The sequence below is a fragment of the Neolamprologus multifasciatus genome, chromosome 22 (assembly GCF_963576455.1).
Source record: "Neolamprologus multifasciatus chromosome 22, fNeoMul1.2, whole genome shotgun sequence".
NCBI classification, from domain to species: Eukaryota; Metazoa; Chordata; class Actinopteri; order Cichliformes; family Cichlidae; genus Neolamprologus; species Neolamprologus multifasciatus.
This window is the reverse complement of record NC_140459.1, coordinates 29,520,419-29,592,507: the sequence shown is the minus strand read 5'-3', so window position 1 is coordinate 29,592,507 and position 72,089 is coordinate 29,520,419. Positions and strand designations below refer to the sequence as shown.

The 72,089-nt window shown below is 40.3% G+C and overlaps 1 long non-coding RNA gene and 1 pseudogene across 1 annotated transcript; both read right to left on the bottom strand.

Annotated features, from left to right (window-relative positions):
- Positions 1 to 16,888: 16,888 nt before the first annotated feature.
- Positions 16,889 to 33,321, bottom strand: LOC146493708 (uncharacterized; annotated as a pseudogene).
- A 2,490-nt stretch (positions 33,322 to 35,811) lies between these two features.
- On the bottom strand, positions 35,812 to 57,272 carry LOC146493707 (uncharacterized). The gene is made up of 3 exons (XR_014871978.1): positions 53,198 to 57,272; positions 53,030 to 53,108; positions 35,812 to 38,063 (listed from the first exon to the last, which is right to left on the bottom strand). It is a non-coding gene; the product is annotated as an uncharacterized LOC146493707 (long non-coding RNA).
- Between the last annotated feature and the right edge of the window lie 14,817 nt (positions 57,273 to 72,089).

Sequence of the window (72,089 nt, the reverse complement as noted above, 5' to 3'; positions counted from 1 at the left end):
TATTGCACAAAAGAACCAGAGCTAGCCAACAGCTAGCCAACAACCCAGAGTAATGATAAAGCTGAGTGCATGCTGACCCCAGCCCAGGAGCCAGATCCTGCTAATTAAGTAACGTACTGCATTACGTTTAAGAAAAGTAAGGAGTATTATGGAAGTCCTGACCTTTGGATCTTTGACTTAAAATGCCCGTCACATACATGCAAAGCATCGGGAGACCACAGTACCCCATTCTTTGTATAACATCTTAATGCGCTAACCACCCAATTTATTTTTTGGGTCAAACATAAAAAATTGGTTGTGGGTTCTTTCATGTGTTGGTTGTGTATCCCACGACGATTTTACTCTTTTTGCCAACTTTTGCCAGCAGTTGGGCTTCACAAGAAGGCACCTTCAGGCAATACAAACTCACGAGGGAGCAATTAATTGTTTTCCTTGGGTAAACAAATATTCACCATCTCTTTAGATGTACCGAGTATTTCTACCAAGAAATAAAGGTAATTAAGCCAAAATAATAAAACTAACAATTTCGATTGTCCTTGAGCGATATTAAATGGTATACTTTATCTCTGGGCTAAAAGCCTGTGCATGAATCTGTGTGCATACATTATGCTCAGCATTTCTGGTTCTGTCTGCCTGTGTGTCATGAGCATGCAGTCATGTCTGTTTCTCATTTGTCTTTTTCACCTTGCCCTACACCAGATACAAGGTTGCATGTTCAGTATGTGCAGAATAATAAGTTCCACCATTACTCCTGAACAAACACTGCAGTCTGTTTGAATTCTATCTTTAAAAATAAATAAAAACGGGACACTCAGACACGCACACACACGGCCCCCCACTTCTTCTCCCGAAGAGTACACTCCATGCTGGCCCAGCGGTGCTCGAGTGTGATTCATGTGAGTTTCGCTTCCTCGCCACTGGAATACGACTACAGCTGCTCTCTGCAACCACCTGTTTTCCATCTACGAGGAAATGGAAAGGCAGAGAGATGGAAAGAAGCTGTGTACAATATAAAGTTAGAAGGCTACAGGGAGAAAATGAAAGACAGAGGTTAGCGAGAGTTGGAAACTTTTGAAAGAGATAAAGATGAAACAAGAGAACAAATACTAAAAAAAAAATGCTCAAAAGACAGAAACACAAACAGCGGTAGATAAGAGAGGTTTCACATTTCAGGCTAGTGAATAGAGATATAAAGACAACACATATTAGCGCAAGTTTGTATGTGTGAGTAGGAGATAACGAGTCGGCATGTGAGTGCTCTGTGTTTACTCTAATTAACTACATCAATACTGTCAGGCAGCTTTGATCAGCTCCCCGAGCCTGCCAAAAGTCTGCGCAAAAAACACACCCGTCAATCACAGTCATCCTCTTTTTATGCTAATCTTATTGCAAAAAAAAACAAAGGACAAATTAATTCACTTTCTCTCAGAGAAATGGGTGTCGCAAGTCAAGTCGGACAGACGGATGGATGGATTCATGGATGGATGCACGGATGGGAGCACTTCCTCTGATTTGGATTCCACCCTCATTCCATTCCCCTCCATCCACTTCTACTCCACCCATGCCTCTTTTCCACTCATGACATCCATTACTTTCCCCCCCTTCGTAACACACACACACACACACTTGTACACACACCTATGTACACATGCACCGCTGGCCCGATGTTGAATATGTAAATCGACATCTGCTCCAGTACCCAATCTCCAGCCCTCACCATGTGTCTGATATGCTAATGCAGCCAACACAGTTTCTTCACTCCACATCTTCCCCTCCTTTTTTTGCTTCCCTCTGCTTCCTCTCCTCAGCGCCGACTTACCCGAGCCTGCCAACATGAGCAGATGAGGCAGAGGAGGGGAAGGGAAGAGAGGGAGAAAGAGCGAGTGAGTGTATAGAGAGAGGCTTCAAACAAAACCTGATAATGATGTTGTTATGGATGGATGTTACACACACAAACAGGCATGTGAGCAGCAGCGAGAAGCAGGGCTTATTAGAGAACAATAGCAGGGAATCCAGGAGAGGGTTTGCTGAGTGTGGGAGGAAGGACAAATCTCCATCCTCCGGCACTCTCTGCACTTCTCCCTTTCTGATCTCGCCGTTCGCTCAAATAAGCTCATAGGTCATCACCTCGCAGTCACAACCGACGCACCATTTCTGCAGCTTAGCTGCGAAACGTGCCGCGGCCTGCGCGCATAAGCGTGCGACCCTCGCGAACACGCGGATTGCATTTGCATCGAGGAGATGGATGGCGTCCCGCTCCAGTGGCATTGTTTTGCATCCAAGTCCTGGAGGGCGCTTTGATTTATAAAGGATGAAATGGGACAAGACCTGTTTCCCAGAGATCCCCAGTTGGCGGAGTTCACAGCTTTTGCCGCTTTGACTGAGTTCTGAGTGAATACATGAATGTTAAAAGGCACTCGCTGTGGTTCTGTCTGAGGCCACACGAGCTGCAAGGGGGTCCTGTTGAAAAAGATAGGGCCTGTTTATACAAATGAAAGGGTGTGAAGCTCTCACAAATTGGTGTCATGCCACATACACACACGCACGTGCACGTGTAGACGAGAGTCATACGTCTTAACGTTTCTATAAAAAAAATGGGAACAAGTAGTAACACGTGCACTAATGTCTCGTATTACACGGAACAAGCAAACACATTTATCAAGCAAAATCTCATTTATCAAGCAAGTGCATGACCCAATTGGATCACAAAATGAATCTGTACTAATTTCCCTGCTATATAAAACATTTATCAGTTTGAGCCCGGTCGTATGACTACAATCAATCTCTCATCTGGACTGAAATACTCACAGAGAAACACAGGACTCTATATGGTCTGTATCACATGTCAAAAACGCATCGGCTAACCGGCTACAGCGTCATTTCGTCATGTCGATGTTCATCCACATTCCAGCAAAGATACAAAGTCACAGACAGGAAACAGAGGCTTCACAAAGCAGCTGAGCTGAGACGAGAGACGCACCTGCAGCACAATGTGTTTCTTTGAGGCCGATCTGAAAGCGATGGACCTGCAAAGCGCTGTTTGTGTCTGCAGCCGGTTTCAGGATAGAAGGCTAGGCTGCGTGTCACATTATCAGAGATTTATTTCATTTTCATTTTTAAATTAAACTTTCAAGGAAGGATTGATGTCTCGTGTTGTCATGAATGAAAAAGTGCAATAAAATAAAATAGATTCATTCATTTGCTTTCACATGATTCGGTTTTATTACAAGTAGCTTTCAGATTCAGGCTTGTGAACAGGGTTGTGTCAGGTGCCCATATGGTTGCCTTCTTGTAGAACTGTAATCAGAAGATATAATTTTGTTTAACTAAAGCTTTTTTTCCTGTGGATTAGACTGAAAGGACTGCAAATGTCTGGGCCTTGATGTGATTCTCATTTCCCAGCGTGTCTTCAGTGAAACGGAATTTGACACCCGTGGTCTCTATCCACACATGACACGAACACAATCTCCAATGTTTTTTTCACGCTACATGATGAAACCTGCCAATTAGATTTGGCAATTTCATAAAATGCACCAGGTCTTACAGGAAACCTGCCACATGAAAAGAAATTTTTTTTCCTCCCTTCAGCTAAATATCTGGAGTAATCCCTTTTGTTTTTCAAATGCAGGACAGGAGCAAACATATCAACATCATTAAGGGAAAAATTAGGCGCGGCCACGGCTAAGCTCCACAAACACGTTGCAGTTCCCTTTGAACTGATCTGCTGCTCGAAGGGATGGAAAAAAATAATGGAAACACCACAATAAAAAGGACTGACTTTGAAGCAACTACATCACAGAGCCAGCAGAGGTGAGGCGCATCCAGCCGAATGACAAGTAGCAGCAGAGTTCAGAGCCGTGGAGTTGGGGGTAAGGAGCTGAACAAAGTTTCGTATTGTTTTCGCCGTGAGTGATGCACTCACTGCATGATTGCAAGAGGTTTGGTTAACACATGTCAGATCTTCCTGGAGAAGCTGTTCGAGAACTAAGAACTGCTTAAAAGCTTTTCAGCACTTCTTCACATTATGCTAGCTACTGTCACCAGGGAGCTTGTGTTTTTGGTAGTGTTTGCGCTTGCACATGTCATTCTGTCTGTAACCGCGATAGCTAAAAAGGTTTTGAATGAACTCTGATAAAATTTTGTAGGGGTGTGGAGTGGGGTCATGTGAACAACCTATTCAATTTTGCCTTTCTCCACCAAGGTCTTCAAGGTCAACATAATAGTTAATTTGTTCGGAAATTGACAAAAAGCCGTCTAAATATGAGTCTTACAAGTTTAGTGTTTATTGTCAACATATAGAAAGTACCCTACAAACATTTAGAACAGGGGTAGTCAACTCCAGGCCTCAAAGGCCGGTGTCCTGCAGGTTTTAGATCTCACCCTGGGTCAACACACCTGAATCAAATGATTACTTCATTACCAGGCCTCTGGAGAACTTCAAGAGATGTTGAGGAGGAAATTTAGCCATTTATCTGTGTTGAATCAAGGTGTTACGACTCTGCATTGAATGTGTTTGTTTTGTGCAATCAACGCATTTGTTTATGTTAATTCAGCTGTTCCAGGGCCCTGCTGCAATTGGTGCATGGATATGCAGCTCCGGAGTGACTGGTTCTAGCTGGAGGACCTGCCTATTAAATGGAGGCTGGAGAGCCACAACGAGGGAGGTTCTCCTGTTTCTCCCCACGACCAAGCAGTATGCCTGTGACAGCCACTGCCTGCAGTCTCATTTGTGAAAGTTGAGGAAGTGGAGTAGGTAGGTAGGGGTGAGCTGCCGTTTCTTTTCATCACCAGTTTCCTTCTGTTTTTTAGTAAGTCAAGGAGGTCAGACTCTGTCTTTATTTTTGGCTTTTGTTTTGGTAAGGTCAGGTGTGTGGGAATCAGTTTAGAATCATTTTGTTTATTATCATTTTGTTTATCATGGGTAGGAATTTCCTACCCATGATTTAGAATATGTCACACTGACCTCTGACCTGATATGAAGGTCAAAATGATAACAATAATACTATATAGACTCTTTAAAACTGTTTCTTATGGCCATTTTAAATTTCACATTATTTTAAAAGTTGGAAAATATTTATTTACTAAACATTTCAATAAATTTTGTTAAATGAATTCTACTCGTGTGCTACAGCCGCGTAAATAAAAACTAATTGAACTCAACATTATGTCTATTATGTATATTAAAATGGGTTTCAACCATTGGGTTCAACAGGGTAAATAACAAAACCCTGGACTTTGTACTTGCTTCCACTGCATTAAAAACGTCTTAAAATAAGTTTAAGAACAAAGAAACAAAACAGATATACACAGGATACAATGCTGTTCCTTTAAAAATAAGTACTGCCTAGAGAGCAAGCTGCCTTGGCAGAGGTGTGCGCTCCTCTCCGTGCTTCTTTTTAAAAATAAAGCAATTAAGTAACACAATACCACAATATAGCAAATCCTAAAGAAGCTCCAAGATGGAACTGGCATATAACGTTTGGTCTAGTTTCCTACAGGATTGTTTACCCTGACTCTAGGCTCTGTTTGTTTGTTTTTTCCTAACCTTGCAAAGCGCTTTTGTTGAGAGACTTCTGTATATAATTAACCAAGCAGTTCATGTGTAATTCGAATTTTACTGGAAAGTAATGACTATTGGTTTACTACCTCAAGTAACTGATTCCAGTGCTGTCCATGAAAACTCATTTAATTACACCTTTGAAATACCTCCTTACTCTCACTGTATTGCATCTTCTCGGAGTTACACATGCAATTCTAAAATTGGTCAAATGTGTGCCAAAACACAGCGCAGATGGTCACAAGAAGCAGACATCCTCCTACATATCCCAACACTTCCTGTTTAGACAGGAAGCTGAGAGCCAAAATATCCCAGCAGAAATCTTGTAGCTGTTGCTGGAAAACGTATGGTGAACACTGAGAGCTGTTTTTACAATATTTTTATCGCCCTGTCTGAGGATATGAATGAGTGATGGACAAGTATTAATTGGCACCTGTGTAATTTTTCTTTTAGTGGATTTGGAGGTGTGATGAAAGGAAGTCAATGAAGATTGTAGGCAATCACAAAGGTATCACATGTCAAACCAACCCATGTTGGTTGAAAAAGCAAAGCATATGCTCAGTTCTTCAGGTTCTTTTGTCCTCAGCATCACCAACATCTCTCAGGCAGCATAAGACTCATTTATACTGGATGATAAAAGAGTTCATGTTATATTGTGAGAACAGATTGTCTGAGCAGATACTGATTCAAGAACTTCTATTCTCTAAGTAATAATTATAATTTATTATTATCAATTCATTTTTGAACACCTATCCAATTTAGGGCCATGGTGGGGTTGGAGGCTATTACAGCTATCATGGATCAAGAGGTGGGAAAGACCCTGTACAGGTCGGCAGACTGTCAGAGGGCTAACACAGAGAGGCACACAACCATTCTGCTATTGTACAAATGTGTAAAGTGAAAGACTAGAGTCACCAAAACTTCCTATGTAGCATTACTCATCAAACTAAATGCAAGCATGTTACAAATCTGCCACAAATATACACGGTTTGCTTTGGTGGTTTGGTATGGAAGCTTGTTTCTGCCTTTGAAAAAAAAAGATGCCGTCCATAACTTGAAATTTTGTGTTATTTTTTTATGCTTTCTCAGTGGAAGAAACAAGCTTCTATAGTTTGGGGAGGGTAGCCAAATACTCAAGTAGTTCTAGTTGAAAATTGAATAATTGTGTTTTTGATTGAAGTGTCCATTCCTAGTTTGGCTGAACCAGCGTGATGATCGTTGCATTTAATGAGCCTGTTCTGTATATAATGAATGCTCCAAAAATCATTTATTAGCCACACTGCTGTCCTTTTGTTTGGTTAAACTATGATCCAATCCTTTAGAGAAGTCAGGCTGGGAGAAAGGGGAAAAAAAGGTTATTTCGTCTTTTACTGAAACATATTGATCTGTATTGTTTTGCCTTTTCTCTTATTGATTACAGAGTGGCATTTGATACAGTCCAAAATGATACATCCTGGCACATGCTCCTGGAAACAGATATTAAAGGCCAATTCCTGGACTCAGTAATGAATATGAACAAAAATCATGTGACTTTCTTCGTATCTGCTTTGTGGAAGTTTTATCAGGATTGTGTTGAATATGTTGAAAAGCGATCAGGCTTATAATATGATTATGATGTCTACATAAAAAAGCAAGGTCATTTGCAAAGCAATATGATGTAGCTATTAAAAAGCTACATGAAGAAAGGTTTTATTTCATGTAAAGGTGCAGACCTAGAGTTCTTTAGCTTCCTCAATGATATAAAACATTAGGGTTAATTTAGGCCTGCCTTTCATTTGCTGCATGAACTGGCTTGATGTGTTTCCCATTCATGTGGCTATTATGGCTCCATAGGCCATGCTACCTCTTCCACTTTTGTTGTATCTTTGGTTGGGGAAATAAGCATAAAACAGTGGGCCCATAAAATAACAAGCTCTCTGAACCATTCCGATAAAAAAGAGCACACATTTTGGCATGAATCATTTGAAATATGTTCATGCTTGACACAAAGTCAGCATAGAAATTAGCCACCTGGAAAAAAACCTGTTTGCTATCTGCATTATCTCCGTTCAGCTACAGTCAACAGCTGACCTAATCATCCTAAATATTCATCCACTTTTTGTTTGTGACCTTTTAATCCAGGATGCACATCTCTGAGCAGTACAAAGAGAAATGGTTCCAGTGAAAGATGTACAACGACTGTTCAAAAGAAAAACACAAAACAAGTTTGAGTAAGGTCAGAAAATCACAACTGTGTGTAAAAGAATTTTGTATTTTTTTCTTACTTCCTAATAAAAAATAAGGAATCATCTTACGTCCACCACTACTGATGTACAGTAGATCCTCATTTTTCCTCTCTTTTTCTTGACCTTTGTTAAATTCAGGTGACAAATAGGGCCCAACAGGTACTGATGACAGAGTGGAAAATTGTTGAGCTCTTATATTATCTCAGAGAAAATGTTCAGGAGCCAGTCTGGAGCTGGTCATGGATTCCGACTTCAGGTAGATGGAATCAAACTGGATTTAGCTTCACAAATTAGCTCTTACGTGTGTTGTTTGCTAGTTGTTACCAACGTGTCCAATAGATGTACTGGCTGAAGAGCTGATGAGCAAACTAACTATGTGCTAGCTGCTACAAGAATAAAAATGAGTGACAAGCATAGACCATACTGAGTAAAAGCTGCTAACTGTAGCAATGCATTACTGATGTAACTATGATCAGTAAACAGCTTGTAACATTATGATGAGCCTTTTACTTAACCATGACGCTGTATTTGTCCTTGTTTTCTGAATATATGTTGCCACATTTGTTACTGTAATCAATTTAAATATCCTTTAAATTTATGTAGACACCTCTTACACCCAACTCAATTCAACTGAGTTCTATTTATATAGCACCAAATCACAACTACAGTTGCCTCAAGGTGCTTTAATATTGTAAGGTAAAGACCCCACAGTAATACAAAGAAAAGCCCAACAATCACACATCAAACTATGAGCAAGCATTTGGTGACAGTTCGAAGGAAAAACTCCCTTTTTAACAGGAAAAAACTTTAGGCAAAACCAGCCCCAGGGAGGGGTGGCCATCTCCGGTGACCAGTTAAGGCTGAGGGCACACTGAGCAATAAACTAGTTTGAAAGTGAGTAGCAGGTATGCAGGAATTTAACAGCATTTAAAAATGATCCTAATTGTAGCCGCTGCTTGATAGCAACCCCAGATATTTAAGTTATTGTGTCATTGTTTCATGTTAATTTTTCATAAGGGTCACAGTGCCATTTTAATTCCCAATTCCCAGCAGCTTGTCTGAAATGTTTTTGATTGTCTGCCATCAAGTTATTTTTAGCAGAATCCATGGGGTGCTGTTTAATACAGCTCCGGCAACAACACAGTTTTTTGTAAAGCAGTTTTTGTCTTTGTTGAGCACGCATTAAATTGTGAATACAACTCAACAGGATTTGCACACAAATTAGATACATTTTTCTACACTGATACATAAATGTATCGAGGTAAACAAGCCTTAATAGACCCATGGGACATGCCTGTTTTTTGTCCACTGAAATGTGCAGCTTATGTTATGACAATCTGAGCAGTCAAAGTAAGTAGGTCCAGATGCAGTGTTGCCAACTCCTCAGTAAGGAAAATTGCTATTGGTTGTCCTAAAAGGCGCTAGAAGTCGCTAAATGACGTCACCGACTAATTTGCATAATTGGTCATGCTAATGTGATTGTAACCTGCGTTGTTGGAGAGAGAAATAACATCGTGGAAGAGACATAAAGTGAGTAAAAAACGTCCTAAATGCATTTAGAGTTTATTTAGAACTACAAATTACGTTTCTTTTAGCAATTTTTAATTTTTTTTTAATGTCACAATTCCAACCTTGCTCCTTTACCCGGGCTTGGACCGGCAAAAGTAACCCGAAAATGGCACTCTGGTGGAGTTACTTTGTGTGTGTGTGTGTGTGTGTTTATAAGTAGTTTTAAACCTTGTGATCCACAAAACAGCATAAGAGTAAAAGAAGAACTGACTGCGTTAAAGTCAGCGCGGGAGCAGCGGCTTCGCTCATGCGCGATTCATTTGCAGTTTGGACGCATAGGTGTGAACATCTGCTGCCCTGATAGCAGCTGGGGGAGGACTATCCTCCGCCCGTGAGCGCTCTGGAACGGGCGAGGTGCCCGCGGCAGCACCGCTGCTTGTTGAGAGTAAAAGCGATACGCGCTTTCACGTCAAAAAGTCGTCATAAATAAGTCTCCAATAACACCAGAAAAAGTCGCCAGATTTGTCGCTAGTCGCTTTTTAGAAAAAAAAAAAGTCTCTAAGGGCCTCTGAAAACTCGCTAAATGTAGCAACAAAGTTGCTAAGTTGGCAACACTGCCCAGATGTCATTGACTGTCACCGGATCAGGCAAGATATAGTTTACTATACTGAACACATGTTCCAGTCAACATCCAATCATATGTGTATATACACCTAAATATAATAGTGTGAGTAATAAAAAAGTCATGGTGTCATTTTAATTCTCAGCAGTGAACCCTCTGTGCTAATGCCACCGGCTACACAGTAAACATAACTCACTTCCCCAGCCTCCTCCTGCATTAGCATTTAGATTTAAGTGAAATCAAAATGTTTTTCCTGTATGTGTTCTTGCTCAGTCAGGTGTTGTGTACCTAGGGCTCTGCTGGGGGGTGGAGGGTTGTGAGCTTTGAGACTGTCTGTGTCACCTTATCTCACAGAGATTTGTTTCTGGGGCATTGGTGCAGAACCAAGCCACCAAATTCAAATCTTTGTTATCATTGCAGTAAAACCACGATGCGAAAGTCCTGACTGAAAGGCAGTAATCTGATTGGCACATGAGGCGACGCTGTCACATATAGAAAATTATATGAAAATATGCAATCAGTGATATAAGCCTGCACACACAAAGAGCACACATATTGTAGGCTTAGGTCACTTGGAAATTGGTCTTTTTCTCATACAGGCAGTGTCAGATTGAACTGGAAACACTGCTGATTCTTTTAGTATCTTATTTAGCAAAACAGAGTTGAAGACTTAGTAGCTTGTAACAACCCCAGTCCTTCTACTTGATGTGTAAGCACAGACTGGTAGACATGTAACATGAACTGAGCACTTATCTTTGGATTGATGCCTTAACATTTTACTTTTGGGCAACCACCATGGGTTTTTTTGCTTGCTTGTTTTGTGTTGTCTGTTTTTAAGTGAAAAATGAAGATGCAGCTAACACTAGCAAACTTGATTTGCGAGCTACATCCATCAACTGTTCAAATGCTTAGTAACAGACTAATAAAAAAGTACAATTTTACTCACCAAAATATTAGCAAAGAGTTGTTGGACAGTCTGTTCCACACTAAAAGGCATATTATTTTGCAGAAAAATCCATTACCATGCTTTGAATAGGAAGAAACTGTGCATGTAGCTGCTAGCTAAAGCTGCTAGTGCTAGCACATTTATGACCAAGTTTTGACAAAATCCACAAAGTTTCGTTTTTTGTTTTGTTTTTTTTGTTGAAAAAAATCAGTTTGTGTTTCTTGTTCTAAGCTTAAAATCTGTCAATAATAAAGCTAACCTTGGGTCTTTATGGAATTCTGTTTGGTGTTGAATTAGCAATAGCACTAAATGAGATTTTCTTAACTAGGCAGCCATTTGTTCAAAGATGGCATATGTTTATAAATCTGATTATTTTACTGCTGCCAATTACATAAAAGAAAAACAGGCAACAGCCAAAACTTGACACAAGCATGCTGCTGGGACACTAACAATGTGACAGTTTATTTCACTCATAAGGCTCAGTGGCATGAAGATTAACAGTGATGAAGTCTAGTCAATCATGTGCAAGCTTCACACAGTTGAAGGGTGCTCCATGGGGAATGATAAGAAAGAAATTATACTTCCAAGATCAGCTGCATGTTTATTGCAGGGCCAGGACAACTTAAAGATATGCTCATGCCTAACATGAAATTCCTAGTAAATTAGTCAGTGTGACAAATTATTTTAAAACCAAATTTCTTTGTATGAAACTTTGTAAGTGTATGCATGTGAAGATGTTGGGCATCAAATATTGCCATTTTTTCTAGATGTAGCTGTCATCACATATGCACAAGACGTCTTTTGGCACTGATACTATCTTTTGGTATGTTGTGTTGGGTTACTTTGAAAAAGTAATGAATTATAGTTACTAGTTACTTCTTCAAAAAAGTAACGGAGTTAGTAACTGAGTTACAATATTCTAAAACTAATTAATTACTTGAAAAGTAACTATTGCGTTACTTAAAAAACAAAAAACGTTTAACCCTCTGGGGTCCAGGGTATAATTGGCCATTTTTAACTACTTTTGATTTTCCCTCCACATTTTCCCTTTAAAAACTATTTACTTTGCCTTGTTTGGTATCATTCTTTTCAGCACAACCTCACATGTCTGAATTTACAGTTATGTTTTATTTTTGACATACTGTATTAACACAATGGATCTAAAATCAGGCAAAAAACATAAAATCAGAGTAGAAAAAGTTATTTTTTTACTGTAGCAACCACAAACATCTTTAATGAATGATATTTCATAACTTTAAATGCAAATATAAATTGTCAATTTTAAAATCCTATGCACAAATTTTGCAAACAACAAAGTTATTTGCATCCATTTACCTTTTACCTTTATTTTTTTAAAATAACCATTTAAAACTATTTACAGAACAATCAGCTGTTCTGCATTCAATAAGACGCCACACAAATTATTTGTGCCACTCCAAAAAAATTATTTCTGTCCACTATAAAGGAGAACATCACAGCGCGATACCTGCAGGTCTGACAGCAGCAGGTGTATCACTCCTGTTTCTACCTGGAGACAGCAGTCACCTAATTGTTCTGACACACAAGGCAAGGCAAGTTTATTTATATAGCCCAATTCAACAACAAGGTGATTCAAAGTGCTTTACAGAGACATTAAAAAACAAGAACAAATAAAAAGCATGATTTAAAATTGATTAAAAAAAACAGTAGATAAAATCAGAACAGTAGATAAAATCAGTAGTTAAAATATAAGTTTTGGAATTTAAGCTTAAAAGTGTGGATTTGGTGTTTTATTCAAATGCAGCTGAGAATAGGATAGCATAAAAGCTGAATGCAGCTTCTCCGTGTCTGGTTCTGACTCTGGGAACTGTCAGGGGAACTGATAAAAAACTGGATCCATATGACCTGAGGGATCTGGAAGGTTCATACTGGGTCAGGAGGTCACTGATGTATTTTGGTCCTAAACCATTCAGAGCTTTATAGACCAGCATCAGAACTTTAAAGTCTATCCTCTGACGGACAGGCAGCCAGTGTAAAGACCTCAGAGCTGGACTGATGTGGTCCACTTTTTTGGTCTTAGTGAGGACTCGAGCAACAGAGTTCTGAATAAGCTGTAGTTGTCTGACTGATTTTTTAAGTAGACCTGTAAAGATGCTGTTACAGTAATCGAGCCTACTAAAGATGAATGCATGGACTAGTTTTTCCAGGTCCTGTTGAGACATCAGATCTTTTATCCTTGAAATATTCTTGAGGTGATAGTGAGCTGATTTTGTTATTGTCTTAATGTGTTTTTCTAAGTTTAGGTCTGCATCCATCACTACACCCAAATTTCTCGCCTGGTTTGTGGTTTTTAGGTGTATAGATAGAAGTTCTCTGGTGACCTGTAATCGTTTTTCTTTGGCACCAAAGACTATTACTTCAGTTTTGTTTTTGTTTAGCTGGAGAAAATTGTGGCACAACCAGTCATTGATTTCCTCAATGCATTTACCAAGAGCCTGTACAGGGTCTCGGTCTCCTGGTGACATTGTGATATATATTTGTGTGTCATCTGCATAGCTATGATAGTTTATTTTGTTGTTCTTTATAATCTGTGCCAGTGGGAGCATGTAAATGTTAAACAGAAGGGGTCCCAAGATGGAACCTTGGGGAACTCCACATGTGATACTTGTCTGCTCAGATGTGAAGTTACCTATTGATACAAAGCATTTCCTGTTTTCTAAGTATGTTTTGAACCAGTTTAGTACAGTTCCTGAAAGACCTGCCCAGTTCTCCAGTCGTTTGAGTAATATGTTGTGGTCAACTGTATCAAATGCTGCACTGAGATCCAGTAAAACTAAGACTGACATTTTTCCACTGTCTGTATTCAGACATATGTCATTGAGCACTTTGGTCAGAGCGGTTTCAGTGCTGTGGTTCGAACAAAAACACCCTGATAACGACTGTGTTTAGACTGCTCCTTCCCATTCCATGCAAGGCCACCTGGGTTGGCTGGAAGACTGTTTACTTAGCCTAGCAGGGCAAAGGACACTGTCTCAGCTGAACTCTGGACACGCACACACATACATATACACTGATATGCACGCACTCATCCCCCCCTCCCTTTCCAAACGCCTTCGATTCTTGTTCCCTCCTGGGAACACGGCGGGTCTGAGCCCGCGCTGGAATGGTAGCACTGGGCAGGATTGCTGCTGTGTTTGCTTCGGATTACTCCTCACCCCCCACCCAATCCTGGGGCTTGTCATGTCTTTCACAATGTTGTTCTGTGGACATTTATGTGCTTTTTTGTGCAGAGGAGTTTTTTTGTTTCCTGTTCTCATGCTGTCCTCCCAGGAGCCCAGCATGAGTAGAGGTCTCTTTTTTTCCTCTTGTACTTTCCCATTGTAGTGTATATTTCAGTGGGGTTTTTTCTGTAACGCTACCGATCTCCGACCTGTATCCCCATGTGATGTCTGTGTTGTGTGTGTAAGGTCGGGGGGTGGGGGGTGGGGGGTCCTATTTCACTGCAGGGCAACCTGCATGTGGCAAATAAAGTCTTGATTGATTGATTGATTGATTGATTGATTGAAATCACCAGTGCTCATGAAAGGGAGTAACAGTGAAAAGAAAAAATGGAAAGACTATAGCTAAAATGGTCATAAAAAAATCCTTGCTCATGGTAGGGTTTGTAGGTTTGGACAAGAAAATATAAGGCCTTTGTTTTACAGCGTTAAATACATTAAAAACACACGTGTATTGGTTTAGGCCTTCTTCAGGGTTTTGACACATATCCACCAGAGCAATTAGAGCTTCACTCGTCACAGTTGTGCAACACTAAGGCTACGTTAACACTGCAGGTCTTAATGCTCAATTCTGATTTTTTGATCAAATCCGATTTTTTTGTCTGCTTGTTCACACTACAAATAAAATGTGACAGGAAAAGCGCTCTAGTGTGAACCCTCAAAGCGGCCGCATGCGCAAAAGACGACTTCACACACAACGCGCTCTGTTTAGACCCAAACCAAACAGTATTGTTTGACTGATGGCTTAATATAAAGACTTGTTTTGGACTTTACGTTTCCTAATTTTGCTGTAAGTTATAAAGTTATTTTGTTATTTACATATGGCCTAATAATTATCCTTATTGCTGTTTTAGAGAGGAGCGGTGCTTCAAAGGATAGTTGCAGAGTTCTGTCAGAATCTGCAGATTATATAGTACAAATAAAATGTTCACGTTTCTCCAACGTTGTCTTCCAAACAGTTTCACTGTAGGGCCAGGAAGTGTTCACGATGTCTTCTCCGGCGCTGATAACTGGCGTCTGTCTTGTGTCAGTGACGTAAAAGACAGATTTAATGTGGCATAACAATTCAAACAGCAGTCACTTTCTAAGACATCAGATATGTATCGGATTCAGTACTACATACGAAAGTGACCCAGGTCAGATTTGAAAATATCAGATTTGTGCTGTTCATACTGTCATACCATGATCGGATATAGGTTGCATAGGGTCAAAAAATTCGGATTTCATGCGCTTTCGCCTGCAGTTTGAACGTAGCGTAAGTGCATGTGCCATTTTCTTTCTAGCCTCTAGGGGCAATGGTGTCACCCAAGAAGTAGAAAGCCCTTTCACAGGCAGTTTTAAACAACTTTTCAAACCAACAAAAGTGTACATGCACAAAATTAGTCAAATAAAATACACGTACATAGATACATTTAAGCCACAGCAACATCGATTATACAGAATTTTCATGAATGAAAAACCATAGTCAAACAATGCAAGTTTGAAGTCTTTAACAAGGTCATGTTTTCTACTTCTTGCCTGATTAGATATTAATTGAAGCCACCGATTATTGTTGGCTGATGGATACTTGAGGAAACATTTTATTTTCAATACTTTAAGACTTTAGTTTGAGTCTCAGTTGAGCCTTGATAAGTTTAATCACTGCAAGGAAGAACAATTGTTGCTGCTCATTTTTCTGTGCCAAACAGTTAAAAAAGAAGGCAATCAAATCTGAAGTGCAGACTGCTATACACTCTAAGAAATAAAACGTTGGATTTAATTGACAAAGTTAAGGCAATCTTTTCCACAAAACCTGGTCAATTAAACATAAATCAATATGGTTGTTATCTGCAATTTCAATGGTGATGTATATCAGAAGTGAAATTGTCCTATAAAAGCAACAGCTTTCCTTTCATTGTTACTATTTAACACCATTAATTAGAATTTAAACACTTTATTCATTTTATTAACTGTATTGCTTTAGGTTCAATTGACAATATTAATTTGAATTTAATGGCACCATTTAGATTGTGTTTTGGACCTAATTAATTTGATTAATTATGATTTAATGAATAGTTTCATCTATATGCTAAATGTTTAGGTATCAACAAAACAAGTCTAGAAAGGTTCCTGAGTTGTCATCTATACATTGTAATTAGGTGTTTGGACCTTTCAGAGGTCTTCAGCAAAGGTCTAACACTTAACTACAGAGTACAGGTGACAACTCAAGAACCTTTTTACACTTGCTCACACGTTACCATTTATAACATTCAAGATCCTTGCACTTCAATAGAAAACTCTTACACCAAAGCTTACATAAAGTGTAAATGCAAAAAAAAAGGGTGCTGCATCAACAACTTTATTTACGGTAAGCCTTAACAAGGCAAAGCTTCTACAGGGAACAACACCGCATAAGGCAATATTAAATGCTTAAAGTGCATGACCAAAATCTAAACATTGGAAACAACTTTCGAGTTTCAACAAAGTGACATTGTAGTGTGCCATAAGATGTCAAATTCAATACAACTTGTGATTATAGTCAGATCTGCAGATTTACCACAGCAACTTAAAAATCACTGTATAATGCAATTACAGAAAATACTTAAGTGACACAAAAAGGTAAATCTGGACGATTTAGTCCCCAGTTCCAAAAATCAGATTCAGAATTATAAGTTTTCTATTATGTAATAAATTTTACAATAAAAGAAATGCATATAGCAAATGTCAAAATATTCTTAATTACATGCTAAGACCACAAATCCAGTACTTAACTTGAGTACAGGTGACAGCCTTAGAACCTTTTCACATTTGTTTGCACATACACTTTAACATTTATAACACTCAAGATCCTTGACCTACAATGGAAACCTGGTACACGAGAACTAATATGAAGTGTAAATACAAAAGAAATTGTGTTGCTTTAACAACTTGAACAAAAGCCTTCAATGAGGCAAAGCTTAAACAGGGAAACAACACTGCATAATGCAACATTAAATGAAGTGTGTAAAATAAAATGTAAACATCTGAAACAACTTTCCAGTTTCAACTAAGTGACATTGTAGTGAGGAGTAGGATGTCAAACCTGACAGAATGATTTCAGGATCTACAGTTGTAGGTCTGCAATGGCTACAGTCTGCAGAATTACCACAGCAACTCAAACTGAAGAAAATGTTGTGAAACAAGAAAATATATCCATCTGGGTAATTTTGTCCCCAGTTCAAAAAACTCAGTTTCTCAATTATGTTTTCTTTTCCACAATCAAAAGAAAAATGGCATTCAGTAAATCTCTTAAATATTAAAAGCTATGACAAAATATTTATAAACAAGGATCAACATATATATATATTTATAAACTTTTAAACAGTAAAATGGAGCACTTATTTTGGGGGACATTTCGATCTAGAAGAGTCATTGCGTCTCCTTTTGGCAGAGTTTGTTCTTCAGCACTTGTATTTTGTTAGACAGTTTTTTTGTCTTCCAGTCCCATGAGCACCTTCTGGAAGAACTCAAATGTGTAGCGAAGTGGCTTTGGGTAACTCAGATTGAGGCAGTAAATTAGCCCAAACAAAAGTGCACACCTGCTTGCCACATCGAGAAGATCCGGCAAGACTGTGCATCTCTCGATAATGATGCCAACATCTTCAAGGGAGTCATCAGGCTGTGCTCCTTCATGGATTATTTTATAAACACCCAAATCCATCCTCTCGAGCTCTTCAGCTTCCATCACGTTGAAATCCTAAAAAGGACAGAAATATTTTAAATCCGTTGTATTTTGGTCATCGCATCATCTATCTATTCACTCCATTTTAGTTAAAATGGTCCACACTACCCTAATTACACATATCCCTGAATGAGACTGAGGAGAACAGACCAAAGAAAAATGTGGATTTAAGACTATCACCAAATAAAGACCAAGAAGAAGATACATGAAACATGGACAGAGAGCAGGAGTATGCATTAATAATATTATCAATATTCTGCTGACCAGGGTTATTTTCTTTAGTTTCGCATAAAACAATTAAGTGAATGGAAACAAAATCCTAGTATTTCCCATGCACTTTATTGTTGTAAGCTAATTTAAAGAAAACTGATTGCTGCCAGAACAGGAGAATGCCTGTGCTTGTTTAGAAAATACATTTTTCAACTTACAAAACTCTGGGAATTATGACAGTCAAAATTTTACTGAGGGGTGGAATATCCTTTTAAAAATAAACTTACCATGTACTCTTTGATGAGATTTTCAGGGTTCTCATTCAGGTATATAATCACAGCTTTAAGGATGCATTCACACTTCACTTCGATTCAGGAACTCTAAACAAAACAACACATGCAGCGCAATTACTTTTTTTGAAGTTTTTAGAGACCCCCACAGAACTCAAGTCAATTTTTATTGTTTAACCAATTCATAATTGTTTCTAAGTAATTTTAAACATGCTTTTTGCAAGCAAGTAGTATTTTGTGTTAGAGAATGAGAAGCTTACCAATTCATTCCCATAAAGATTATAAGTTATGAGTCCAATTACACTGATTGCGATACATTGGGTCGCGGAAAATGCAGCTTTAGCGTGGTGTACCACCCGAAAGAAGGAAGAAAAGTGTTGTTGCATAGGAGTGTTGTTCAAAGGAATCAAAAACATTTTGATAGATATTTCCAAATATTAATGACAAAAACTACACACTGTCACGTTAATATGAGGTATGCGGGCTACCACCACATTTGCCGTATTTATACCAAGTTTGAGTGAAAAAAAATAATCTATTGTGTCACTGAGTTGTGGCAAAATGTGAAATGTCCTCTGCCTTTGTCTTTTCTCAGTGTAGCTAATTATTCTTTTGGACAATTAATGAGTAACAAAAAAAGAAAAGAAAAAAGCTACAATGCCAGCAGCGGCACTTATGGCCTCTAGGTGCATGAGTTACTTAGTTCTGCTTTGTGTCAGGACCAAATCCAGAATATAAGCCAAAAGCGAGATGAGACGTATAACGCATGAGAGAACAAGCATAAAATGACCCAAGAAAGTTAAAAATACAGGTTAATAACCAGACCTGAGATCAACCTGCAACTAATCTATTAGTTACAGAACATTTTAACAAGACAGAATACCTGTGAAATTGCAGACAACGCTGCTGTGATCCGCCGCGCTGTTTCCCCTCCTTTTTTTCATAGAATCTTCATCAACTGGTCAGAGTACTGGTCAAGACTGCTCATGAATGTGGACAGCAGTGGAACTGTGGTGATTCGGGTGAACTCCGCATTGATCTACAAAGTTCAAAAGTAAAATTTTTAAATAGTTCAGCACAAAACAGGACTAAATCCAGACCAAACCTGATCTAATCCCAGACAAAAAGTTCTGGTGCTGTTTGGTTTGATTTAAAGAAAAAAAAAAAAGGGGGGGGGGGGGGGAATCGATTACTCAGATGGGAATGTGCAAAATCAATTACGATTACAAAAAAAAAGAAAAAAAAAGATTTTTAAATCGACAGAAAAGTTATTCCAACATGCCACCCAAAACATTTATAGATGGACCGGCAGAATCAGGTGGCTGCAAAAGAGTGCCTCACCCATGCAGTACGAAAATCACAAAATGCACAAATTTTGCACTTTAGTTGTAAAAGGAAACTCTGACGTGTATCATGTTAGCAACGTCCTGTTTTCTCAAAATCGTGTACAGTGAGACACATGCAAAGGGGTAGCACAGAGATGGTCTAAACTTAAGAACAATCCTGTTTCTTTTAAAATGTATTAATAATACAAGTTAAATTTCAAATGCTCCAAAATTTCTATTACTCATTTCATAAATCTGTTCCTGTGAGCACGTTTACCATTATATACCGGAGCAGCCCAGTCTGTGAACGTGACCCACTTGCCCCCAAAAATAAAATCAAGTATACTGGGTTGTTAGTGCTCCGTTTGTGTCAGTTTTTGCTGGTAAAATCATTGTTTGTATCGCTAGGTGTCAAAGATATGACACTTTTATTTAATAGTTCATTCAGAGTCGTCCCCCCCCCCCCCCCAAGCAACACGAAAATGGCCCAAAATAGGTCAAAACATGCCACAAAATGCTCGGGTGCGAGCGAGCGTTTCCTACGACGTCTACATCACCCGGACGCTCGCTCGCGCCCGTAAGCACGGGGAGCGTGCTTGATGCCCGTGACGTCATCGCAAAAAAGTAAAACATTAATAACTGGAAAACCGTAGCAGCACAAATGTTAATTTTAACAGCACAAACAAGCACTAACCAAGCAGAGCATTTTGTGGCATGTTTTGGCCTGTTTTGGGTCGTTTTCGTTTTGCTTGGGGGGAAGGGGGGCTCTTCAACTCTCAATGACCTATTAAATAAAAGTGCAATATCTTTGACACCGTAGCAAACAAACGGAGCACTAACCACCCAGTATACTTGATTTTATTTTTGGGGGCAAGTGGGGGTCACCTTCAGAGGTCTCTTTGAGACTCGATGCGCGAAGATATGCAAACTACGCAGTTCGCGGTTCTCTTCAGTGAAACTGACGAGTATGGACTCGTCAACAATCACTGCACATGTATCCCAATTCTTGTTCGGGCTAACGTTCTCCTAACTTGATAGTGCAATAAAATAAGTGTGCTATTCGGAGTTCGAATGAAATTTTAAACGCAGATGGGACAATATTCAGATGTGCAGTAACGTCGAATATGCAAATGAATGTTTCCAATGCTAGCAAAATGCTACAACCTACAGAACACATACGGCCCACATATTTACCGGAAAAATATACGCCATATATTATCACAAAGTACTAGTTAAATTATATTCTATTAAAAATAAGAAGAAATTACCTTAACTCCAATGGATGAATCGTGATTAATCCCTCTTTCCAGACACGTGGCCAAAGCACACTGGCGTAGATGAAGAAGGTCAACGCATATGCGCAAAGATTTTTTTTTCATTCTCTGCGCATGCTCAGAAAGGATGTGGAAAGGGCTCTTTGGATTTAATTAAATGTGTTCAATAAATTGGAAATATCAATATTATTTAACATTAAAATGGTTTAGAATTAATTAAATCAAATTTTAAAATATTAATTACACCCATAAGATTAACAATTTTAAGTATATTGAACATAAAACTATGAATTAATTTTTAAAAAGCCCATGTTTTATTTCTTAGAGTGCAGTTGATAAAGGTGTTTTGTCCCTTGCTAGCCCTGACCCAGTAACTCTTTCTAAGGAAAGGTCTGCTTCTGAGCACCAGTGGTTGAATTGAGATGCAATGCTTACAGCTTAGGAAGAATGAACTTACACAGAAAGCTCTGCTTTACTCTAATCCCAGAGCAAGAAACCATAACTTCAGTGGACATCCAAATTGGCTACTCTACCTACTACTCTACCTTTAAGATTACACAGCCGCACTGATTTCTCCCAGCCAATCAGTATTCATATTGATTTGTAATATGAAATCAATGCAAGTGAAGATACACATGCAGGAGATCCTGCATGAGCTCCTAAACAGTCTTAGGTGCAGCTGGTGGTGCTGGTATATCAAAACATAGCTAACCTTCTGCCAATGGCATGTACTGATAAGCCATCATGGAAGATTTGAACTACATGTGTAACCTCTTTAGAGTCCAGGTATCACCTCGTGCTACCAGTAGCACCCCAATCGCACCAAAGCAACTAAAACTTATTAACCCCCTCTACTACTTAACTGACCACATCGATATCCCAGAAATGTAACTGACTTGATGATTTTGTCACGGGGTGCCGAGGCAGGCCGTGTGTGAATATAAACGGACCCAAGATGCAGACTGCGTAGTAGTGAGTGAGTTTTATTAACACAAGGGTGAAGTACAACACAAACGAAAGGGTGGCGAGGAACAGAACTGAAAATACTCTAAACTGGGAAAACTAAAACAACAAAACCAGAGCACGAATGAGAGTACCTTGCAGGGAGAAAGTCCAGGAAGACGGAGGAACATACACAGGAAGACGGAGGGCAAGAACACAGACGAACCAGCAACGAGGACGGGTGAACACACACTATGGCTGTGTCCCAATTCAGGTTCTGCACGCTTGAAGTACGCATTTTAAGTGTGATTACGTCACCGCCACGCGATGACGGCTGTCCCAATTCGAAGTGTACTTCAAATGCATACTCCAAATGCGCCGTCGATTTCCCAAAATATCAAGCGTGGTCCGGTGCGTGCTTCGTGGTCCCATATATCCCACAATTCATAGCACGGCGGTGGGTGTGGATAATTTTGCCGCACAATACGGCAGAAGGGAGCGGCCGAGGAGTGAACTGTCAAAAGTAAGTACTGAAGTGCCTTCATTTCTGTCACGCAAAGCTGTATGTAATGTTTCTCGCGGTTAGTATCATGGTTGCTAGGCAACCTGAACAGCGCGACGAAGGCTAGACCGTCCCATTTCACACACCTCTCACTTCCGCACTTCTCGTACTTATAGTACGCACCGTACGTAGTGCGCGTACTTCAAGCGTGCAGACCCTGAATTGGGACACAGCCTTTAAAGACACACACCAGTAATCAGGGGATGGGGAACAGGAGGGAAACACACCTGGGAGACATAACAGCTGATGAGGCAGGGGAAATGTAACCAGAACACACTGACATAAGACAGAGACCTTCAAAGTAAAACAGGAAACACATAAACGTAATGACGCAGACTCAGAGACGCAGACTAAACACAGAGACCTACTACACTAAGGGGATACACAAGCAGGGAAGACACCAAACAGAGGGAACACAACTAAACCCTAGGAAACCCAAAACAACAGTCATAATACAAAACTATCAAAAGTAAAAGTACATAACCAAAAACACTGGGTCACCAACCCAGGACCATGACAGATTTACTCTAAGAAAAAAGAGTTTCTTTACATTTTTTGATCAGTGTAAAAGAGCAGACTGAAGACCAGTGATTTGATTCCTTTTTACTGTCACTTTAGTTGCTGCATGGTTACATTTAGTCAGACATCTTTGGTACGTTAGGAAGTTTAGGAAAAGGAATGTGGTTTAAATTAAACATGCACCTTACCAGTTTTGCACTTAACGCTGCACATTCTGTTTAAATTTGACAAGAATAAGTCTTTTACAAGCATCCACATGTGATCATTTCGGAGTGACACTATAGCCTTGACCCAGAGGTGTGAGACACCGGCAGCTTTGACAAAACGGCAGCATTTTACGCTCTGTCTTACAGGTGGTTCTTGCCTGAGGCTCATAATGGCAGCGGCTTTTTCCAGGATTCAAAGGATTGCTCACTATAATCTTTATAGTGAGTGAGGGCATTTCACAGAACTTCATCATCCACTGAAAACATTTCTCCTTCACGTTTTTTTTTCCCCTGTGTTTCGACATTCATACACAGAATTCTTCAACAGGGATGACCCACTCCACACACTCCCCAATCACCCAGTGTAAACACAGATGAAGCTTTGTAGTGTAAACATCATTGAATCTTTATAAGAAATAGATTTCTAGGTTCTTCATCCTTCAGTCCATGGGAGGATTTCCACTTTGAAGAAAGTTACTTTGTGCTTTTATATTTTAAAAAGAAGAAGAAGAAGAAGAAAGCACAGTGTGACGTAAGATGATGATCATTCTAAAGGCTGATGTTACTGCTTCTTAGATACATGATAGTCACCATATATATCCTGTAGGGAACTGTATTATTGTTTTCCGTTGTAATCAGTAAGAGAGTTGTGTCATCTTGATGAGGATGAGCAACAAAGGGGATTTATGCATACAGCCATGAGAATGCATTATGCCCGTCGTGTTGCATTCGGTGACTCCGATTTTTCCGGTGTCCGGGGTGAAGTTTTCCCTTAGTGTCAGTGCGGGTGTGATAAATGAGGGTCATTTGGACTTTAACTGAAGGTCAGCTGTGGCTGAGTCTTTAGTTGTAAAAACCACTTTGAGAGTTTTGTGTCATATTTTGAAAAAAAAAAAAGTTTGTACCTTTTTCTGGCCTTGATCCACGTTTAAACACTGACACCTGAATCCTGGTTCTAAAAGAAATGCGTTAACCTGAAGGTAACCACCGCTCCCACCGAGAGAAGCATTTGCTACCCAGCCTTCTCTTGTGGTCGGGTGTGTAGGTCTCTCGTGTTAATCAGAGGATCAATCATGCTAATGAAGCCTTGTGCTCCTTCTTAGCAACCCAGTGTGTGCAGACGCTTTTCCGCACGCTGTGGACCGCGCGTGAATTTTTGCGTTTTATAATAACATCTTCCTGGGTGCTTGGCTGCACTGTAGGTGGATAGCTCATTGTCAGCTCTTCAGCCTCAACATATCCCTCGCACACACACACACACGTGCACACACACACACACGCGCACACACACACACACGCTGCATGCAACCACACATAGATTGCCCCATCATTAGAGTCTGGAGAACAGACACAGACATGAGAGGGGGGTGGAGTGGAGATGGATAGACAGAAAAAGAAAGAGGGGAAAAAAGAAGATGGATTCAGGAGGGAGGACATTCGGGTGCATCATTAGCACAGGAGATGGAGAGATCCAGGAATAGGGAAATATAATGGAGATAAGACAGTTCATTTGAGATTTTAAATGTACAAAAATATGCAAAAACACGGTAATGAGACAAGGATATTAACTGTGCGCACCCTGTCATGCCTGCACAAAGCAGTATGCTCCCAGATCTGGCCTAATTATCGTTTGCTTGAAATTGTCATACAAAGGGCAACATACATTTGGGCCAAACTAATTAATCAGAAGTTTTATATTGTGATTAAAAATAAATGTCGTAATATTTTGTGAACGTGTTGCAGATCCTTTCTGCTCACATTTCAGGTCAATTTTTTTCTCAGAACAGATACAGAGATGAACAAAAATCCAAACACGAGTTAATTATAATAAGCAGAGACAATTCGCTAGACAGGCTCTCCAGATTATTCAAAAACTCCCACGTAGATGTTTTATTTACAAGTGGGTTTCAGAAAAGTTGTGAGGTTCTGTAAAACTAAAAAAATGGAGGAATCAACAAATAATTCAACACTTTACTTAATGAAAACAAAGAAAACAGGTCAAAAATGATTACGTGTATTGTTGTTGTTTGTTTTAGTCAGTATGGAATTTTTTCACAGTGCCAATAACACATTTTCCTACTGGAGGTTTCTTCATGTTAAAAGGGAGTTTTTTCTTCACACTGTCATCAAGCGTTTGCTCACAGCGGGTTGGTCTCTGCCTTTCAATACGAAGGGTCTTGAGATGACTGTTGCTGTGACTTCATGCTTTGTAAAGAAAACTGAATTTTAATTAAACCCCGGCATCCGTGATGCCATGTGCACTCTTGCACATACCACAGTTAACTTGTGAATCCACGAAGGTCCCATTAATGCTGAAAGCAATATTGGAGTAAAGTATGCTGTTTTTAAAGAAAAAAAAAAAACACAGATCAAGGAGGCCCCTTACTTACAAGGACCTATAAGTGTTTTATTATCTATTATTTATTTATTTATTATTATTATTATTATTATTATTATTATTATTATTATTATTATTATTTTATTACCAGACCCTGAATAAGCATTACCCATTTTTCCCTCCACTTACTAAATTTTTAAAGAGTCTTAAAAGAAGAGGTCCAGCACACTGGTAAACTTGATCATTTTTATTTTGGAATGTGCTGCCTGCATTGATTTCCAGTCGATCTACATTCCTACATTCCCCTATGGTCCTGGGCTCTGAGTGGTGAGCAAAAGAATGAGCACAAGCAGCAGAAATGAGCTTTCTCCAAAGGGTGGCCACAGGGGTTTCGCTTACAGTCGCCACTCGTCTGCATCAAAAGCAGCTTGCTGAAAATGGTTTGGGCATCTGACTGGGGTACCTCCTGAGTGAGGACCCAGACATGTCCTACTGGGAAAAAGTTTGGGGAACGATGAAGAGATTATATCTCTCAGCTGGCCTGGGAACACTAAGGTGTTCTCACGGATAAGCTGGAGGATGTGCCTGGGGAGAGGGCGGTTTGGGCTTCGCTGCTTTGCTGCTGCACCTGTGGCTTGGCACAAGATAAATGGGGGGGGGGGGGGGGGGGGGGATGGATGAATGGATGAATTAAAAACATTTGATTAGCTATAACATTTAATATGCTGTTTTGTATGATTGTGAGTGACATTTTAATAAGATTAACAAGATAGATTGGAATTTCTGTCTGCTTTAACCCTTTAAAACCGGTCAGAGCGGGCACGCTCCGTTTTGGGCAACTATTTTTAAATCCCGGTAGCTCTGCAACCACGTAAGCTAGCGCAATAGTTTTTTTGCATATGAAACCGGAGGAGTTGTACTTACATCTTATGCCATCAGCTCGTCCTAGGTCACAGTTTCCTTCCACATATAGCTTTGCAAAAACTGCATATAAAGCACTTGCAGCAACAAAAACATAATATTCCAGAAACACGCTTTGCCGATCCGATCAGCTGTTCATAACACTTCCTACGTTAGAATAGACGTCAGCGTGAACTTTCGCATGTCCGCCATTACCTGCCTCAAACCGGAAGTGACGTCATTTTCGCGGAAATGTAGTTTTTTACCATCAGGGCCTCATGAGCCTATACTGGTGTTTTTAAAAGTTATGTTTGACTTTATGACTTTCTGTGTCGTTTCTGGAATGCTTAGAAGTCAAAGTGCACTGCTAGAAATAGTTTATTTTGATGCACATGCTGTTTTTTTTTGCAAATTTGCACTATAATATTTATTTTCATTTTTCCTGCAGTGTATAAAAATTGGTGTATTTCAAAAATAAAACTATGAAGACACTCAAAATAAATTTCCTGTGGTGGGAAACTATTTTGTGCAACTTTTTTGTATTTACAGTTTTGAAGGATAAGCCTCTTAAATTTCTCTAACTAGAAATATATGTTAAAAAAACAAAAATGAAAATGAAAATTTTTTTTTGTAGTTTATTGCACTTTCTTGCAATTTATGTAATTTCTATGCACTTAATGCATACGTATTATTAAAATTTGGGCTATAATGGTTGTATTGATGTATAGCAACTTGAAATGCTCCAAAAATGGCACTACAGCATGTAAAAATATAATATAAGCTCTGGCGGACTTGGTTCTATGGTAGGTCTTAAAGGGTTAATGAGTCAATGCTCACCAAAATGTGGATCATGGAAAAGTGATACTACTTTGTAAGAGGAACTCTTAGATTTTAAAGATGTAGCAGTGCCCATTTATCTTAGCTTATTCTGCCAGACCTGAAATAGCAAAAGTGCCTGGAGTTTGATTATCATTAATTTATTTTAATTTCCTCTGCCATGACTGAAATATTCATATCCGCACATGAATTATTGGGTTTGAATACCCTACAAGAGCTGGCATTGCCAGAAAAAGCCTGTATCATGGACTTGAAATTTTAAGCAGGGCTCAATATTTCAACAGTGCATTCCAGGAAACCGCATGGAAGTTGTATTGACTTCTATCACTTGTGTTTCACTTTAGCTCTCGAGTTTATCGAAACATCAGCCAGTCTCCAAGGTACAAAATTGGTGTATGAAAAATAGACGAGGCTAAAAATATTGGCTTAGGGAGAGATTGATGAGAGGGATGAGGGGATGACAAAGCTGCACAGAAGGAACATTTGATCTTAGTACTTTAATTCACAGTGGACAAGACTGTCCTGTTACATTTCTGTAGTACATGTCTTGCAGTAACAGTGACCCATATGAGACATTCTCAGTTCTTATGAGCCTTCTATGACCCGGGAGTCCGGGAACTGGCACGATCACTAACAGGTTAATTTACTGCTGATCATTCTTAGCCATGCAAGCTGTTATCCTGATTTTTTTTCTAAGTAAATGGTGAAATTGAGCAGTTTGAAGACAACATTAGAGAATCAAAGCTTAAATGGTTTGGAGAGGAGGGCTAGTGGATATACTGGACTGAGAATGTTAAAAATGGAGCTGCCAGCCAGGAGGATGGATTGATGGATGACATGAAGAGAATTCTGGGATAGGGTGAGATGGAGGCAGATGATATGCTGTGGTGACCCCGAAGGGGAGCTGCCAAAAGAGGAAGAAAGACCAGATGAATATATTTCAGTATGAACTGAAAATGATTGGTTACTGAAAATTACATTCATTGTAATTTGTCAAAGTAGATTCTGTGGCTCTTTGAGCCTCCAAGGAACAGGCTTATTTTAGCTGATGCTTTGGATACATGATCTGATTGGAACCCGATGAGTTTGGAGGCTGGGTCAGCATCTTAGATGCGTTCTTCTAGCTGTACCTGAGAAGCAGTACAGCGGAGTGCAGTATCTCACTAGAGAGGAGTTACCCACTGCTGCAGCACTGTCGCAATGTTTAATTATTTAATTTATTATGTCTTTAACTTTCCCACCTGCCTCCATATGAGGAGTTTTGTTGGTTACTGTTCTTCCCCACAGGCTGATCGTAGGAGAGGTTATGAGAATGTGTCGATTTTGTGGCAAAAATACCACACAACCCAGTTCTAGGTCTTGGTCAGGGGGCTTCTGAAAACTCATCATGTGGTATCTTTAATCACCTGATTACAGATACCACATGATCTTTGTACACAAAGGTGCACAAAGATTTTAGCACTTAGCTGTTTCCCTAAAGAAGAAATGCCACTGTGCACCAAACTAGCTTATGTATAAACTGAAGTTTATCACCACTTGTTAAGCTGTCTTTCAGTAAGTTGTCAGATGTTACACGTTTAAAATTAACTTAAGAGTTCTCCCAAAACACGCTCATCTCAGTGTGTGCAGTGAATACATAGTAGAAAAGCAATGGGAGAAAATTTGGACAGAAAACAGACTGTGAATGGAAATATGAGTCTGAAATACAAAACAAGTATTTTTTTAAAATAATGGAAGAAAGGAGGGAGCAGAGGTAATGACAGAAGCAATGAGTATTCTCACAGACTTTAAAAAGAAAAGTCTTTTTTTTAAGAGCTGAGGTGGTTAAATATATATTTATACATGTGTGAGTGTGTGTGTGAGAGACCTTGTCTGCACATGTAGCTGTGTGTGTGTAAGAAAGCTGTCAACTACTCCAGACGAGAGAGTTCCAGCAGTGTGTCAACCTAATGGGCAGAAACTGGGGCATAGTGAATAATTCAGCAGCTTTTTAGGGGGAGAGGAGACGCTTCCAATATCTTCCCTTAGGAGAAACGGAAGGACCCTGGTCTCATAATACAGTCACACACACACCTACACACACACACACATGCACGCGCACACACACACACACAACACGGTATGTGAGTAAGACGAGTATGCCATCAATTCAGTCTCTGCCAACAGGTTGTGCTAAACTATGTATCTAAGCGGCTAGCTTAAACCCACTGAGACTCTGCGTGTTACTTAAAGGAAATGAGCAAAACTGTGGAGAAATTGTCTGTTGGTCAACTCGCTTACAGAAGTATCAGAATCACTGTTGTGTGCCTTGGGAGACACAGCATTGCATCAACCACCATCCACAGTTGTCAGGAGTAAAAGTAAAGCCGTGTAACAAACAACTACAACCCCACATGGAGTTAAAGTGCATTTACATGGAGACATCTTAAAAAACAACAAGAGAACAAGTGGACGAAAAAGGATACGTAGATGGATTTCTTGAATGGCTGTTGGTGGCTTCGTGATGCCACAGACTGCGAGAGCACAGCATAACCAACATCAAAACGAAAAGAGAAGCAAAGATGGCACATTTGCTGCTTTTCTCTTCATATTCATTTAACCGCACAACCAACTGTAGCTTCTGCACGACTACTAGTGCTCGAGGCAGCTTGCTGAGTCATTTAAAAGTGGATAGCTTTTTAAATAATGTTACAGACAGGCGTGCCAAGGCTGTCAGAGAACAAGCATTGGCAACTCTACACACAAAACATTTGGAATAAAACACACAAATTTATACAAAGCTGGGAGTTATGTAGTGCTTAATCCCCTTAAACTGTCTGTGGGAGAAAATTTTTGATCTCAGCAGTGGATTTGCTCACAGACAATTCTGCATAAAAATCAACAAAAAAAACCCTGTTTGCAAACCTTTTGCTTTTCACTGATGCTTTTCCCAACTGTTGCGATTCACAGGAAAGTTGTCTTCGGAAATGGCCAAAATCGGTATGTTGTAATGTTGTGCGAGCTCGCCTGTTATGGAAATGAATTCTCTCACAATTGTTCTTAAGGAAATGTTTGATGTTGTAAGATTGCTGGGTGTATATTCCCACTAAGAAATCAATCCATCCATTTTCTTAACCACTTGTCCAACTTAGGGTTGCAGGGACGCCAATCCCTGTCGTCACAAGGCAAAGGGAGGCAACACCCTGCGATCTCATGAATTACAGGCAAAGGGACCTAAACGGACAGTCGCAGGCAGGCGAGATTAAAGGAAAAGTGAACCTTCATTCAGGACGATTACAGTGTCCAGAATAATGTCCCATGAAAGGAAGACTCAAACCAAATCCACAGTAGGGAAGACAGCACCATTTTTACACAAAAGGGTACACAAGGGAGAGCTAAACCAATCGAGATGACAAAGGAGGAAGTAAAGTGAGACATAAAATACAAGATTACCAGAATAAAAGAGGACATGATTAACTAGAACACCAGACACAGAAGAACTTGACACACGAGGGTAGACTAGAGAAAGTCATAACTCAAACAGACTTAAACTGAATGGACAGGTTCTACTATACCACTTCTTACACTCTGCTTGAGCACCCACAACACTTTACACTACAAGCCTCATTCACACAAGCACTTGTTTCTTTGTCTAAGTGCTTTCTTTCCAGCATTAACACACCAGTGAACACGCTGGGAGAAACTCAGGGTTCACTGTTTTGCCAAAAGATACTTTTGTGCACAGACTGAAATACCACCAACCCCTTCTATGCCACAGCCACCCCAAGTTGAGACTAACTCAAAACCTAACAGGAACACAGAGTAAGGATCTCTACTGAATCAACAGAAATAAATGCTTCAACTATAGAAAAGAAGAAGAAGAAAAACAGAATCTAAAAAGCCTAAAATTTAATGTCCTGGGTTCAAGATCCAGAACCATAATATGGACAACCCAAAAATCCATCAGAGCATCAGGGCTGCCACATAGAAACAGACAAACAGGCAGCTTTTCATGTGCACACCTGCAAACAATTTCAAATAACCATTAGCCAGACTGTGGGAAGAAGCTGGGAAACTCCACACAGAGTGCTCCAGCCAAACAGGTGAGACCTGATACTAAACATGTGTGCTGTGGTGTGATAGTACAACTACTGCACCACCATTTAAGACTTGAGAGTAACAAACTTTGATCAGATCAAAGCTGCTAAATCAAGTGCGCTTAATCAAGTGCCTGACTGACTCATTAGCCACTTAATTCCTATGGAAGCAGTAAGGTTGGTTTTCACACCCTGCTTCTGCACTTTTGTTTCATTTTTGTTAAATAAGGTTGTATTGATGTAATTTTAAGACCCACTAAGGTTTTTATTGATAATATTTAATACTTAATTATATTTCACCCAGTAGTAAATTGTTGTACTGACCTCCTGTGAACTATAGCATCCATTTTAAAATATTGTTGCTCACCTATAAATACTTATGTGGACTTGCTCGACGTTATCTAGCAGATTGTTTATGTTCCCATGCCTCATACACTCACTTAGGTCTGCTGATCAGAACCTTCTAGTACAGGTTGGCTTGTGCAGACTAACAGTTAAACTTAAAACATGCTGCTTTTCATTAGCTTTGTCATCTTCAGAATAGCTTTAGCTGAGTCATTCTCCATATTGCATCTCTTTCATTAATATCGGTTTGATCACTATTTATATTACATTTTTACTCTAATTTTATCTGTAAAATTATTATTTTTATCCATTTTTCTTTCCTTCAATCAAGTGTATTGTTTTTTGATGATTTTACTCGTGCAGCACGAGTCCAGTTTGTTAAAAAAAACTGCTGTGTTGAAATGTGCTAACCTGACTTGGCAAGCAAAAGGATTTGAGCAAGTTTGACAACGGCCATAGATCAGTCAGGGTGTCCATGCTGACGTCCTAAGTAACGTGGACGGTGGAGTGTCCGCGTTGCTTACCTGGGGAACACCTGGCACAAGGATGCATTATTGGAAGAAGACAGTGTTTGGGCATTGCCTTCTTGAGTTGGATACAGAACCCTAGGTTTCCCAACAGAACTCATGTGGATGTTACTTTGGCACATACCACCTGCCTAAGCATTGCTGCAGACCCTTTACACCGTTCATGGAAACGGTACTCCCTGATGGCTGTGGTCTCTTTCAGCAGGATAATGCGCCCTGCCTCAGAGAAAAATGGTTCAGGAATGGTTTTGTGAGCGCAACAAAGAGTTTAAAGTGTTGACTCGGCCTCCAAATCTCGATCTAGTTAATGGAGGATCTGTGGGATGTGCTGGCCAAGCAAGTCTATCCAGCCGGCACCTCACAACTTAAAGGATCTTGTCAGGGGGCTGGGTCTGTGACCCAACTTTTTTTTTTTTTTTTTTTTTGTAATTTTGGTTTCTTAGATTATATTGAAATATGTTCAGTTCTTGTGGTGTTATTCTTAGTTAGGGTTTAGTTCAAATTTAGTCTAGTTGTGTTATCTCCTTGTCCTTGTTTTCCTTGTGTTTCTCTCCTCTGTGTCCCTCCCCCTCTCTCACTCCCTCTCTCTTTGTCAAGCTTGTGTGTCCCAGTTCATGTCTCTCCATATTTCCTGTTTTATTTTGTAAGTATTGAGTTTCCATGTTCAGTGTGTTTGGTTTTGCTTCCCCTGTGGCGTCTTGTTCATTTGGGTTAGCTGTGTCTCACCAGGTGTTTCCATTACCTCGTTACCCTTCTGTGTATTTAAGTCTTCCTTTGTTCAGTGTCAGGTTGTCTGTCAAGTCAAGTTTCAAGTGTTTCATGATTCTGTTCAGGACATGTTCATGTTTTGTCTCGTAGCTTCTCCTGCTCAGAATCGTGTTCATGTCTCTCTTCGTCATATTTATTATCATCTAGTTTTTTCCAGTTTAGGTTTTAGTTTTCACCACTGTTCGTTTTGCCTTGTGTTTGGATTCATGTTATCAGCTTTAATAAAAGTTTGCCTTTTCTTTAAACAGCAAGTTCATTTCATTTCTCCCATGTCTACTTTTGGGAGCGTTTCATAAACACACCGGCCATTCCAGCCGTGACAGATCTGCTGTTAACATCTTGGTCCATATACCACAGCACACCTTCAGGGGTCTGTAGGAGTCCATGCCTCCATGGGTCAGTGCTGTTTTGGCAGCAAAATGCAATATTAGGCAGATGGTCATAATGTCTCTCATTATTTTGAAGATGCTCCGTTATGACACCTCAAACTCAGCATTTTCACCATCGTCATCTCGGTAATCTAAAGTTGGATATGAAAAGCGATGGATCTAACTCAGACATCAACCCTAAAATCAGAGCCTGTTTTGTCTTTTTTGACTCCAGTATTAACCATCATTTACAAAAGGAACATCATGTTACATTGAATAATACTGAAAACTTACAATTCAGACCGAATGATCTTCTAAGATAAGAATTATCACAGACTTCTATACAACTCTACAACAATCCCCTGCCATTACAAAGAACATAGGAGGAAAGAAGCTCACTTTCCTGAGCCAGAAGGTGCAGCCATCTTTTATATAAAGTCTGTATATAATGAGTACACAGAGCTAACATGGTGGCAGAAATAAAAATAAAACTAGTCATTTTCCAGCTCGCCGCTCGAAAAATCTCCAACATTCAGAAACCATCTGTCCAAAAGTGTTTCTCTTTTTAAACTCTCCGCTGCCAAAGAGCCCAGCCTTATGTAACATGTGACATTTACAACGAGGTCCGTTCCCTGTCTACCTATCTGCCACTCTCTCCTGTGTTTTCCTCCCAAACCCTACTCTGCCCCATCCTCCTCCCCCCCTCCAGCTTCTCTTCTCTATCCAGTCTGAAGCACTGACATTTAATTAGTCAGTGAGTGGAGGGTGCCTCGCCACATCAGCCCTGTAGTGTTGCTGACCTTTTCTGACTGGGTCACTCATCTGCCATTAGAGTACCACCCCAACCACCGCAATGTGCACACACAAAGACACGCACACACCCTCATTACTCTCTCAGATCTAGCAAAGAATACTTGAGATGAGCCAGCTGGTGATCTGGCAATTGACAGTAAGGTGGAGTGTTCTTTTCCAAAATTGGATGACGTCAAAGGATATGTTTCATGATTTGAGATGCGGACTGTTGTTATGTGTGTGCTCGTGTCCTCTGATCTTCACATCTGTATATCGATGCAGGTTTGATCATGTTGTTGTGGCCCTTTCTTGCAGACGATTGCATCACTCTAATCAGCCATCACAAGAGAAGACTAACGTCAGTTATCCTTTCATCTTCGGTCAGCGGAAAATGCCCTTTTGCAACACACATGCGCATAGAAGGCTACACGCACGCACACACCTGTGCACCCGGTCAAAGCCAATCAGCAGTTTCCTGTTCTGTCTCCCCCCACGTCTCCTCTCCACTCCTGAGTGCTGTGACATATCAGCCAGCAACATCGGCTGCCAGACACCTCCTATCAGAATCGCTTTGGAGGCCTTTTAATCCGCCCTCTAAAGAAGTCTTTCCTGTCAATGAAGGGAAACGTGACCCCAATACCAAAGATGGAGGAGGGAGGGGAGGTCGTGATGGAGAGATCCGGCGTGAGGATCTGGCAGAGTGAGCTACCCAACTGGCCCTGTTTGCAAGTGTTGGGTTGCAGCCCAGACAGATTTTTTTTTTTTTTAATGGCTGGAGATGCTGGAAAGCATCCTCTCCGCACACATAGAAAAGAGGCAAAATACACCTTTATTGTCTAGAGTGAGAGGGTTGTGGTTCACTGGAAAGAGGAGTGAAAGTTACAGAAGAAGACGTGCAGAAAATCTTCCGAATACAGTGTCAAGAACTGCAAAATTTATCTTAAAAAAATCACAATATGCATTTAAGATTAAGTTTTAGGAAAGATTTTGTTTATTTCACTGCAGATCACAAAGGTACACTATACATTAGAATTTCATATATTATAATTTAAACAAAAGCTGCAAAAAAAACAACACAACAACTAACACTTCCAAATCCTATAATTATTGTAGAAGAAGAAGCATTATGGAAAAACACAAAATGAATTTTTGATTTTGAATTGATTTGATTTGATATACCTTTATTAGTCCCACAAGGGGAAATTTCATAAGGCTGCCGACCTATTGCACGCAATGGCGGCGCCATCTTACCCTCCGACCATACATACATTACACAAAACATCACATGGGGAAGACAGGTCAGAGAGGTATAACAATGGAAAATGCACCACATGAGGAAAGATAAGGAGAAAAAATAACTCCCCCCAGACTGAGCTCCAACAGGGAGATCAGTTTGAGAACAGAATAAAACACCTCTGCACATAGCACATGAAAAAACTCTTAATGCACCAAAGAAACACATGACAAGCAACAGGAGTGGGTAAAGGATGCAGCATTGGAAGGGAATAAGCATCGAAGGCGTTTGGAAAGGGAGGGGGGATGAGTGTGTGCATATCAGTGTATATGTATGTGTGTGCGTGTCCAGAGTTCAGCTGAGACAGTGTCCTTCGCCCTGCTAGGCTAAGTAAACAGTCTTCCAGCCAACCCAGGTGGCCTTGCATGGAATGGGAAGGAACAGACTAAACACAGTCCATTATCAGGGTGTTGTTGTTCAGCTCCAGCCTCGAGACCGCAGCTGGCGCCAAAGGGGTATCCGCATGAAGTGATGGTGCTTTTTACTTTAGTGCGAACAGATCATATGAATTTCAAAGCAGTTCTACAGTCCAACACTGGTCTCTCAATCTCCCGTTGGAGAGCCGCGAGCTTCGCCATACTTGCGTTCTGTGATGTTGTCATTTCTTGTGCTCAAGGAGCCGATTTCTGAGAACTCACGGCAGTGTGCCTCCCCGAGATGTCATCCAATTTGCGCCCAGAGATGTTATTCCAGGCTAGCCCTTCCGAGATGTATCCAGTCTGCAGTCAGAAATCTTATTCTGAGTATCTACAGCAGCCGTAGCCTCTCCAAGATCTTATCCGTGCTGCACTCAATGAGCCCATTTTGAGAAACTCACGCCTCTTCCCATCATTCCAATCCCAGCGGGCCGCCTTGTGGGGGTTTGAACAGCCGGTTCCGCTTTCTTAATTCTTCGATAAGTCAGGGCCAAGCCAGCTCCGATCAGCCAGAACCCTGTTACCATGGTTCCGAATAGGTAGATATCTTCACTCAGGCTCACCCAAGCCCAAACTTCTCGTTGAGAAAGGGGTGTCAATTGCATTTAGGGACCAGTTGATCCAATCCATAATTCCTCTTTTAGGTTTTAGAGAACAGACTGTGAGAGAATGTTCCCGGGAAAAGTAATACAAAAAACGCGAGACTAGACAAGGACATAAGAGGCTAAGCAGGGAAGCTAAAGGAGAGGAAGAGGAGAGGAGAAAAGTGCGACCGCCTTCGTCAAGAGCAAGAGTAGAAAAAATAGCATGTGGTATAGTTATGTCAAAACAAAGAATGCACAACAAACAGAGCAAAGATTTAAAAATACACGAAAAGCAGAGACAGTGGCTGCAGTGGACACTTTCCTCTGGTTTTAATACATAGTTTCACTTCAGTTGTTTGTATCTAATAACTTCCATCTTCTCTGTGGCTGATGGACAAACAACAGCACAAGCAAAAGTAGCCCACAGGCCACTCATACCACATTTTTGACACTGCCCACATCTGACAACGGATGACAAACATGCAACCAGTGGAGGGTTCATCTGTGCTCTAAGGGCGAGAAAGATTCAGGTAGCGTGTATTTTAATTGCATTTAAAATGCATTATATATTTTTTGTCTGTTTTTGTGTATTTCTATTGTTTCATTAAACTTCGATGGTATTTTTTGAATTTTGGTGAATTTTGCAATATTTCTCTGTTTGCTGATGTTTTATTAAGTTGCAGCGTGTTTGACCTCTTATGGCCACAGTACGTCCCTTAGTTTCTTGTCCGATGCATCCATTACTTAACATTCAGGAGTGATGAGGACACAAAGTGCTTAATTGGAGGCTTGAAAACAGCAGTTCACAAAAACTGGGTCAATTCATGGTTTCTATGTCCATCTTTTATATACAGACTTTGGTCCACAAAAAAGTGAAAGATGAGCTTTTTTTTTTCCAAGGTAAAAATTAAAACCCAGCCAAAAAGGTTTATCTGAGTATTTCAGAAACTGCAGATCTACTGGGATTTTCACCATCTCAAGGGTTTCCATGGAATGGTGTGAAAAATAGAAAATAGCCAGTGAGTGATAGTTCTCTTTGAGAAATGATGTCAGAGGTCAGAAAAGAATGGCCAAGCTGGTTCGAGCTGATAGGAGGGCAACAGTAACTCAAATAACCACTCATTACAACCAAAGGTATGCACTAGGTGTCACTCAAATGGGGTCCAGCCCAGAGCTAGTAGGATGTAGCTACTGAAGTGGTTGGCGAGCAAATACATTTTTTCCAAATACAAATTTAGATGCTAATTTTCTGGAAGTCAGTCAACATTTTGCTGTCAAAATATTGATAAAAGCAGAGTTTAATTGAACAAATAAGGAAAAGGGGACTTTTTCTGATTGGACTGATTACCCGTTTTCAGTCATGAAAAACAATATCACCGGTTTTTCTGTTAGAGTTGTTTGTGGAAACATTGCCAGACATATGAACCTTTGTGACTTTGTGACAGCCCTGACGAGAATGAGGTGCTAAGAACTATCATTAAGGCCCCATCATGTCATCATGTCGCTGGCATGGTGTTTATCCATGTGTCATCTCTGTGGCCTGTGGAGCTCCAGCCAGAGCATCACATCTCCTCCTCTGATCCCAGAGTCACTCCATTGTCTAATAACTGGGATCATGGATGGTCCACAGATTTTGTTGTTCTTTTTTTCCACTCAGTGATTTCAGCAGCTGTCCTAGACAGAGAAGGAGAATTAATCAGATAAATAACCTGGCACGGCCTATGGAATGAAAAGCTGCGTTCTTGTAGACCTTAGAGGCATGTGTTTGCCCACTACTCTTCATGGTTTCCACACTCTGTAATCATAGCCCTTAAAAACGTTTTTCAAGCTTCGATTTGGAGACAAGAAACCTCGACAGCTTGGCCAAGCTGCCAAATAATGAATGTAAACTACTACCGCAAAAAGAATGTCACCGATCCCTTAGATATCAGACAGTCTGGAATCCCTGCAGAGTCCAAATCAGATAAATGCAACCAGGCCAAAGCAGCCCTGGACTGCACCACACTCTCTTTCACAACAGATGATACCATTAGGTCAGAGCAGATTGTCTTTCCATCACTCCTCCATTCCTCTCGGTTCAGTCAGTTTTACACCAGGCTGTTAGACATTTGTGCTGGGTCACTCAGTGCCTCACTTAGCACCTTAGTTCAGGAGAGAGCTTGGCCAGTGAGCAATCTGTCACCACTGTAAATACTCGGTCATCTTGGAAGGATCACTGCTAACTGAGAGAAGAGAGCTACAACATTTATGTCAGTTAAAAAAAGGAAAAATATGACCCACAAAAAGAAAAAACAGAGAACACGATGTGCACACCCAGAACTCATAAATGACTAACATGGTAGAATAAATGAACCCATAATAATTTTCAAGTCAAGAGCAGAGGAGGCACAGATCCATATAGAAAGCATGGAAATAAAATAATAATAACATTAATAATTTTAAACAGTGCAGTCTTCAGGTGGGAAACTGAAGCCAATACTGAAATGCAGTAAACCTGGTGGGGCTGTGGGAAATAACAAATTTAAAGAAATATTTCCTGGTTTGATGAGTCCTGATTTTCACCTCAACATGTGAATGATGGGATAAGAATTTGACATAAACAGCATGAAAGCATGGATCCATCCTTGTATCAACAGCTCAGGCTGCTGTTGGTGGAATAATTGGTGTGGGAGTTATTTTCTTGGCACACTTTGAGCCCATTAGCACCAGCTGAACATCATTTAAATGCTAAAGCTTACACAAGTATTGTTGCTGACCATGTCTATCCCTTTATGACCACAATGTTCCCATTAGGACTGAGCAATTAATCAAAAATGAATCAAAACTGACATTCAGACTCTCTAATTGACATAATCATGCCCATTTTGGTTATTTTTGTGTTACCCCAGTGTGCACTGTCCTCTTTAAAAGAAACTAGCCCGTTTGTGGTCACATGACTTTGCTCTTTTCAGTTTGTGACATGCAAGCATCATGGAGGAAAGCTCAAACACCAAAGCCGGCCACAGAACTCGAACAGCTTGTGACGAATATATAATCACGTGTTTGTTGTTTCGACATATTTTGGGGTTCAGTAAAGCCCATATAAAAAGGGGCGGGGGGGGGGGGGGGGGCAGAAAACTGCAGGAAAAATAGTTCAGGTAATATCAGATTATAACATCAAGTCAATTAAACTTATGCACGAGATAAACAGAAAGTTGTTGGATGCGTCTTCGGGTTTGAACGTGTTTTGTTGTTTCCACCATTCCACATTAAAGTGAGTGGATCTCTTGTAATTAATATAACATGACAAAATTTAAGAGCTCGACACGTGGTGACAACTGTACTATTTTCATGTCAAGCGAAAAATATATATCATGTGAGTAAATTGTGGGGAAATCTAATCCTTTTTGCCTCGTGTAATAACACCGGAGAACACCCTTAAGCTGGAAAATGTTTCCAAACCACATAATTTTACTCCTCAATTCAAAGAATTCCTGTGCGCCCCAGGGATGATCTTCCATTACAGCCCCTGACCTCTAATCTCCAAGAGGTGAGAGAGAAGGGAATTTCCCCCGGGATCAACAAAGTATTACTTAATCATTATTAATCTGGGCCGAAAAAAAAAGAAAAAGAAATGAAACAATTTGGTTGATGGAATTTTAGATCAAAAGAGATTTAGCAAATCTCCCTGTTTACCTTTAGCCATAGATAAAGTGCTTACATTGCCAAAGGCGCCACACTAAGATGTTAAGGTTTTAAAACTCTTCTCAACTGAGCCCTGGGAAAGAATGATAAATGAAGGAATTTATTATAATCTGCTGCTGGTTATTTCATTCTTAGGCATTGTATAGCTCTCTCTCTCTGCTGGCTAGTTTGACACAGATTTTGCTTCACACAGAAGGGACCAATGAGTGGAAGTACAGATACTAAGCATACATTTAGTATGTTTACTCCGCTTCCATGAAATGTAGATCCTTGTATTAATTTTGAGAATCTTTATTTAAATGTAATATTCTTTTTTTTTTTCATTCAGAGTGAGATAACATTCCCTCATGTTGCACACATGAAGGGCAGAAACCAAAACTCAAGTCTCTCATAACTTAAGAAGTAGCCAACTGACATTGTGCTTTAATCAGACTGCACAAGTTCAGACCTAATGTGACAGCAAACAACAGCCTCACTCGAGAGTCTTTGACACGACACAGACTGCTTATGAGCTCTATGGCTCCTTAAAGACTCTGGTTAGTAGTAGCATAAATTGTCTATCCAAAGTACAAAGCCATAAAATAGCTAAATCGGTAAATCTAGTGACAAAGTACCTCTGAGAAGCCGAAGTGCTTAAATCAACCCACTTTTGCTGGTAGTTGTTACACCGCATTGATTGTCCACAGTATTTCTGCAGCTCTGTGCTTTTTGGACAGAATCTTTGGCGCAGCTCTTCAGTGCATTAATTTCTGCTTGTTTAGCTCATGTCTGCATACCTTTGCTTTTACTTTTGTTGCATTTGCAATGGAGCTACCGCGACAAAAGACAATTAATCACCCATTCTGCTATTGCAATTTGGATCTTACACCACAAACCCACTCTGTATGCTGCTACTATAAAACTTTTCCTGAGATAGAAACTTTATGTAACTGTATCGCCCAAAGTGGGAAGAACTGGTATTTTAGTCTATTTTAAGAGAATAATTCTATATTTAGATTCATCTCCAGGCATAAAAATGATGCAGTTGTTGCATGCCAGTGTTGGCAGCTCCAATAAATTTCCATGTCCAACTTGTTTGTTTGAACCCAGTAAACAAATATAGGATTGATGGCTAAAAGAAAAGAAAATTTAAGATGGAAAAAGAACACAGGATAAGGTTGCGTTTGTTGAACCTGATTGGATGAATCTGACTTTTTCCTGAAAAAGGTTGCAATATAATGTCTTCTGATTCATTTATTGTGACATAACATGATTGGTTTAAACTGACTCAACCATAGAGTACTGTGGCAAAGTCTGAAAATGAGAAATGGATGCAGTGGTTTAATAAAACATACATAACTCATACAAACACAGATTGAAATACATTATCCCTCTCTCTCTCTCTCTCTTTCTTCTCTCTCTCTCTCTACATATATATATATATATATATATATATATATATATATATGGCCAAAAAAGAGTTTGTACAATTATAATGATCAATAATAATTCTTCTATACAAGCCCGAGCTCTCTAAGGTCCTATTTCTTTAAGTAGTCTTCAGGAATAGTTCTCCAGGCTTCTTGAAAGACATTCATTTGGATGTTTCTGCCTTTTGTTCTGTTCTTGTCAAGTTAATCCCACACTGCTTCAATAGTCTTGAGTTCTGGCTCTGGGGAGGCCAATCCATGCAACACGTTCTCATCCCAACGCGTAACATACCGACGACTGTGACAAACCATCGGTATGTTACACATTCGGAGGCATGAGAGCGGGTTGGAATGAATCTATAAATGTGTTTTCATATGTGACATGAAAATCAACCTAACAAAGCATTATGTATGTTAAATCTCTTCACTTTCTGATCCTGAATCACTTTGGAAAACACTGCGTCATAGGGTTAAGGTTATGGTTAAGGTTAGAATTAGGGCTGGAATGGACAGCTGGAGCCTCTGCTCTAAGAGTGTCCTACTGCTGCGAGTGGCTTTCTATTGGATTCAACTGACCCGGAGTGTCTTATTAGGATGTGGAAGAGTGCCTTTTGCGCTACTATGCAACGCCTAGGGGCATGACAAATTGTCTGTATGCTATGTATTGGAAATAATAATGCTCTGGTCCATGACTGATAGTGTTCCATATTGTGTTTTTCTATTCAGGTTTGCTTTCACTGCATCGGCAGTGTGTTTAGGATCATCGTCATGGTGAAAAATGTAGTTGTTGCTAATTAGATGCTTTTGAGATGACACTCAATGGTGGATCAAAATCTGATGGTACTTTTCTCCGTTCATAAGTGCCTAAAGACACAATTTAAAACTGGTTGTTTGCTAAATTGTCTGTTATTTGTATATAAAACACTGGTTCATCCTTTGAGTTAGGTGTCTTTTTTATGCTTGAATCATCCATAGATCAGGCTCAACAAACCACTGAATATTTGAAGAAATGAGGAGAATTTCAGTGGAAAAATTTGGCAACATCCCCCCAAAAATCTTTGAAACATCTAAAGTACGCCTGGAAAAATATTTCTCAGAATCACTTTTAAAATTGTATAATGTCTGGGTCCTTGGATGCAAAAGATAAAAGAATAAGTGGCAATTCTGTAATTTAATGCAAATTATTTGCTTTTTGCTATTTTACATTGTACTTTTCCCAATAATACTGGAACATTCTGGACGTATTTGATTGATTTAATCAAATGTGTATTTTGCTACAGCTGCATCGTTGTTTCATTAATAAATAGGCCTTGAAGAGACATCCATCCTAGTTTTGTAATATCATCCCAGCTTTTATGTAAAAATATTAATAATCTAAAGTGGTATCTTCTCAGGGGCATTACTGGAATATTCTGGACTAGGCCATCTGTCTCGTCAGCTGACATGACCGCTGCTAAGTGAGACTTTAGGGGCATTTACTCCCTCCTCTGATATGACAGCAGCTACAGAGGTCACGACTAAGCCACAGTCTTTCTGTTGTTCATTTGTCTGTTATGTGCGAGTTTGTTGCTCTCATACTTTGCAGTTACTGTTAGCTAACTGCTCTTTTGGCAGTTTGTATTTGTTTGCGTTTATTCAATAATGAGTAGCACTGATTGCCTTTTAGGAACACCAAAATCCACTGTTGGCCTTGTCTGTTGGACACGTAGCATAGCCAACTTCTCCCTCAGTATCAGCATTGGCCTGCATAGCTTTATAGCCACTCTGTTTTCAACTAGGCCTACACATACCAATACATTTTTCATCCATTTCTCAATTATTTTGTTGCATTGGTAATAAATTAAACTAATTTTAGTAAACTAAAATTTAAAGTAAACTTTTTTTTAGTAATTTTAATCATAATTTTAATCATTGCATTTTGGAGATCAGTATCTTGCCTGAGGACACTCAGGCATGCACACATAAAACCACCATCCTTCCGATTAGTAGATGACCTGCTGTAACTCCTGAGCTATAGCCACCCTGTGGCAGCTTCATCATAAGCCTCAAATGTGCTTTCCATACAGATTTGTTTTTTTCCTGCTCAAAAATGGCTGAAAATGGCTCCAGTAAGTGACACCATGGATAGCTGGCAAATTTGTGAATTCATTAAAGTTTTCCTGTTTGTAGAAACACTAAGGCAAAGTTAGTTAAAAGATTACCTTAATGATGAGAGAAAATAATTCTCCTATCCCAATTTTTGCTGTCACACATGCAAAACCAGTGCAGAATTATACGATTTTTAATCTATCCTAGACTTGTCAACACTCCAGCAGTTTTTCCAACAACAAACGCTGGATCACCAGTTACCTGAAAGCAGTACTGAATGAAGAAGAGGATACAACATGAACTGAATGCAGGATTGAGATGGTGTAAAGATGCATACAGGAAGAAGCTGGAGGCCAAATTCCAAGAATTTGAAGGACGTTATAGGAGTGTACTTATTGCTCTTTTGCCTGTATGTGATGGTGCTTCTGGTGAAAATAAGGTGTGTTTATATATCATTTTAAAGAGCTTCAGTTTTTTAGCACTGATCTGTTATACATAAAGTGACAAATGGCCTTTATTTGTGTCTTGTTTTTAGACTCACAGCAACTATGAAGACAGTCCCTGAACAGTGAGTGAGTATAGCACTCAGAGTACTTATAGCACACTTTGCTTCCACTTTATTTTTAAGTATTTCAAGGGTAACATACTCAGGTTTGCAAACTCTGAGCTCCATCTATGTTGTCAGGAAATCTTTTTTTAAATGTTTTGTCTGTTTATCTAAGTCAAAATATTTTGAGAAATGTGTGGAATTTGCAGGTTCTCCTGCAAGTGTCTTCAATCCAGCTGAGTCAGGTTGGTTGGCATCAGGGGTCTGCCTGAGACCCGTAATGGATACATACACCCCGGGAGTCAAACCTATGACTCCTGTTCCAAATGGATGTGGTCTTACCATTATGCTATCCAGCTGTACCCAGCTTGGGGCCCAGCAGATCCCAGGAACAACACCTGAGATCTCTGTCCAGAAGAGAGCAGTGCTAGGAACAGCTAAGGCAGACCTTCCCAAAGTGTGGGGCCCGCCCCCTAGGGGGGGCGCAGAGCCATTGCAGGGGGGGGGGGGGGGGGGGGGGGGCACGGCATAAAAAGGGAAAAAAAAAACAAAAAAACAAAGCTTGGACACTGCTAGCACGGGGCGCCCACACAAACGAAAGCAGGAGATGAAGCATCGCTGAATATGTTTCCAAACCGACTTCATTCTAAGCCAAAGACTAGAAAATATGGTGAAGCATATCTTCCCTTTGGTTTCACCTGCAAAATTGGTTTTCCTTTCATTGGGAGCACCGCTGGGCTCTCCAAATCACAGACAAACAGTATCCCACATTCTTGATTTTTAGTTCACAAACACTTCTTGTAATGACTAACTACTCCTGACATTTTGGAGATGTTAGCTCTTTATACAGTAAAGTTACAGTGGGATACAAATAACATCAGGCTGATCCTGCCACGATTTGTTCCCCTGTCTAAATCACAGACAAACAGTATCCCACAGCTGTTTATGTTTTTAAACCCATTTTGCACAGAGAGGCATTTTTTGAAAAATGTATTGATAGCAATGTTGAATATTTTTACACAGGAAAAAAACAACTACATGTAAAATAATTACACCGTGACGCCTCTGCCTTTCTAAATAGAGGGAAGTTTCTTTCCCCTCACCATCTCCCTTCTAAACAGTTGACCTGTCACACTGCTCCCACTGCCAGACTGCAACTGCACCTTATGTACATTCTGTAGTATTCATTCCACCTCATTTCATTTCTGTATTTTATGTATATAAGTTTAGATTAGTTATTTATAGTTGGTTTACACAGCGTTGTGTATGTCTGTGTATGTATAGACACGTGTGTGTGTGTGGGTGTGTGTGTGTGATTTAAATTGCTGTGCTTGAGAGCCACCATCTACCGGAACCAAATTCCTTCTATGTGTCTGCACATATACTTGGCCAATAAACACAATTCTGATTCTGATTCTGACAGTAACGTGTATATGTACGCGTGTAAAACCTGAAGATAGACACAAAATACTGTTAATCTGACTATCTGTCATTCTGCAATTCCTCTCATGTAAACAATAATGTGGTGCACAGCATGACGTGAAAAAAGGCACATACCTTTGACGTTGCCTGACGAACTCTGTATTCCTCGTCCACACGTTAACGCAAAAAATGAGTTTTAAAAAATCTCAGTTTTTGGTGATTCAAAACGCCGTTTACGTGTGGACGAAACAGCTGCGTTTTCAAAAATACCCGTGTAGGTGTGGACGTAGCGTAAAAGAGTTAGTACTTTATTTTCTTACTACCTGCAGATTACTTGTATTTGCTTAATTGTTTACTAAATGTTTGAGGTGTGAAATAAACCACAATTGAGCAAAATATGGGTGTGTGTGGTTGGAGGACGTATTAGTGTGTGCGTGTGCGCGCGCGTGAGGAGGGGCGCGCACATTTTTCTTGTAAAACAAAGGGGGGCCCAGCGAAAAAAGTTTGGGAACCACCGAGCTAAGGTACTGTGCAGGATCCTTAAGCTCCCCAGCCACTGGTGGAGGACCCGAGCTTGAAAGAGAGACCGCCCGCAGGGTGAGAGGAGACTATATATATGTATATATAGCTTACTGCATTTTTCTTTTGAAAATATCATGTTTATTTAATCAACCACATATTATAAATGCTAAAGGAAACAAAGAGCTGATGAAAAATAGCTCAAGGAAGCGTATCATCATCCTCGTTTTTGTGATTCTGCAACAGTCTTTGGTCTCATATAAAACCCAGCTCAGCTCGGCAACGCAGTACCTCTCAGGCAAGCTAAAATGGGCGAGGTTATGACACTGTCTGAGTCGTGTGTGGTGGAGCCGCTTTGTTGGCTGCTGCTCCCTCGCCTAGGAGAGATAAACAAAGCCCCGATGTGAAAGTTGAGGATTTCTGCAGCTTGCATCCCATTACTAAATCCCTCACCTCTCTGCAACTCCTCCAGTTACAGAACCCGGCAAGAGCAAACAGGAGAGCTTCATTAGGCTTTTCCAGATGTAAAAAGTTAACTAACCTCATGCGGGTACACACCATCATTTGCCATTTTTTCCCTCTCCCTTCCTGCTGCTCTCTCCCCTTCGCCCCCTAAGGAGTTCTCTCCGGTGACTCGCTGTTCCACAGGATGCTTCCAAAATGGCGGCTCGGGGAGCGCTGCAATTCCCCAGGCTGCCCAGATGAGATGCAAGGTTCTCTCTTGTGGGCACAAAAAGAAGAAGAAGAAGAGACACACAGGAAGCTGTATGTGTGTGTGTGTTTCCCCCCCTTTTATTTCCTTAGCTTTCTCTGATCTGATCTGATGTGAAATCACAAATTGGCCCCTAGCCGCTGCCCCCTGTGTACATAACAGAACTCATTAAAGCGAGGAGGGTTATTAAAAAGTGATGGAGCGAGGGAGGACTCTGACAAGAAAAACTGATTCAGTTTAATAAAAGAAACAGAAAGAGAAGAAGAAGGTGAAGCTCCACAAAGAAAAAGGAGGCTAAGCAATGAGGGAGCCGCAACGACAGGTTTACTGTTCACTTTCACACAAGGCTTATGCAAATACGCTAGATTCTTCCGAGGCTTCGGACAAGCTCAGTTCTTTATTTTCTGACAGATGATAACATGGAATGGGACATCTTTCCCAAAGGTTCAGTTCGTGTGCCCTACATATGGACAGACAATACAGTGTGAAGGCAGCGACTCGGCCAGCAGCAGAGCAAACTGTATGTTGCTTCTTAAATCCCAGCAATCGGCTAAAGCCCTTGAGGTCTAAGCTAAAAATACAGCATGTATTACTGTTCACTTAAGATAAAAGCATCTGTTAAATGACCGTATCATAATGCCTCCACTCCTCTGGGCAGTATTTTTGTGTGTAACAGCAACAGGAGACCTCTGAAATTCTGCTTCATGGACGTTCATTTATAATTCATCGGTTTTGACTGGGAACACACGTGTAATGGGAGCAAAGTATATCTTGGAGGATTACGGGGCGAGGACAAGAGGGGAAGATGAGCGGATGGCGAAAACATAACAAAGAAAGAAAGACTGAAAGAGGTCTGGTGGGGAGAGATTGTTCCAGACTGTTTGCTCTCCAGAGGCTAATGTAGATCCACAAAGCGCGAGGCTGAGAAGGGAACCAAACTTACTTCTTTTCACTTTTTTTCCACCTGGAATGAGTGGCAGGGGTAGAACTATATCTTCAAAAGCAAGAAACTAAATGTTAATGCTTGGGCATACATGTCTCTGTGCATCACCGTGCTCAGAGAGAGGGCCTTCTGCCCCCTTTGTGGATGAAATGGAATGGGAAAAAAAGTGAGAGAGTGTGAGGGAGATAGGAAGGGTGAGTCACTGATTTCTGTTGGCTTTGCTGCTCTCCAGCGAGTTGCCGTGCCAAGCAACCAGCAATAACTGGAGTGACTATAACCTGTGGCCCGCAGCATCCCACCTGTGTGCCTCTGCAGAAACTAAACCACCTGCCCCATTCAGCAGCCTCCTGAGGTCTCATTTATAAACATAACATTCGCTCAGAAAGAGTGGAAAGTTGTGTGCAGCGTTGCCCAGACAAATGCCAAGCTTTAGAAAAAGTAAGCAGGCAAACTATAGCGTTGCTTTATGCAAACTCTGGTGCACTGAGCTCAAGGCTAGATTTGACTGCTATGGTAAAACCTACAATAATCCATCATTCTTCCTCTGCTCTGTCCAATTTGTACAGCAAAAAAACAGGCCTGAATATTGTTGTGTTGTTCATTGATTATACCCATCCATTCATGTTCTTAACGTCTCATCTGTCGAGGGCTGCAGGGAGGTTGAAGCCTATTCCAGTTGACACTGACCACCGGTCATCAGTCCATGGACTCCATCAATTAAATTTTATTTATAAAGCGCCAAATCACAACAACGGTCGCCTTGAGCTTTATTCTCTAAGGCAGGGTTGCCCAATCCCAGTGCTCGGTTTTAGATCTCACCCTGGGTCAACACACCTGAATAAAATGATTAGTTCATTACGAGGCTTCTGGAGAACTTCAAGACATGTTGAGTAGGTCATTTAGCCATTTAAATCAGCTGTGTTGAATCAAGGATTCATCTAAAACCTGCAGGACACCAGCACTCGAGGCCTGGAGTTTGACACCTGTGCTCTAAGGTAACGGCCCCTATAGAGAGAAAACTCCAGCAATCAGACGACCCCTATGAGCAAGCACTTGGTGACAGTGGGAAGGAAAAACTCCCCATCTAACAGGAAGAAACTATTAGCAGCCCTAAATAGAAACTTTGTTAAAAAGGAAAATTGTATGCATAATTGGAATGTTCAAATCCAGAACCTTCTTGCTGTAAAGCAACAGTGCAATCCACTGCATCGCCATCCCACTCTCTTACATTTACCACTTTATTTTTGTGATTGAAAATACAGATATTCTGGTCACGATATCTGTAGATGTCTTCTTATTCTACTGCTAATATTTTCCTGAGTGCAAAACATATAGTATCAGTAGAAAAGTTGAATATGCTGATGTGTGAGGTGCATTCAAGTTCTGCTTTGGCAAACACCAACTTCATCTTTAAACTGACCCAGCCTTCACACTGAGGCTCGCTGATATTCTTAGTCTGCAGCGCAGTGATGAAACAGCCGTTTCCAACACTGAAGGTGGTGCTCAGGTCAGGAGCAAAAGGAGAAGCCTGTTTGTTGCTTCTCTCTACATTCAAAGGGGTTGCGGTCAGGGGTTAAAGTAGGATTCCGGAGGTGGAGAAACCCTAAGATTGGGTGCAGCAGGGCAGCTTGGGGAAAAGAATGTCTTAGACACAAGTCACACAATAATGTGTTTTGTGAGCTCCAAGAGATCTTTCTTTGTGCACAGGCTGTGATCAGCTGACCTGTGCTTTTACTCTAGTATTCACTGCTATCTGTGGATTCAGACGACGGAGTTTAAGTCACAAAAACGTTGGATTCCATCAGGTAACGATCCAATATCTGATTTTAGAACTCTCCCACTACATGTCAGATTTAAGTTTCCATTTTATAAAATTTCATTTGGCTAACGTACTTAGCTTTTTGTAGCAGTCATTTCCTAATCTCTCATTGCACATTAAGAGTTTTCTTTACATTTCACATTAACTGGATATACATTTTCTGACAAACTGTGCAGAAACAGCTTGTGTGTTTGATATTTATCAAGCTGCATTTCAAATTAGATGCCACTTAAAAATAAAAACAAAAAACTTACACTGGTCATGTTAAATCCTCTTCTGCAGTGCTAGTGGGACTGCAACTTTATTTACATCTGCACCATGAATGCTCCAAAGGGATGAGGAGAAAGGGATGTGTTTAAGGTGTAAACGTACCGCGGGACATCATTATTTTCTTATTACTGAGAAAGTGTCTCCATGCCCCCACTGGAAGCAACACCAGGCTGCGGCACATGACATGTTCACTCATTCACTGTTATGCATTAACCTGCCTATCAGATTAAAGTGCTCATTAAATGAAAATGCCAGAATACCGTTCCAGATTGTTCCACTTTCCACTTTATTCCCTGGTTATAGAGCTTGAATTCCTCCTCGGCATCAGACCCGAGGATGAAAACGACCACTGAGTTCAAACTTACTTGATGCACTCGATCACTTGCACTTAACTTCATCCTTGTCCCGAGAAATCAAAGTCATGATAGACGGTTATTATTTTCAGACAGTGGAAAGAATCCAACGTGGATATACAAGTGACCAGAGCAGGGCTTTAAAGAAACAAGTGGATGTGCACTTGAAGCACTGCACAAGGAAAAACCACAAAATCACTTCTTATGAACTGAAACACATCAGAAGCATTTTTTTTCCTAAAAACAGGGCAAGGCCAAATGTAATGAAAAATGTCAGATGTAGCAATAGGCTGAATAAACCCTTATAGTTTATAAACATAAGAATTTTCTGGCAACTATTTCATGGTTTAGGCTTTACTGGGTTAAAGTTGGGGTCAGGGTTGGGGTCATCAGCAATGATAGCTCAAATCTCAGAAAGTTAAGAGAGTACATACTGCAACAGTGTTTTGGTATCGATCTGATACAAATCAATATGGGGGGAAGTTTGCAGATACCAATATCGATACCGATACTTTTATCATATAAAGGCAGCGTAGTGTAGGGGAGAGATGTTTGTCATGACTTATGAGAGGAATTTCTCATCAATTTGCAAATTCTGAACCCCTTTAATGACATTTTAATTACTTTCTACAATAATTAGTTAGAATAACAAAACACAACTTTCACCTTTTTATGTATTTTGAAACTTCTTGGGGACCTGGAATGTAAATGTGCCTGTCTTTAAAGCACTTTGGGTCAACATCTGCTGTTTAAATGTGCAATAGGCTATACAGTGGGAGTTACTTTCTAAAAATAACCCGTGATAAGTGAAATCTGCAAAGTAGACAACTTTATTTTTTACAATCATTATGGATGTTTTAAGGCTGTAAAACCCCTCACTACATGCTTTATACACTTTTCTCAGACAGGCATGAACATTTTCACACTTTTCTCTCTTGTTTAAACACTTTAAAAGTTCAAACTTTGTAGAAAAATAAGTGCGGTATTATAGAATGAAACCAAAGGCACCCGCAGGTGACGACGTTTAACCGACAATCGAAAGGTGAACTGTAATATAGCGAGGGAGCACTGTAAATAAAACAAGGTGACAGTCAACACAAAAAGCTTCAGACATTTTCATAGTGTATATTTTTGAACTATTTTTGTACTGAACTTAAGTGGCTAGAAACAAATCTAAGTATTGATCCTATTGCGCTATAATTGGATCAATCTGCCCACGTATAGGCTACTGCATTATTCTCATATATTATACATAACACATCCTACAAATTTGCCCATGTGAGCTTCATGACGTCCCACCCAAACCTATGACATGTCCATAACAACTCTGCATCACTGGTCCTCAGCATCTGCCTTGACAAATCACTGCCCAGTTTATAAAGAACATATTCTGTAGAGTATGATGAGCTCAGAGCCTAGATTGCAAACTCTAACTATACTCTGCTGGTATAATGAATGTTTTCTAACTTGAGTTCTCTGTCTGAAGTTCATTAGTGTGCCCACCACCATTCCCTGTCATCCCTGTTTTGCTGAGCTTGGTGTCTCTTTGTTAGGAGTGACAAGCTCACAGCCTAGAACCACATATCAACACTGAACTAATTAGGGAGCTGGCTGACTGGACTGAAATAATTAAGATTTTAACATAGATACTTGTCTTTAACCCTGTAAAGTTAGAGTTAGGGTTACTCCTCTTTAACCTTCAGCCTGAACCCTATGCTATTAGAATATTCAGTGTTTTTTGCAAGGCCCAGACTTCTCAAAGGCAGGTAGATTTTTCTTTAGTTTATCTTTTGTCTAATGTGTGTAGATTGATGTGCACTACATGCAACAGACACGAATCTCATGCTTAGCTAGCAAGACCTTTATCCAGAACTCTCCCTTTCTGCATAGTCGTGCGTAAGTCTCCACTCAGCATGCATATCTGCTGACAAGTGTAAGCACAATTTATTTTTATAGAATAAACACTCCCTACAGGGAAGCAGGAAAGCCAGAATAATGTTCAAATCATTTTATTTGTAAGCTAATGCATTCTGCACATCCCACATGAATGAACTGTAATGAGATAATTTGAGTATTATTGTGGATTACCGTGTATGCTTTCCCGTCGGGGGTGTTTTACTGGGAGTGTTACTTTGAGATTGTCCTACGTATCCTAATTAAGCCAGACAGTTTGTGCATTTAGAAGACAAAGTGTAGCATCTTGACTGCCATTCTTCCTAATTGTCGCACTTTTTTTTTTTTGCCCATTATCTCTTTTTTTTGCATGCGAAAAATGCATGTAAGCACTTTGTTCTTAGCTAACAATGAGTGCATTTTTTGGCGATTTATCCATTTTCTCCACAGTGAACCCTGTTAGTATATTTAGGACAATGAAAAATACAATTGAATTATTTATTGCTTTTTTTAAGGCATAAAGACCCTGCAATAGCACAGACAAGCCCCGTGAGCAAGCATTTGGCGACAGTGGGAAGGAAAAACTCCCTTTTAACAGGAAGAAACCTCCTGCAGAAAAGGCTTAGGGAGGGGCGGCCATCTGCTGCGACTGGTTGTGGATTGAGCAAATCCACGGTAACAGTAACTAACGATTACATAGACCGTCCTGTCAAGCAACAGTGGTGAGTGCTTCTAACTGTATGATCCCTTTTTAGTACTTTTTAACAGTGCTACTCACTCTGGTGTCCCTTAGATAGACACTGACAAGGGAGACCCCAAAGACCTGGAAGCGGAAGCCAGCTCTGACCAACAACTGAACCCGATCGCAACTTTTGCTGAACCGTAAAGCCGGCAGTCGATGAGCCACGGTCAGGCAGCAGGCAAATAAATACAATTAGTGTAAATTAGCTGTGACAATTAGCAGAAGCTACCTCAGCTCACCTTTGTGTCCTCGCGGAGCCACACAAGTCCCTCGCCGATGATGCTGTACATTCATCTTCAAAGCTCCTAATGACTTTCTCTGCGAGGTACATAATACAAAGCCAAGGTCAAGCTGTGTTGCTGACAGGAGTGCAATGAATAGGAATAAACAGGGACAGGTTGGGTTACCTTGCAGCCACAGGAGACACTCGCACGCCCGCTCGTGTCTTTAAAGCCACCGTGTCCATCTTTGTCTCGTCTGCTCCAGTTCCTTTGGCTTTGAAGGGCACGCCTGCTTGCGTGTGAGAGATTAGAAGTGTGTGTGTGCGTTGATGTCTTTGTCCTGGAGGCATAAGGAGACAGAGGGCAGCGGAGTCATGCGGACTTCAACTCTGGGAGTGTGTGCGTGTGCGTGTGGAGACAGGGAGAGAATAGAGGCACTCGTCTGTATAATAGAGCGAGAGCTCAGCCAGCTTCTAGGAGCTTTCATCTGTCTGCTGCAACACCAAGACACGCACACACGCACTATTTCTCTTGGCCCACAGACCTAACCAGACCAGCTGTAATTTGTCATTTGGCTGCGATCTGGCCCGTCAGCGCTGGGTTACTTTCAGCTCGTGGCTCTATGGTAATCCCTCCCTTTGAAGGCCGGCCAATCCAATCCCATGGCTGACATTGCCAAAACGGACTTCACTATTGTGACCTTTATAGCGCACCAGCTAATCTTTCTTCAACGAGCACAGGGGAGAAAGTGAAAAAGGGAGGGAAGCTGGCAATGAGTTCAACAAGCTTACTTGTCCTCCTTAGCGCTGTCTCCCTCCATCCTATAGTCTGAATTTTTTTTCCTCACAAGAAAAACATCCCCCACAACATCACTACCTAGTCAGTTGGTGTTTTTGTTTTTTAAAAAATGAAGGAAAAAAGTCATGGTTGACATTTAGCGAAGCCTCATGTTTCTGCCTCTGGCGTGGCGCAGAGGTGGCGTGCGCTGTGTTCTCGTTCCCACCACCACCTGGCACATTTACAAACAGACTCGTCGGTTAAAGGTTTTTCACACCTAGTTGGTTCAAAGCGCATAGCTCTCCGGTTTTGCCTCTAATGTGGCATCACGGGCAAAATGAGAAGTCAAGAATCAAACAGAGAACTTGCTGAGAGGTAGGATTTGCACTTCTTCTGCAATCCACCTGGAGCAAAACACCCCGGATGTAGACTATGATTAGAAACTTCGTTCAAAGCAAAATCCCGTGAGAAGGTGATTTCTGGCACGATGTACCGAAACAGTTTGTTCAAAAAAAGGCTCGAAAACAGAAGTAAATGTTAAATAAAGTTCTTATAAATCATATCAAGAACAAAATCAATATGTCCCTCTGATCAGAATTGCTGTACGAGCAATGAGGTTTCTGGGATTACTTCCCCGTGGATTTTTTGAGCATCACGCACATTTCCTGCACTTTGGTGAATTGGTATCCACTAATTTTCTTTTCTTTTTCTTTTCCTTTTCTGTCCCACATTCATAATATAAATTCCTTTATCTACTTAAAGGAAGTGGGGAGGAGTAAATGTGAGTGTGTTACATTTTGATAAATTAATTTGTAACATTTTTAAAAGTTCTGGTGTGTTTCGCGAAGAACATCTTAATATCAGTCCTATTTTTCCAACTGTGTAGACTGACTTTTAGACAGTGTACTTCCAACTGAAACAAATTAGTTTCTACATTGTGGTGTTTTAATGCAGCACTCAAGTCGATGTACATGTACAAACAGACTGCTTTTATGCAGTAAATAGAGTAAATGCTGCTCTAGATCTCAGTTCCTGGTTTCCTTGATGTAACTCTTTCTGTCATCTGCCCACCTTCAGTCTGTGTTTGACCTTCTCTTTCATCCCCCTTGTGCTCTAGTTCTTTCATCTTTCCTCCCTCCTTACCTGTTATTGCAGTAATTTATCTAGAACCATTGGCCAGTTATAAAACTTATATGTTATAAAACTACAAACAAATTTGAATTGGGACTCTGGGCTATATAAATTAATTTAACTTGTATTCATAAATGTGATGTTAAAAATTCAGATGAGCTAGTTAATCATTGGATGTAACGTGAACCTCAGGTAATCAGTGACTCTGCAGTGAAGCCTCGTGAAACAGATTATGAAATGAAATGATTGACTATTATCATTATTACTATGAAAACGGTCAAAAATAGCACACGGTTTCAAAATTGAGGGTTATGAGTGGTTTGAATATTGGCTAACAACTTCTCAACCACAACTCTGTAGAGGACTCACCATTCCTCGTCACATCTTGGATTTTCCAACCAAGATGGCGACAGCAGAAACCCCTGATTTTTGGCCTTCAAAACAGGACTTTAGAAACTAGGTATAACCAGTTGCTGTTTATGCCTCTTTCAAACATCATTGGCTACTAATTTCAGCTAATTCTTCTTTAACTCAGCTGTTTTAAAAGTGCAAACATTTGCAACAGATTACTTACTGGCCAAACCAACTCTCTAACCATGTCTGAACTCTCGAACTCTGTTGGTCTGATAAAAAGATGTCTCTACAAGATGTTCACCCATTGGATGCTTTCTGGTGTATGTGTTTTTGCATGTTTTTGAAGCACTATGGGACTCAAACTAGTCAGTCATAACTCATCACGACTGAAGCATCCCCAAATACAAGACTAAGATAAAAAAAAACTCTAAATGCAATCCAGTGCATCAGTCAAAAGTAACAAAATAACAACTGGCAACAAAATAACAGCCTATAGTCTTGGGAAAGCACTGACATGTAAAGTCATGCCTATTTGTAGCTGTAGCATCAGTAAAGAAGTGCTGAAAGTGCCTCTCTCACTCAGTGCTATTTCATTTTGTTTTTATTTTGGTCCGCCAGCCCCCTGCCATTGCTTTTTTTCCTGCCAGACCAGGCCGAAAGGGGGTGTGGGCTCAACATGAGCTCGCATCAGTGGGCTACCTCCAATCTCCCGCCATTTGCCAGCATGGTACCAATCAACACTTTACTCCCACCCCGCTGAGAAGCAACCGACTCTGAAGGAGACAGAAGGGGACCTGGTGTGATGGAGATATGAAGTGCGTGAAAGAGAAGAAGAAAGAAGAGGGAGAAAAAAAGACAGAAATAGAAGCAGAGAATAAGAGAAAGCAGGAAGGCAGCTTCTTGTTAAGCATCCTAAATTTACCCTAAGTGCTGAGACCCCCCTCCCCGTCATCATCTTCAGCTCTTGCTCTGTCAAAAGATTTGTCCCTGACACACATGCACTGGGATCTACAGTTAAAACTTCTGAAATAACACTGAAATAACACTCAAATTTAAACGTTAAGTGCAAATTTCGAGGATGTACCCAGAATGAAATGTTCTCAGGCTATCAATAAGTTTTAAAAATAACACCTTTGAATATAACAAAACCGGTTAAATTACACCCCTTCAGATATTAATCTTTTTTTCCAATAAGAGTTTCTGTGATTTCATATATTTCTACAGTTTATCATACTGAGGTCTGCTGGCTAACCCCTCACTTCACAAGAGTACTATTGATCCAAGCTCTGTCGTGATGAAAGCGATCTTTCACACCCTGACCAGCTTTTGTAATTAAGATTCTAATGGCCCTTGCACATCTTTCATTCATATACATCTGAGGTATATCTAGATGTTCTGAGAGGGGTGGCTTCTCATTCTGCAAATAATAAAATTAACTATTGTGAAGATTACATTTAAAGTCATTCAACTACAAATCTGGCCTTTCTGTTTTTGAGGCTGATTATAGACTTTGGTTTTCTTTGTAAAGGATCCTCTGATTATTCCACCCCTTTTTTCTTCTGTGGATGTCCAGCTGGTGATTGCATTTTTTTTTCTCAGACTGTAGCAAACTGTTTGTTTGACCACTTCTAATGTCCCTCCAGTCTCTCTGATGGATTTATTTAAAAAAAAAAATGCAGCCTAAGGAAGACCGTTTTCAATGCTTTTAACATTTTTAATGCCCCACTTGTTAAAATACTGTATCTACCTGAACTATGAGGAAATAACAAAACCCCACACTGGTCCATGAAACAGCTTTTGAGTGTACGTTCAAAATACATTTGAGATCTTGAAAATAAGGTTAGGGTTAGGTACTGTTAATCCAATAATTTCATTTGGCCACTCCAATTCCAGTTTAAATTCTGTAATCTAAGACAATATTCATAATATCACGTAAACTTTGATGTGTTTTCTTTTTTCACAAACTGAAAATTACAAAAATTGCGGCAGTTTCCAGACGTTGTGCATTTGTCTTGGTTGTATGATGTATAACATCATTGTGAGATCATGAGTGGCCTTTATCTCTTGATGATAACACCAAGATTCAGATTAATAGATAAGCTGCCTTCATACCTTCATAGCCAAAGCCACCTGCATATATCGCCTGGTATTCCCAGGCGGTCTCCTATCCAAGTATTAATCAGGCCCAACCCTGCTTAGCTACCAAGATCAGATGAGATTGGGTGTGATCAGTGTGATAGGGCTTATGGTGGTAAGCCAATAAAAATAGGCTGAATTGTGTCGGTCACCTCTGGCAACAAAATTAAAATTATTGTCAGTGACCACAGTTCATGATATTTGTAAGAACTTGATTGCTAAAGCCACAGTTACACAGGCTTAGAAAAGTCACTCTTTACTCATTTACTTTAAAATTTGTATTTCCCAACCACTTAATGTGCTGTTGTAAGCAGAGATGGGCAGTAACGCGTTACTTGTAACGCATTACTGTAATCCGATTACTTTTTTCGGGTAACGAGTAAAGTAAGGGATTACTATTGCAAAAACGGTAATTAGATTACCGTTACTTTCCCGTAGGAACGCTGCGTTACTGCGTAACGTCATGACAGTGACGTAAGCGAGTGCGACGTTCGTGACAACAGCTGTGTGCAGATCAACAATGGATAATATATCGAGTACAGGAGAGAGTATGAGCATGCAGCGTTTAAAGCGTGGAAGTACTGACCTTACTTTGAGTTTGATTCCATAAAAAATGACAAAAACATTAGTGTCCGTTGTGCGTGGGAAGAAAACTTATTTTTACAGCAAAACAAAAACCCCCTAAACTTCCAAGCAAGCACCGAGTGCGCTACCACGTAATGGGAAATTCACAGAGAAACTCCGCTGCGGCACACCTGCACCAGGGCAAACCTCCGCCTACCCCACACCTGCTATACAGGTGAAAATAGAGCAACAGAACCGCTAGTCTTTGATGTTATTTATTTTCTGCTGTGTTTCACTTGCATCTATTTGAAAGACTGAGTGTAAACACACACAAAAAAAATATTTTATGTGCTGGAATGTGCAAAAAATAAGTTTCAATGTTAAACAAATTTCTTCCAGTCAGAGAATGTTGCATATAATTACATTTTTGCTTGATGCATAAAGTTAAAAGGTTAAAACTAATAAAACAAGTTTTAAAAAGAGACTTTGATTACATTTTGTATGATGGATTATGTAGAAAAAGTAGAATTGGGCTGAAAGATCTATCGCTTAAACACCTATTCAGGTTGTAAATCGTGTTTTTAAAAAGTAACTAAGTAATTAATTACTTTTGAAAATAAGTAATCAGTAAAGTAACGGGATTACTTTTTTGGGGAAGTAATCGGTAATTAATTACTGACCAGTGTTGGTCAACTTGACCAACACTGGTTGTAAGTATGTGCTTATTGTTGCTAGGTGAAATTATTTGCAAAAATAAAACAGTGGGGAAAAGAAAACAATAATGCAAACCACAAATGGACAATGTTTCCCTTTTTGCACTTTTTAAAATGTCTTATTACCACTAAAACACAACTCTTACTTTGAAAGTGAATATTTTCTGGATCCAGTTTGAGTCACACCTTTTCAAGTTTAACTACTGCTCAGTGGTTAGGTATCAAGTGTCTGCAGATAACCATTGTCCAACCAATCAACGGGCAACTGCAGCAGTCAGCTAGGAAACAAAGCAATCACAAGGAGGTTTTTAGCGCAGTACCCCCTTTGTGACCAATTTCACCTAGCAACAAGTAGCAACCACCTGCCAAATGGTCGGGGAAACACATTTTTCTCTAACAAGCAGAAGTCTATAGGCCTGTGTGACTGAGGTTTCACTTGCACATCTGTTTTGAAGCAACATATAAATCAGTCTCCTGCATTTGGTTCATTCTAAGACAGACAATATCGGAACAGCTGAAATCCACCGTTGGGGAAGAATGAAAAAAACCCTTCCCTTCCAATTACACCAATTGGTTTTCTCTTTTCCAAGTACCTGCATAATGTTATTAAAAGAAGAGGTGATGCAACACAGCAGCAATCATGCTTTTGTCCATGTGGCTTAAACTGTGAGTTGCAATTCTAGGTTTCTGTTTTTGGTCAGCAAAATATTTCTACATGCAAAGGATCAAATATCAATCCAAAACAGTTTATAGATGTTAGACATTAGGCCGTGATAGATTGTACACAATCTGTTGTCATTTGACAGTCTGCAAATGCGCTCTAACAAGGTCTGATCTGTGTTGATAGCCTTCTGCTCTGTGACAGCGTGCAAATGTAGCTGATGACAACAAAACCTTTCTGCGAGAGCATTTACCTGTGCATCAGTTATAAAGATAGTAAAGACTTTAGCAAATTCTTAGCCAGTGCTTTCCAAAATGTCAGAATATTGCTTCTGTCTCATGTGGGCAGCAATACACCAGACACATGTTTGGCTAGACACTAGCATCACTCTGCTGAAAAAAAATTGTTCTTCTGAGATGTGCTTACCTGTTTCTCAATGTCATCTTTCTGAGTTTTCAAATACAGAGAGTGCAGGCACGTGTCCCTGAAAACCTCAGCACAGTTTAGCAAAAAAATAAAAATAAACAGAAAACACTGTTTTCTAAATTATCCATCCAAAAATTTAATTTGTATCAGGCAGTGCTGCATAACATTCAGATATACTGATCATAAAACATTGTGCATAGATTGAAGTAGCAACCCTTAATTTGAACATGAAGCTAACGCACAAATGCAGTTTCTGGATTAGCCACTTGAAAAAGTGCGTAACGTTCCACGGGTTGCTATGTTAAAATGCCCATCATTTTTTTAAAACAACTGCATGGTGTGTAAAATTATTTATAAAGCTTCCATTTGGAGACGGTCGACACACGTAGCTGTAACCAATAGCCAGTGTTGGGGAGTAACGGAATACATGTACCGCCGTTACGTATTTAAAATACAAAATATGAGTAACTGTATTCCGTTACAGTTACCGTTTTAAAAGGTGGTATTTAGAATACAGTTACTTTGTTGAAATAAATGGATTACACGGCGGTACTTCCCTGTTTCATATTGTGGCGGGTCAGGACTGTTTGGGTTTTGTTTGACAGCTACGTTCTGTTGTTCCAGGCAGCAGCGTTACGGTTGCCATGGTTACAGGGTGACACACTCTCTCTCTCTCTCTGCGTGTTTCCTGGGTGAGAGAGGCCTTTTTGTTGTTGTTGTGCTAAGCTAATAGGCAGAATGCTACAGGTATAGCTCTAAAGAATGTAGCATCATGGGCAGTGTAGTCCGTGCTGCAGGGAGAATGGACTGCCATACCCGTTATGTGTCTGTGAGCGAGGGAGGGAGAAAAAGGAAAAGTACGAGCTGTCATCGAGCAGAAACAGGAGCTGGAAGCATGTAAATATAATAATAACCACTGCAGCCAAGAAGAGTGCCTGACGAACCCAGTTGTAAGTAAGCTATTAAGACTCGACTGTACACCGTGTTCGTGTTTTCCTCCGAAAACAATAAGATCCGTTGGAGCAGCCTTTCAACGCCTCTCTCTGTCTCTCGCTAGCAAAGTCGACCCAGACAACAAAGTAAAGCTAGTTTTCAGCTACGATCCCGACAAGGAACCCACCGTATTAGCCAGAGGTCCCTTTACTACGGTTCGGAGCCGCGGACCTTCAGTAACAGTAATAAATCACAGCAATAGTACATTCATGTAGTTGTAAACAGCATGATAATATATTAAGTAATCCAAAGTATTCAGAATACGTTACTCTCATTGAGTAACGTAACGGAATACGTTACAGAATACATTTTGGGGCATGTATTCTGTATTCTGTAATGGAATACATTTTAAAAGTAACCTTCCCAACACTGCCAATAGCTGTTTGCTAGCGCTAACCCTCAGCTAATTCAAGACACATAGCTGGCCCTGTTGTTTGTGCCTTTTGGAATTTTAATGCAATCACAGGACACAATATGAAGCTATATGTGTAGCTCAAACCATCCAGTAATTTTTTACTTCTTTTTTAGTGAGCGAAATGCTACTATCTTAGAAGTCTGTTACTTAGCACTTATTAGCATGTACATGTGTCACACCCATAAACTTCGCAGTAACCAAAATGCTAATGCTAATGTCAGTGTTTCAAATTGCAGTTAAGAAATGCGTGGGCCAACCAAAACAGGACCAAAAGGCAAGGTATTCAGTTCCAGTATTGGTCAAGTTACTTGAAAAAAGTAATCAGTAACTAATTACCGATTACTTCCCCCAAAAAGTAATGCCGTTACTTTACTGATTACTTATTTTCAAAAGTAATTAATTACTTAGTTACCTAGTTACTTAGTTACTTTTTTAAAACACGCTTTACACCCTGAATAGTTGATAAAGCGATAGATCTTTCAGCCCAATTCTACTTTTTCTGCATAATCCATCATACAAAATGTAATCAGATGGAAAAGTCTCCTTTTAAAACTTGTTTTGTTAGTTTTAATCTTTTAACTTTAAGCATCAAGCAAAAATGTAATTATATGCAACATTCTCTGACTGGAAGAAATTTGTTAAACATTTAAACTTATTTTCTGCACATTCCAGCACATAAAATAAAATATTTTTTTGTGCTACACTCACTCTTTCAAATAGATGCAAGTAAAACACAGCAGAAAATAAATAAGTCAAAGACTAGTGGTCCTGTTGCTCTATTTTCACCTGTAAAGCAGGAGTCAGGCAGGCGGAGGTTTACCCTGGTGCAGGTGTGCCGCAGCGGTCAGTGGAAGGATATGGCAGCTTCTCTGTGAATTTCCCATTACGTTGTTGCGCACTCGGTGGTAGCTTGGAAGTTTAGGGTTTTTTTCGCTTTAAAAATAAGTTTTCTTCCCACGCACAGCGGACACTAATGTTTTTGTCACTTTTTATGGAATCAAACTCAAAGTAAGGTCAGTACTTCCACGCTTTAAACGCTGCATGCTCATACTCTCCCGCACTCGATATATGATCCATTGTTGATCATATATCGAGTGCGGGTTACTGCCCATCCATTGATGGGCAGTAACGCGTTACAAGTAACGCGTTACTGCCCATCTCTGTTCAGTTCTAACAATGCCTTTATTCAAAACAAACGGGTTACTAAAAAAGAAGCAAACATGGAAAAGGTTTAAAAGAAAAGAAATTAAGGAGGATTCATGAGAAAGGTTGTGTGTCAGGGACGTAATGAGGAAGTGAAATAGGCAGTGGTGGGAAAATAGACTCGCTGAAGTGGAGTTAAGTGAAAAAGTAGACACATTGGGAAGCGAAAACGAGAGGCAGCAATATTGGATCAGGCAAATATTGAGCAAGAGCAACAGCAGAGCAGAGAGCCGAGGCAGAGATCAACAAAGTGATCCGAGGAAAAGCACAATGACAACAGCAGACATTTTCGGTGTCTGGCCGGCTGCTCCGGCTGCAGCTGTGTGGTTGAGAGCAGCGGTGGCGGCAGTGGAAGAGCCAGAGCAGGAGAGAAGGCCCACAATGCAACATTTGGCTATTTCACAGTGTGCTGCAGCCCACCAAAACAATGTTGAAGCAATCAGAGGTAATTGCTCACTAATGGCTCCCTTTCCACTCTCCTTTTTCTAATTGCCTGCAGCGCCATCTGCGCGCACACGTGCACGCCTGAATGCATCCTGCATACGCAACCAGTTGACGAATGACACACAGGTCAAGGAGTCGAGGAAATAACATGTTACATTTCATCTGAGCAGAGCACGAGAAATATTCTCAAAATGTGCCCACTGAGCCAAAGAGGGCATTTATACTGGCGGTGAACCTCAAACATGTTTGCATTGATTTTTTATTTTTTTTTGCCTTCAGAGCCCGGCAGTTAAAGTAACCATATAATCATTTGTTGCAATAAATGGATGCGGCTTAGCAGGGAAGAGGAGGGGGAGAGGGGCGGTTTGTGACTTGAACACGATCGCTGACGAGCCCGTTATTGAGGCTGCTGATGGATCTGCCTGTCACGCGCAACATTTTTTTTTCCCCTCTCTCCCTCCACCTCTCTCTTTCTCCCGCCCGGCTCGTGGATCCATGAAGGGGGCTTTGCTGACAGGAATAGCTTGTCACTGCTGTCATCTCCGCGGCTCCTGCGCCGTGCATCAGGTTTCTTCCCTGCAGTTCTTTGTTACCACTTAGCAGGAAATCTTTTTTGGCTGCGCAGTGTGGAAATCATCACCGCAGGCAAAAAAAAAAGGTGAAACGCGTACGGCGGGGGGTGGGGGAAGTGTTTTAAAGTGCAGCAGTTGCCACGGAAACCACCTTTACCCAGGTTCTCCTCATTTGCTCACCTTGCAGGTTTTCGAACGTCTCGCTCGCTTAATTGACAGATGCGGAAAGATGCACACACACACACACACACACAAAGATGGTCCTGGAAGTGATTAAATCCGCTGCCCACCTGCTTGTTTCCACTCTGGCGACCGATCCGTCTCTGTTTCCTGTTTACTGAGACATCATCTACGCTGCCATCTGTACCATTCCTGTTTGCAGTGAAAACATAATTTTTTTTATCAGAACAGGTAGAGTTCCCCTTTGCATTCCTCAACAAAAAAAAACACTGCTATGATTTGTTTCTGCTCAGCGACACACACTCTCAGAAACAGGGGTACAGTAAAAGTCCAGGTCTCTGCCTATAGGGATTAACTATACTGATTTACCATCTAGGGCTAATTAGCATACCTCAAAGTAACGATGCGTACTTTTCCCAACACTAACAAGTACATAAACGCACCATTTCGTCAAGACTTTTCTGCAGGCAGGCTGTGTTCAACAAATACAAAAGTATTAGGTGAGAAGAAATATTCATGTTACCCTCAGATTTTTGGGGTTTTACTGTTTAAATTTTTAAAAAGCACTCGATACATTTTTTTTTTTTTTTTTTTTGCTTTCAGTTATTGGTAGTACACGGGTTAGTGCTGAGACCTGAGGAAATGTGTTCTGGGTTTGTGGTTATTAAGACTAGACAAATGAGAGGCTGTTTCCAAGTGTATAAATTCTATTAATTAATGGACTGACATAACGACACTGAAAATCTTCTGGAGGAGAACCCCCACATCTCCTATCAATGTATTCTGCCCGTTGACCGATTAAAACCCACAAAAGGAGGTTGTGACGACTTTTCCACTGCCTCCAATGAAGTCCTGTCCTACTCTTGCTACTACCAACATGGTACTCATACAGCGCCTTTCTATTCTGAATACTCAAAGCCCTTTTTATTACAAGCCTCAATCATGCAATCACACACATTCACACAAGGGATTCCTCGATCACTCGACTGATAAAACACACTTGTGCCACCGTCTTGTCACCCTCTCGTTTACCTGTGTTGTTCTGCCTCAGCTGACTGTGCTCTTATGAGTGTTGCTTTCATGTGTTGTTGTTGTCTGCTGTTAACCGAGCCTTAGATAACAAAATACCATCTAACTAGTGGTCATGTGAATTTTGTGGCGCAGAATTCGGAGACGTGCTGCTGAGATCGAATTGAAAATGAGCTCATATTTATGTTTAAATATTTGATTTCTGTTTTCTATTGTGAATAAAAATTTTATGAGGTTTGCAAATCATCTTACTCTGTTTTATTTTACGTTTTGCATAAAGTCCTAGCGTTTTTGGAATGAAGGTTATTGGTAGGGCATACAAGAATTTTTGAGTGTTAGCACTGTGCTTTGTGTTAGCATTAAAGATTGTGATTAAAAGAGGTTAGCACGTTGCAGTTACAGATGCTTATACAGCTTCAATGTCACATTCATGGGATTGGGTTGTTGTTCCTGGATTTAGCCACTAGGATACACAGCCACATCCATTGATATGTTTACATCGCAAAAAGTCGCTGCAGTATTCTTCGGAGCAGGTGTCGCCACTCAGACAAAACCTCTGGATCAGTGCCGATACGGGACGATAAGAAGTCCAGATTTGTTGTTTTTTTTTTTTTTAGCTTTATTTATGCCAAGGCACCATTAATGTTAAATGATAATTATTTTTTAGTTATATTTATAGGTGGATGTTTTCAAACTGTTGCAACATCTTTCTCTATATAATATGTCACTCTCTGAGCTTCTGCACTGATGTGTCATTAAAATGTCAGTAAAAACCAACACAGTCAAACGCTTGTGTGTTTGCAGGAGGTGCATGACTGGTAGAAATGGCGGCTCGCGACATTAGACGTGACGACAATTTTGTTGTATGCAAGGTGGGTATAACGGGGCCTTTTCTTAATAAATTAGAAGTAATCAACGCTCCTCAAAAGTTGGACATCGCTCTTCCAGTTTTATCCTATTTCGTGATCCATTGTCAAAGGATTGTAGTGCAAATGTGCGTCACACTGCCTGACAGAGAGATATGCTTGGTCAGGTGAGCATGGGCATGGGTTTTCTGTGGTTAAAATCCTTGAAGCAAAGTTCATAGAGTTCATGTGGAGATAATGTGGAGGCCGGCATGCTCCTGTCCTCATATGTCATAGATTGTGAAGTGATTCACGCTCTGTATTACAGGAACCGAACTGAGTGTAGGTCTTTCCGTTTAAACACCCTCATTATTTTTTTCTGAACACAAAAGCTCGAGTCCAGCTCCACAAAACATTCAAAACTGAATTTATAACACTTCACACTTGTCACCTTGGTAAAAAAAAGTGTCCAGATGTGAGGTCGGAGTAATGGCGTTCTGTCAGAAGATAGCCTTTCAGGTTTTTTCAGGCAAGAGTTCCAGTTTGCAGTTTCTTTTAAAGCTGTTCTTGCTCTTAATCAAACTGATAGTAGGTGAGGTGTTTAACCACACTTTTATTTACACTCTGCATCACTAGTTAAAGTAGATTACTCTCAGCTACCAGGGTTAGACAAACATTTCATAGGAAGTAATGAGTGCGTGTGTTTGAGCAAAATAAAGGCTGACTACAACTTTTTATATTCATACTTATTTACTGTGAGTACTGGGACCAGGCCTTCACATGACCAAAAAGACTATATGTGTGTTTGTGTGTGTGCGTGCACTGGGCTGTACTTTAATGTGCCACAGTGTTCTGCACCTCGTCCCCGAGTGTGACAGAAGCAGATGTTAAACTGAGCTCCGGCTGCGGGGCTTAGAACAAAACTCCCATCACACAAAGCTATTTCCCCCTCCAGACAGTGGCTCTGCAGGCCAGTTCAGCGCTTTTATCCAGTGTTCACTCCCTTTGTTCATCATAAATCCTCTGCTGATGCCAGAAGGGGGAGGAAAAAATAAAAAAACAGGAAAATGTCAACGGCCAAACTGGGACAAAAAGTTCTACTTGCACTGCTGCAGCTCAGGGATTTCAAAAAGGCTGTTTTATTTATTTATTTATTTTTCCCCATCTTCTCTTGATACTGATGTCATTGCCTCCTGAATGGGCTGTCAGCACATTTAGGTCACTGTATAGTTTTTGATGGACAGGTGAGAGGGATGATGGGCAAACACCAGGAAGCCAGGATTAGCAAAGGGCGGACAGGTGTGCTATTTAAGCACTTCACCGAGTGCTGTGAGTTTGCGTGCCATTGTTAAGTGACACAAACTCTACTATTCCCTAACCTCACTGACATACAGCCGCTGTAACCCCTGCATGCCGGTTTCAGACAAGGGTTTTGAACTAGCAACCCGGCAGACACTTTGAGAGCATATTTCGCTCAGAGGCATTCGGGTCCAGACCTCTTGGCAGAGCGTTCTGACGGAGAGCAAACACATGTAACCAGTGGGAGTCAGCCCATCTGTCTCTGTCTCGGCTGTAGCAGCACGCACGGCCGCGCGCACACTCGCAAACACAATTCTTCATGAAAGTGAGACATGAGCCTGTGCCGGCAGTGACAAACGAACTGCACAGCGTAGGAAAACCGGTTAGAAGATGAAGTGACCAATAGATCAGACAACCGAGACTCTCCCTTTCTCACTTGCTCTGCTTTCACTCTCTTGAGTCTCTTGCTAACAGGATCTTAGTTCAAATCTGCAGTACTTTCTGTAACGCACATTTTCATGCATTCTTGCCTAGCAATATCTATCATGCGCTTTGTTTTTAAAGATTTCTAGCTTTACTGCAGGTTACAGTTACAAAGTGTGAAGAGCTAATGGCCACAAAAATGTTATGTCTTTTTTAAAGAAGATTTAATTTTGTAGTATTGCCCTCTGCACAGTTATGTGAAAAATAATCATATTGATCTCCATGATTCAATAACATGTAGAACCAACTTGAAGTAATTGATTTCTGTCTGACTTTGTCAGTCTCTCAAATGATTGTGGTGGAATTTTAGGCCACTACATTCATTGAGGTTTGCAGGCATTCGTTTCCACATGCTCATTGGGATCTTTGTCCTGTTGCATGATTAAGTTTAGCCGAGCTTTAGCTACCGGACAGATGACCTCATACTTAACTGATGTTTTGCAGTCATCGAACTGACCATGAACTCATCTGTATGTCAAAGTCATGTGACTGCAAAACAAACCCAAATCATTATCCATCCACCACCGTGCTTGACAGTTGGTATGGGGTGTTTGTGCTATTCCTTTTTGATTTTTACCACAAGTATCATTATGCATTATAGCCCAATATCTCCACTTTGGGTCTTTTCGGTCCAAAGGACATTATGCAAGTCTTGTGGTAGGTTCTGATACCACTCTGCAAACCTAACCTGTATTTCCATGTTCTTTTTAGAGAGGAGAGGCTTTCTGATGGCCACCTTTCCAAATAAGCCTTCCTTCTTCGGTTTTCCTCTAATTGTACGGTTACAGATTTTAGCATGCAAGTCTCAGTGATCATAGATTTCCATGTTAAATTGCCCTGTTAAACACCATTACAACCTGGTATAACAACAGTTTGGACTTCTATCAATGATTCTATTCATAACAGCTGCACTCTTAACTCTTCTATTGGTAAAGTTTAAAGGATCTTTGCCGCTTTGATTGACGGACGTCCCAACTCCGGGAGTTGTCAATTTTCTTTAACACAAAAAAGTGATGTCAGAGTGCTACATCCACTCTTTCGATCCGGTCTTTAAGTCTGACGTCATTAGCCATGTCTGGGCCCAAACTCCGCTGCAGGTCCCTAAGTCAAATGATCACTGCAGCATTACTGAGAGTTGAAAAACTGTCTAAATTCTTTCATCTGTAATAAAAAGATCACTTTGGCTGCTCTACCAGGTGTAACAATTAAGTTTAACGTCCAGGCATCCATGAAAACGGAATTTATGATATTTAACGGAGTTAGAAGTTAGCAGGGAGTTAGCTCGCTAGCTTCCATCTAAATATGATATAGGATGTTCTGACTGAGAGATTTATGAAACAAATTAAAACATACAGCTATCACTTCCAACATAAATGAAGATAAAGTAAACAGCAGTGACATTTGTAGGGTTACTGAAGTTTGGCTAGCTTGTATATAATGATGTGCTACGTGATCGCTAGCTATGTTAGCATAACATAAACAGTAGAGCTGGAGGACGAACGCTAACGAACAGAGGACTTTTTTCCAGTCAATAAAAGTTCATGTGAGGGTTCCCAATGGTTAGGGGCAAATGCAATCGTATGGCAGGATGCTGTAAACGGACCAAACTTCAGTCAGGAGAACCACCGACATAATCCACTGCTGTATGGGCTGGCTGTAGTTACATCGGAAGGGTTTAAAAACTGAGATTTAAAATGACTAGCGGTAATAAAAACTGAGAGAAGCCGACATTGATCACTGACTGTTTTTAGAGGCTTGTTGAGATTAAATAGAACAAGATACAAAGCATTAAAACGTGTTAAAAACACAACAGCCTTATTAAATGCAGACTACTTTGGGCCCAGAAGCAGAATTCGTCACGTCATCACTTAAAGACCGGATTAATCCTTGATATCCAAAAGGATAGCTGCTACATGGACTAAATCATTCTTTTCCAGGGAACTTGCTTTCTAAGTAAGTCATGCATTGTTAGCTTTCTTTCTTTCTTTCTTTTTTATTCATGGAAAATAGTTCATCTGTCATGTGTTGTGAACACCACAAATAAAGTTACGCTTTCCTTTCAGCACCATTGTATTAGTGACATCTCAAAACCTGGGGGCAAAAATTAAACCATTTGCATGGGTAGATACCAGCAGAGGTACGTGAGAAAATGTCTGCATCTGTGAATAGTGTGAACCCTTTAATTCAAGTCTGGTGGCGATAAGGGTGGAAAGATAGGTGTGTGCATGTGTGTGACAGAAAAAGAAGGGGAAAAGAAAGCGAGAAAAAGGAGATAGGGACAGACTGTGAGCGTGTGAGGAAAAGGCGGCGACGGGTTTCACCTAAAGCCGGATTCATTACCATGCATCTGTCAGAGCGTCGACGGAGGTCTTGTTGCCAATGGCAATGTGGAAAGGAGTTAAAGAGCATCAGCATCTTTTCCTCTCTCCTCACCCCCCCCCCCCCCAATCCTCGCTGTCTGCTGCCACTGTCTCTCCTCCTTTCTCACTTTTCAAGCCAGAGAAGTTAAACACATCAGCATGTCTGTCATTGCTCTTGCTTCACCATCTGCAGACGCCAACACAGTGCAGACAAGAAAAGTCCATTATCGCTTCCCTCAGTGTGACTATTTATCTCCCTTACCATCTCGGCCTGTCACTTGCAAACCCACCCACCTACCCCACCCTGCCTGCAATAGCACACACACACACACACACACACAGAGACAGCAGTCAACTAGGACTGTGACGAGCAAAACATTGCATCACTTGTCTTTCTTTCAGAGAGAGCTGCCGAGCACCCTGCTTTTCCAGAAACGTGTATGTAAACATAGTGTGTGTGTGTGTGTGTGTGTGTGTGTGTGTGTGTTTGCAAATGTCTGCATGTTGACACAGACTGAATAATGCCCCCAGCAACTATCATCCATGTGTTCTTTCCACAAGACATTTAACCCCAAACTGCTCCAGCAGTGATGCTCAGAGACTAACAGCTGAATCACAAGTTTTCTTGTGTTTCCCCAAGCTGAGAAAATATGCAGGGCTGATTAACAGTACAATATTTTTGCATGAAACGCCTGCTTTCTTTCCTAGAGCAAGGTAGCAAAACAAATCGATACTTAACTTGTTTGTGTGCCAAGTATGAAGCTAGGCTAGGGTACGGACTGGATCCCTGAACAAGATCTATAATGAGTATCTCTCACCAACTTTGACACTTGACCCTTTAAATGCTTTTAATGCCCAAACATGAGAGACATATATACTTTGGGAGCACAGCTGAAGTTATATATAAACCAGGGTAGGTCTGCTTTTTTAATAAAGGCAGGCTAGTTTCTTCTGGTTGTTTATATACTAATCTAGGCTAACAATGCTTTTATGCTAGCTCTAAGAAAGGATTTCAAGTTTTCTTGTGTTTTCTGGGGATCTGGGGGGAAAAAAGAAAAATTCTGCAACTTAGGGAATTTATATTTATTTATTTTCTGTTTGTGTACTAAAGAAGCAATTACAGCACACACACAATTGGCTAAGCTAGCTTACAGCATGGAGGGTTGAGTGTTGTTATCTGATCTATACCAGAAACCCAGTTTATTTTCACAAAAATGTCATATTAGAAACTTGAGGTCTCAAAACATGGAAAGCACAGGAAAGTTCTTCATAATAGAAGACTTTTTTTTTCTTGCTAAAAATGAAAAAGTCATGTTTTTCTTGTTTTGGTTCAGAATAACGGATGTAGCGCACTAATTAAATTATTTGTTTGTGTTTTTATCAGTGTGTATATTTCAACATGGAAATCGTGTCAGTTAAAACTCAAGTTTTCCTTCATAAATTAAAAAGATTTCCAATATTTACATGAAAACACAGAGAGGAAAGTGTTCACCAACTGAACAAATCAGCTTTAACAACAGAGTACACTTTACAACATAGACATTGATGTAGCAGCAGTACCATAATTTTAATAAAACACCAAGAAAACAGTTCCTTTTAATTGATAACACAGCACAATTAGCAGTGGCAGGAAGTATGCGTTTTCCCACATTCAAACAATTCATTTTGTAGTACAAATCAAGTAGCAACACTTTTTCATAGTAGCACAATGATTTGTTGTTTTTCACTGCAATTCATGTACAGTTTCTAAATATATGTTTTAATTTGAAATGTAAGAATAAGCCAACACACAGTGCAACAATACATTTCAATTGTTAAAGAAAGAAAAATTTGATTACAGTGCCAGTATAGTATAAAAAGGTATATTCATTCATATCAGCAGTCATTGATGGCTCTAATCATTTGGGTGCTTTGGGCAAGTGAGGTTTCTCTGACTTTTTTGTAGATGTGCCTATATGTTATTTTGTAATATTCGATTTTTTTTTTTTTTAGTAATCCGAGTGTATTTTTAATGAAAACAAAAGTTAAAGTGGCAAAATGATATTCATATGTTTAAACTCACCCACCTTACCTCATGAACTGCGTTAGCGGAGCTGTGCATGCCTTGGGCCTTATACTTCCTACTTATACTTATATTTCTTGCCATGTAGATATTGATTTCCATTTTTTAGATACTGTGAAACAAATTCACAACTTTTAAGACAGAATACCTTTGAAAATAGTTGTTCAGGTCCATTTGAGTATGCCAAAGTTTCTCCTTGGACTTTTGGCTATCTGTCAAGTTGCGTTGGAGCAAAGCAGTCACCTGCTGTGACCCTCATTTTAACTACAAAAACGCTCTGTAGTGGCAAAGCCAACCCTATTTTAGCTGCTGTCATCTCTTCAAACACGTTTGCCCGCCTACCTCCAACTGCTTTGTAGTGTTGAGGTGGAAGCGCCGTGTCTGAGTGGAATGGTTGACTGGCCAGGTACGATGAAATGTCGGGAAAAAGG